At 48.9% G+C, this 72,089-nt stretch overlaps 1 protein-coding gene and 1 long non-coding RNA gene across 2 annotated transcripts in view; one reads left to right on the plus strand and one right to left on the minus strand.

Moving 5' to 3' along the window:
* Positions 1 to 1,296: 1,296 nt before the first annotated feature.
* LOC118217885 (echinoderm microtubule-associated protein-like 4) lies at positions 1,297 to 48,615 on the minus strand. Its single transcript, XM_035400051.1, has 25 exons — positions 48,114 to 48,615; positions 35,408 to 35,587; positions 30,003 to 30,138; positions 28,466 to 28,651; positions 26,131 to 26,271; positions 24,702 to 24,727; positions 24,141 to 24,173; positions 22,743 to 22,866; positions 21,713 to 21,862; positions 21,268 to 21,337; positions 19,812 to 19,922; positions 19,121 to 19,216; positions 18,245 to 18,379; positions 17,623 to 17,758; positions 13,869 to 14,020; positions 13,477 to 13,602; positions 12,464 to 12,595; positions 11,959 to 12,026; positions 11,424 to 11,512; positions 11,210 to 11,307; positions 9,104 to 9,191; positions 8,321 to 8,419; positions 6,522 to 6,652; positions 5,735 to 6,130; positions 1,297 to 5,629 (listed from the first exon to the last, which is right to left on the minus strand). The coding sequence occupies exons 1-25, from the start codon at positions 48,178 to 48,180 to the stop codon at positions 5,543 to 5,545; spliced, it is 3,057 nt and encodes a 1,018-aa protein (XP_035255942.1). The 5' UTR covers positions 48,181 to 48,615; the 3' UTR covers positions 1,297 to 5,542.
* Positions 48,616 to 71,820: 23,205 nt separating this feature from the next.
* LOC118217705 overlaps positions 71,821 to 72,089 on the plus strand; it is a 2,043-nt gene continuing 1,774 nt past the window's right edge. Inside the window, exon 1 of the long non-coding RNA XR_004763265.1 lies at positions 71,821 to 71,894. This is a non-coding gene — a long non-coding RNA (uncharacterized LOC118217705). The remainder of the gene's footprint in view (positions 71,895 to 72,089) is intronic.

Genomic DNA, 72,089 nt, shown 5'->3' on the forward strand with positions numbered 1-72,089 from the left:
CTTGCCTGCAATAAACACAAATGTGCTATGGCCTTTACACTCTTCCAGTCTCTGCCAGCCAGGTTATTTATGTCGCAATGCACTGGCAGCGACACACACACACACACACACACACACACACAGCGCTGCTGAGACAGCACAGACCCAGCCAATGTTTACTCACAGAGGTCATCTGCCTGCAAGCCTCGTATACAAACACATGTACAAAGACCACGACCACACACACACACACACACCCTTAGAGAGGGAGGGGGACATAGATAGAAGGGGACAGAGAGAAATAAATCAAAGGGATGATGCAATGATCGTAATGCAAACTGCCAGTAACCAGGGATCTTGATCTTTTGGGTATGCAGTTAATGACTAAAGCGTAAATACTTTAAATAAAATAATTAAACAAATGAACAAATACAAAGATTTCCACATCGTCCGGGAAACAGCCACAGCTCAATTTCTAATTAAAGTGAGGCTGCTGGGCAGCTTGCCCTGATAAGTTGCCGTGGCAGCGTGTGGACGGCGGATTACACCACAAGTTTCATGGGGGTTGGGGCCGTGTTTGTCTGCAGCTTACTAAAAGAAGTGCAGAGCAGGCCAGGGTGCATGCGTTTGGGAGCTACCAAACACCATTCCCCCCCCCTCCCCATCTGAGAGGCTCCTGCACTGATGCCAGAGCCCTGAAAGTGTAATCACGTTTCCGAAAAGCACGGAACAGAAAAAAAAGAAAAAGAAAAAAAAAAAAACATGACATTCAGTTTTTTTTTTTTTCTGAACGTCACAAAAATCACCTATAATCTCATTCCTCATAGAAGATTGATTATTGAACATGAAATGGTAAAATAACAAAGCAACAACATCCTTATTTTTATTTTCTTTTTTTTAATAATCTTCAGTACTTTTCTGCCGTTTGACAGGAATGCATGAGAGACAGATCGGCTCAAACATGTTCACGTGAAAGCTTTTTCCCCCCATTCATATTTTAATGACACAAGTTTAATCATCACTGCGTTTTATTCTGTAGAATCATTACTCTCTTTGTCAGTAAAGCTTCTGAACCACGTCACCCAGCCCAACAGGGCCACACGAGGACCGTCCATCCGCCTCCCTGCAGAGGCGTCAAAGCGCTGGCCAATCACAAAGGATCGTCCAGAACGCAGCCGAAAGAGAGAACCTCCCCCACCCCACCCCTCTGTACCCAGTTATGTGACATAATGTAAACCCCACCCACCCCACCCCAAACCAAACATTCACAGCTCTGCTAGGAATTGGCTGAAGACTGAACATTCAGATCCTTCTGTGATCCTTTTTTTTTTTTATTTCTCCATGGTACTTTTTCACTTACTTGATAAATTTTGAATACTAGCCAAACTCACAAACAGCCACAGTACAAGCTCTTCAGGGTCAAACCCTGGGAGGGAGGGGGGATAAATTAAATAAAACTGTGAGAGATGGGCACACGTTCCGAGCAGACACCAGGACACCCTGTGCCCGCTGAAGTAGTGCATGATGGGATATCAGGCTCGTACCATCCAGCACATCGCTCGTTTCCCCAGCAACGTCGTAGCCGGGCGTGGTGCAGTATCAGTATGCAATTAGACCGCAGGTAGAGAGTCTCACATCCTATTTTGGATTTCTGCCAGCGTCTAATAAGATGACAAGGTGAGGTGTACTGGTGTCCGTGGTTACGTGATGCCCATCTCTCTCAGAAAGAACATGGGGTACGAGGGGGTTCCGCCCAACCCCTTCCACCCTGACATCCCTACTTCCGACACAGACAATGCAGCAAGGCAATTCATCTCAGACACATTCAAGCATTTTGTCTACGGCTCGCCCCCCAGAGCTGACCACTGCCGTGGCCCATGGAGGCAGGCGAAAGGTCACTTAGAAACTACCATACTGACCGGAGCAACGACCCCAGGGAGGCCACGCCTCCTTCCCACTGCCACCCCTCTGTTTGGACACGCCCCTTCCATCCCATCACCACAGCACTGTTTTTGTTTATTTTCATTCCAAAGGTTCTTCCCGATCATCGCTCCCCACTGCCAAAATCAGAATTACACAATTTCGGCGCAGTTGAGGGTCACAGCGGGTCGGTATGATTAAAAACATTTGGAATGCTGCTGTGAATGATTAAAAACTGATTTCCTACATGCTTTGCTTTGAAACATTAAACTTTTTTTCTGGGAAGTGTTGGATTTTGACAACAAAGGTGATTTTAACATCACTGAATAAAACAGATATATACACACAGGCATACCATTATATACAGAAAATAGCCACACCTGAATGTACAAAGAGGAGAGCAAGGACAACTGTGGAGCTGGACCCAGGCTAGCAGGCCTAGATCAGACTCTGACTGGCTTTCATTTATTTTTTCATATTTTTGTAAGGACTAACTTGGGACAAGTCAACCCGCTACAAATTTACAGAGAGGACAAACATTGCTTTAGTCTGCCCAAGGAAAACTAAGGACATAAAAAAACTCTTGTAACTAGCAGAGCAGTCGGAGCCTATGCTACCTTGTGCTAGCCTGGTTCCAGGGCAATCAGTCACAGAGCTGTTTTTTCACACCGTATCTCGCTTACAGAGAGAAACAGCGCCCCCTGTAGCATGGAGACGGCGGTGGCATGATGGGAAGATGGAGGAAGGGGTCGAAACATGTCCTGACTTTGCTGAGGTCGGCTAAAATCAACAATCGGCTTTGTGCAGTCGAAGGCATGGCTCTCTGGGAATCAGCTCCTTTTCAAACTGAACATAATCAATAAAAAATACTGAAAAAAATGACTAAAAACATTCCCTGGACAGAACACAAGTATTTCACTGGGAAACATTCTGAAAATGATCACATACACAGAAAAAAAGAGGTTCTTTGAAGATCAGCTGGAAAGGTTGGTGTTTCAATCGTATGAGCAGCACAGCACACAGCATGAATCTGCCGCATGTTGGGAATCTCAGCACTGAGCCTATCGTACGCCCGTCACCATATTCAGCCCTCAACTGACATCCCGTCTGCCTGGCAACGGGGTCTCCTCTCCCAAAACACTGACCTCATGCATATCCTTCACCTGCTATGTCCCTCCCGTCACATCTCAGTGCAAGCAAACAAACATCCTCTATCACAACACCCCATGCCTTCTTACTAAGTTACTGTATCAAGCAGTCTTTAAAACAGAAAAGAAAAAAAAAACCTTTTACCCTGGCCATGTGTAGCCAATCACTACGCTGCCCTGAAACTTGTCAGCAATCTTCTCTATTAGCTCCGCAGGTTGGTAACGCACAATATTAACATCATTTCTTGGCAACTTGATCAATCACATGACTGCTCCTTGCAGCCCAGCCAATCACGTCATTGCTGCCATGCAGCATGTATCCCGTTAGTCCATAACTCCATACAGGAGTACGGCAGCAACACACCCACATCACACACACAGAGTACACACCACTTCCAGAATCCCAAAAGAACCCTTTTCTTTAAACATCATCATCATCTCTCAATAGACCTGCATCAGATACCAGCGCGTTCCCATATGGGGGAAGGGGTGGGAGGGGGGGAAACAAGGTTTCGGGAGAAAGGGGTCTCCTTCCTCCGTCCGGGCTGGCCGTGTTCCTGGCGGGGTAATCCTGAGATTCTGCGGAGGGGAATGACACCTGGGACGCCATCCGGAATGACACAGGTGTGTAAACACCGGCTCACACACTTAAGACTTCTTAAAAAACGTCTCAGTCCAAAAAAAAAAAAAAAAAAAAAACTATCAAAAAAGAACAGAAGGTTTCAAATCAGTTTAAAAATATTTCAGTCCAGAAAAGAGAGAAAAAAAATAGTCTCTAATCAACCCTAAAAAATGAGAAGAAAAATTGCATATTACAGACCCGCCCTCAGAAAAAAAAAGCAGACTTCTGAAGACCTGGAGAAGCCTGAGGCGTAGTTAAACGCAGACCGTTTCCGTGTACATCTGAAGGACTGGACGGAGCTCAAACTTGCTCCACCGGTGCTGACTGGGGGATCGCGTAAAAGTCATTTCTGACATCACTGTGTTTTAAACAAATAAAAAATAAAAGATCGAGAAACAAACAAGTACTAAAAAAAAAACAAATGAAAAGTACAGAGTGAAAACTCTGAACGCTAGACATCATGCAGACACGCGGTCAGGGACCGTGGCCCTTGACCGTGGCCCTTGACCGTGACCGTATGACGGGGCTGGTCGATCTTTCATGTCGCTGATCACACGGCTGTGCTGCTCTGTGGAATCCAGCACGACTGGCGCCCACTAAGCCCTCGTTACCACGCTACACTGAAAAGCCGGCAAGCGAGCTTCTTCCTCATGAGAAGGAACGTGGCGAGAGAGTCTCTGCGCACAGATTAAAATACGATCATTATCTAAGGAGGAGACTATTCGGGAAATTTCCTAAACGTTCCAAATGTAACTGCAGTTTTTTTTGTACTGCATATTTTAGAACTGTGCAGGACAGCCGAGCCAGTGAGCGTCGTTTAACGCTGATGGCTGCGTGCTGCCGCGCGGCTGTTTTAAGCAGGAGGGTGAGACACCGTGTGCTGAACGGGCCGGGGGACGTAACGGGAATCCACAGATACCCGCGGGTTGCAGGTTCACAGCAGGTGACATCGCACTGGGCCTTATCCTCCTGTCTGCCTATCACACCCACGCCAGCCAGAGCAGACAGGGGACTACCTCTGCCCACCGTCCTTCAGAATTATACACTTATACACAGATGCTCATATTCATCTGTAGCTATGCACTGATGACCCGTGTGCGTGTATGTGTGTGTGTGTGTGTGTGTGTGTGTGTGTGTGTGTGCGTGTGTGTACATATGTGCATGTGTGTGGATGTGTGTGAGACTTCTAGAGGTAGAGCAGCTCCCCTATTCCTTTGCTTTTCCATTCATCAATAGAATGAGTAGAACTTCCTCCAGATAAAATAAAGTTAAAAAAGGAAATCAGAACTGAAAGCCAGCTTTTTCAGTTCAAACAAACCCCAGGTTCAGCATTCCCTTCAAAGCACAGGAAGCATCCACTTTCTCTCTCTCTGGATGCCAGTTTCTTCCTCAAAAATATATCTGTGTGTCTGACGGTATCTGAGTGTGTACCTGTGTGTGCTGCGGTGTCTGTTAGAGTCTGTGTGTTAGTGTCTGATCGTGTGTTTTTGAGTGTATTAGTGTCTGTGTGTTTTATGTGTCTGCTTTTTATCCATGCTTTAATCTTCAGTTTAATTACCTGCATCATCTAAAACAACAGGGATGTTCTCTCCTCAAACCCTTCACTCATAGACTCAACCTATAAAACACTAAACTGAATATCCAGCCAATTTTTAGACCAAGCCCCCTTTTTTCCAACCAATCTGGAAATTAACAATTACTTCAAAACAAACAAACAGACAAAAAGAACATAAAAATAAAGATCAAAGAACCAGAAAAAAAAAAAAACATGAAACCCAGCTGCGCTCCCCTGGAAAGCACAGTTACATCAAACGGCCTCTAGGGGGAGCTCACAGCAGGACAGAGAGCGAACTCTGGGTTCTGGCTCAGGTTCTTACGAGGGTGGGGAGGGTGTGTGCCCGTCGCAGGGCGTGGCCGCGTCGTCATTCGGCTCCAGGCTGTCCTTGGCGCTCAGTGTGCTGTCGGACAGGGTGGGAGTGGTGTCAGAGGGGGGTGGAGAGATATCAGAGGGGGGCGGGGTGGTGGCAGAAGGGGGTGGGGTAATGGAAGTTGGGGGCGGGGTAATGGAAGACGGGGGCGGGGTAATGGAAGACGGGGGTGTGGAGATAGAAGGGGGCGGGGTGTCAGGGGAGCTCTCCTGCTGTCCATTGGGCGTAGGCTCAGGAGGGGTGGGTGGGGGCGTGGTGGTGCCCGTGGGTGGGGAGGCCAGCGGGAGTGAGTTGGGTTCAGTGGGTGTAAGTGACTCCACTGGGGGTGGGGCCCCACCCCGGGGGGTGGAGTTTTGAAGCCCCTCCCCCAGGGTCATGCTCTCGCTTTGCTGTAAGGAGGGGATTTTCTCCACCAATCGCCACTGCATGATGCTGGTGTCCTTGCCGCCGGTGGACACCAAGTGACTGTCATTGTGCTGGAAGCTGACGTTAGTCACGTGACTGCTGTGGGCGCTGTACTTGTGACTCGGAGCCTGGGGGGAGAGCGAGAAAGCGATTAGCGGTTACGCCAATAAAAGCACGGCACAGCAACGACACTGCAGGGAGACAGTCGCTTAAATTACAGCAGCTGGACACTCTGTACAGTTAGAGTAGGGCCGGGCTGGAAAACCCCATTCCTAGAGGGCCAGTGTGCATGCATGTTTTTGGTTTCCACCAATTACCCCCGCTCAATTACACAATTAGCTGTGTACACCAATCCTGATTCACCAGCAGATTAATGTTTCACACAAGACCACAAGAACAGTCTCCAGCTGTCATGCGTGAGCATAGTAAGTTTAACCAAAACCAGATTTGGCAGGACAGAGTGCCGGCTCTGGCTTCTGTTCGGCGGGAGCGCAGTCCGGTCATTCAGTGACAGCTCACCTTGGGTCTGGAACAGGGGTACTGGAAGAGGTGCACTTTGCAGAAGTCGTCGGCCAGCGCGATCACCTTCCGGTTGTGGGACCTGATCAGCGCGTTGATGTCCGTCCCGTCCGAGCCCTCGGGCCACACCCCTGTCCGAAAAGAGACGCGGAGCGGGGTTCACACCCACACGTGGACGCGCGCGTACGCTTTCACACTTTCTCTGCGGTCAGCTCTAATGCTCTCCAGAAGATGGCGCTATAGTCGTGCCCCATTCAGAACTGCATTTTCTTGAGTGCAAAAAATCCAATATGGAAATGTGGACGGTTCTGTGAAAAATAACCCTGATACATCTCAAGCATTTTTTTGACATTTTCCTGTGGAAACACTTATCACACAGACGCATGCTTTCCAATAACTGCGGTTAGCCTTCCCGAATCTCGTCTGGCCACTGCAGTCAGAGGACGACCGCCATTTTCCTCCCAGCGTCTGCTCACCGACACCTCACTTCCTCGCTATGCGGATCCCGTATCCCTCCTACACTGGCCAATGGCTGCTGTTCAGAAACCGTCCACCAGGGGGCAGGCTAGCACCCCAGACGCACAGAGCAGCTCCGCTCCCCTCGCCAATCAGAGATCGGTTACGTGTCTCTGGGGGACTATCGGCTTCACTTTCAGGTTCCCCCTCAGCCCTGGGGCTCAGTGCAATGGAATCTGAAAGTCAAGAGTTAACGGTTTTTCCAGCGCAATACAGAGCCGAGGCCTAATCCTTCCAGCAGGGTTCCCGAGTGTCAGGAAAACAATTCCAGGTGAGGGGGAATTAACATGTCAGCCAATGACAACAAATCATTTTGCTTTACTTTTATAAATCCGGTACAAAAATATGAAGAGGTGAAATGCTTATATATAAGTTCTGAGTATTATTATTATTATATTATTTTTTAAAATACTGTGAGCATTTTGAGCACTGACTTTGATATCTTACATGTCCCGAGCATTACGCGCGATTCCAGCTTAAAGGCTTTGGCAGTGCTAAAAGTCATCATAACAAAAAGGCTTGTATGAATTTGAGGAGTAAGAAAGAGAAAGGAAGGACCGAAATAAAGAAAAAGAAAAGGAAAGAGGGAAAGGGAGAGGGAGAATTCCTGATGGTGTTTAACAGTGCAGTGAGATTGAGGCCCCCACTACCATCCGACCACAGACTGTCTGGCGCAGGCAGTCCCACAGAAACACTAAAATACCAGCCCTCATATAAGAGAAAAGCGTACCCCCACAGGGGAAAACCCAATCCAGTATCCCCCCCAGTAACACACAGGCACGCACAGAGTGCACTCACACGCATACAGAAACACACAGACACACACACACACTCACACGTGCACGCGCGCACACACACACACACACAAAGTGCGCTCACGCGCACACACGCACGCACACACGCACGCACACAGAAACAAAACCAACAGCCCACCCAAAGCTCAAAACGCTTCCTTTGAAGGCTGGGACACAGCGCCTTCATAGCGCTTGGCAGGCTTACAATAAGCATTCAACAGTCATTTATAACTGCCTATAACCATTGGGAAAACATTCATATCTTCTTATAAACACTCAACTACAACTTCATTACTGCTTATAGGCAGTCAATAAACATTGGAAACTGCTCATGAATACAGCCAGTGGAAGATGACTCACAAGTGGGTTTGAACAGTTATTAAAGCTTGCATGTTAAAGATTTGATTAATTAAGCAGGCCTCGTGTGAGTGGCGTTTTTCGAATCACAGACTGTTAAAGGTGCACTTCCTGCGGGACGGCAGGACTGACCAAAGACGTGGAAGCCCAGCACGCAGGTGTACGTGGCCCAGTCGATGTCCTTGCACTCTGAACGATTCCGGATCAGCTTGCAACCGTTTGGAATGTCCCCTGTGAGGGAGGGAGAGACAGAGAGAGAGAGCGGGAGAGAGAGGATAATCACCACCATGGGATTCACCAGCATCAGATTATTAGAGCACAAACCATTTCTATTTTAGTTTGTGCATACGTGTGTGTGTCTGTCTGTCTGTCTGTCTGTGTGAGCGCATGCTCATGCGTTCGTGTCTGTGTGTGTTTGTGTGCATGCATGCACATGCACACATGTGCGTGCATGTGTGTGTGTCTGAGTGTGTGCATGCACATGTGTGTGTGTATGCGTGTGTCTGTGTGTGCATGCACATGTGTGTGCGTGTGTGTGTGTGTGCATACACACATGCGTGTATGCGTGTGTCTGTGTGTGTGCATGCACGTGTGTGTGCGTGTATGCGTGTGTCTGTGCGTGCACATGTGTGTGTGTGTGTGTCTGTGTGTGTGCATGCACATGTGTGTATGTGTGTGTGTGTGTGTGTCTGTGTTTTGCATGCACATGTGTGTGTGTATATGTGTGTGTGTGTGCACACATTTGTGCATTTCTATACGCTTGCATGAGAGTGCACTCACATATCAGCGTGCTTAATCGGTAGTGTATAATATTACGCGGGTGTCACACAGACATACATTTAAAGGGCTGAAATATAAGAAGCTGCCAGCTGGTAGAGCCATGCGGATATGCTGGGAAAGCGTTTAGCCACTCACAGTAAAGGATTTCATAGTCTCCTGAGTTGGACATGATGAACTTGTTGTCGGGGGACCAGTCAAGATGTGTGATGTAGCTGGAATGTCCCTGAGACAAAGGAAGAGCAGACAGATTGACGGTTACTCCGAGCGTGCTCTACCTCACGAGGCTCAGCATGCTGATAAAAGTGAAATGGAGGAGGCGGGAGAGGAAAAACAGACTGGGAGAAAGCGCTGGTTACAGAGCTACATAGCCCCCGTGTTGCTAAAACGTTGGTGGAATCTTTGTGAAAAATGATTATGTAAATAACCTATCAAGTACATTTGATACGAATACAGGTTTTGAGGGGCAGAACAGGAGGAAGAGATAGGGAGAGGCAGGGAGGGGGAGAAGGAGAGAGAGAGCGACTGAGAGGCTGATCTTTCCCACTCCTCCATTATCCCTCTGCTTTTCTGTCTGTCCTCTCCCACTCTGGGTCAGAGAGGAATCTGCTTGCCTGTCTTGGCACTTTGCATGGTTTGCTTGGGAGTCTGCAGGCTTGTGTCCAACACACACACACACATCACACACAGACACAGACACACACAACACACAACACACACACACCACACACACCACACACAGACAAACACACACACAAGAATGTCTGTGACATTGTGCCAAGCCTGACTCAGACACTTCCCAGCTGCTGTGCTTGCATGTGCACACAGACACACTGCACTGACACAGTGAACACATCTGTACATCAAACTACTGTATATCACCTCTATATGTACATGCATATACACACACGCACACATGCATACATACGAACACACATACACATGTGCACATGCACACACACAAATACGCACACATGCATACATATGAACACACATACACATGTGCACAGGCACACACATCACACACATGCACGCACGCACACACACACATGCTCACGCGCACATACACACAGTCTGTGTCTGTCTCAGTTCCTTCTCTTGTGCGTATAACCCTCAGACGAGCCCTCCTCCCTGCTCTGCTGATATTAATGCACAGCTGTGTGTTTAATCTACAGAGAGGGGCTCTGCGCACAGACATCCCACAATCCCCTGGGAGGCCCAGACAGCACACAGTCTGCCAGCCCCAATAAAAGCACAAAGTCACATTCCCACAACTTTAATTACGTCTTTGTTCCTACTCAAACGCTCAGCCTTTCAATATTAACACAGAGGGCGAAAGAAAAAGGAACACTTTCTATCCTTTCGTTTGCGGTCCTTTGAATCATTTTCCTGTTTTTCGTGCTGAGGTAAGACTTCTCGCCCGAGTGCTCGGCGCTCTCTGGCACCACCAGGCAGTCCTGTGCCACGATGGCTTGGCCAAACTGTCACATGACCCATGCGCTTTCGCCAAGACATCAGCCAGACAGAAACACACAAACTCCATGCAAGGACCTCCACTACGAAATTTATTACATTGATCTTACCATGACACAACACACAGTTAAACAGAACTTGAGTGTGTGTGTGTAAACAGCCAATCAGGACCTGCCCAAGTCTACATGTAAATAAAATGACTTGGCCCTGACTATGACTGCACTTGGATTCACCTGGACTGAACTAAACCAACATCACAACTCAACTCCAGTTAGCACTGTTTGCTCTGACTTGACCACAATCACATGACCTACTGTTAATGATCCTGTTTTAGTATTTGCTCTGACTGGATAACAATCACATGACCTACTGTTAGTGATCCTGTTTTAATCATCTTCAAACCAATATTAAACAAGATTCAGTTCTTCTCCCAATCTGGAACATCGAGTTGCATATGCAGGGCCATCTCTTCTCTGTAATGCCTTGCGCCAATTTGGAAGAATGCAGAAAAGCAGGGGCTCTCCTACAATTTATGTTCCGCTGCCAGACGCCCCTCTCCAAGCCATTGGCCACCAGCTCGACCACACGGTCATCACACGGTCGTCACATGAGAGAGGCACGTTTGACACGCAACTGGAGCAGGCTCCTGGTCCACCAGAGGAGGGCGCCACCGCGTGGTCGGACACGTGCGGCTCTGCAGACTGAAACCCCCCCTCCCTGAGCGAGGCACGGCAGAGGGGTGTGTGCGGTGCGGGGTGGGGTCGGACTCACAGTGCACTTCCCGTATCTGCTGTACTTCCTGCCCTTCTCCGACACGGTGTAGAGGTAAATGAAGTTGTCGTGTGATCCCACTGCCAGCAGGGTGCCATCTGAGGAGGAGAGCAGAGGATTGTGGGTGATCCTTTCATTCAGTCTCTTTACAGCAGGAATGACAGCGAGGACAGTGGCATGGCAAGGAGGGTAACGGGGTAAGGACTCCACCTACCCACAGAGTAGCGCATGACGGACAGCTGCTCATTCCCGTCTGTGTGGATGGCGACCAGGTCCCTCGTCTCAGCATCGAGAGCATACCACCTGACGGAGGGAGGGGGGGGAGAGCTCACACTGAATGCAATACACATGCTGAATTGCATCATACTGTAAACTATTCCTGTCACCCCGCTCCATGCTGACACAGAGACCACAGCTACTGTATGAGGCTTCAATCCTTTACATTGTCTACTGTTTGAATGTTCCACTGCACTACTGCTTGAGGGTTCTACTGTTTGAATGTACTACTGCACTACTGCATGAGGGTTCTACCATTTGAATGTTCTACTGCACTACTGCATGAGGGTTCTACCATTTGAATGTTCTACTGAACTACTGCATGAGGGTTCTAACTGCATGAGTGTTCTACTATGTGAGTGTTCCAATGTATGACTCTTCAACTGCTAGTGTTCTGTGGCTGCTTTACTCTGTGAGAATCCTGCTGAATAAGTAGAACTGCAGTGGAGCTGCACAGAAGCCTGCAGACTTACTTTCCTGAGTGAGTCCCGATGGCCACTACAGAACCACTGGGGTGGAAGTCTGCACAGTGCCCGTGCTCCTGAGGGATGGAGAACGCAGGAGGATGAGACGGAGGAGAAAAGAGGGAGAGAGATGGAGGACAGGAGTGAGAAGAGGAGAAAGGGACGAGGAGTCACAGGAAGCAAAAGAGAAAAGAGCAGAAAACATGTAGGGATAGGAGAAGGGAAGACAAAGAGAGAGGGGAGGAGGAAAGAATTTATGCATGTATGGATAGAGGGAAGGGCAAAAAAAATATGAGGTGGGAGAGAGGGGGAAATGAAGGACAGATGGGAGAAGGGGAAGCAGAGAGAAAAAATATTAAGGCATGGATCGATGGAGGGATAGACAGAGAGAGGACACAAAAATTTCAGTAACCTTTAGTCAATATTAGACAAAACAAAGCTGCAGACTATTAACCACCCTGGAACATGCACAAGTCATGTGACAGACTTAAGAGACTCAGTTGTAGGTGCTTACATCCAGAAGCCTGGTCCATTCCAGGGAGTGGTCCACAGAGTTCCAGAGGCACACCTGTCTGTCCTGAGCACAGGTGAGGAACAGGTCCTTGAAGGGGTGCGAGGCCAGCCCCCACAGCTCATCCGTGTGACCCTGAGGAGGCGGAGTTTAGGGTTAGTGACATCATCGCTCTGATGGCGGGGCCAGGAGAAACAAGAGGGAACAAGCCTCTTTCACAGAGAGAGGAAATCACTTAGGGACAGACACTCAGCACCGAGCGGAACGGCTTCAAAGGCCCCGCTGGCCACAGCTGAGAGGCTGAAGGGGAATTTGACAGGCATTTGCTTATTTAAACTGCAAAACGCCAGAAAATCACTCCCTTCCCCTCTCCCCCACGTACGACAGCTCGAACGCTCCGTCTCCTGATATAATGGCTCTCTTCTGCGCTCGATCAGGAAGGAAATGAGTCGGAACCAACGAGCTGGGATGGGCGCTGGACGCACTGCGCAGTCACAGGATCCCTTCATTTTTTCGGGATGCACCACCCTCCCACCCTCACCCTCCATCCCCGTCCTCTCTTACTGCAGGAAACCCCTTCAGCTCTTCCCTTGCTCTACACCACCAGTATTCTGCACAGGCTCCTCACCTGTGCTCCTGACTACCTGTGTACACACTACTGCTTCCTGTGAAGCAAACTACCTGAGTGCGAGTCCCATTGCTTATATACAAGACTGTGAGAACAGTAACTGAATACCAAACAAGCCTGACTATCTGGGTATAAACTATATACAGGCATGTTCGGCCACAAACTTCATAGTCGACCACCAGTCTGCAATATCCACCAAACTGCCCACGTGCACAGCCCAGCTACACACATACTTACATACTCAATGGACTTGTTTGAGCTGTAGCTATTCAGACAGCGGATATATTTCTGTGCTCGCTATACTGAAGAGGAAGCATCCTGGGACCTGGGGGGCACAGAGGGAAATACAGAGAGTGGAAGAGTGGAGAGAACAGGACGTTCCCCTCACCTGCACTTCCACTTGGAAACCATCGTTAAACGTCCCCCTCAGGATGAAGTTGCGCGACGTGCCCACCAAAAACTGCTCCCCCTTCCCCTCGGCCACCGCTCGAATGGTTCCATATTGGTCAGGGACCTGTAAGACCACAGGGAAGAAGAGAGGGAGGGAGGAGCTGAAGATGATTTTAATGGACGATGGAGTGCGTGCACTCTTCGGGGCATGCATATGTGTTTACACTTGAGTGTGTGTGCATGTGTAAGTATAAGTGCATGTGTGTGCACATGACTGCAGTATATGCAGGAGTGTATATGCGCAAGTACAAGTGCATGCGCCCATATGTGAAGGTGTACACGTGTACGCATGCCTGTGTGCACGCAGCAGCGCGAAGGGTCTCTCTCTACCTCGATGTCTCTCTCAGGGTTCAGGTCGTGGTCCCACAGGATGATCTTGTGGTCCTTCCCCCCTCCCGTCAGCAGGGTGCCGTTCCTCATCTGACACAGGGTGAACACGCTGCCGTCGTGCCCCTTGATCTGACGGCTGATCTGGTACGCGCCTGTGGGAGGAGCCACAGGAGGGAGCAGGGGCGGAGTCAGGGGTGAGACACAAAGCAGACACGCACAGACACTAACACGGGTTTTTTTCCCCTTAAAATCTAGCTCAGACAGAATTCTATATCACAAATGCACGGAGTATGGCATTTGATCAAGGGCAGCGTAAACACTAAAATGCACAGTAAAACAAGAAGCAGGATACAATAACAAGAGATCTGACCCTCACCGTACCCCACAAAGAAAGAAAAATAGAGAGGGAGAGGTGAGAGAGGAGAGCAGAGCGGAGTGACTGCACAGCGACTCACAGCCCAGACTTCTGGGAGTAAATACCAGAAATACTTCACAGTCATTAATGTGGTTTATGGTGGGAATTCAAGACAGGCACTCTCTTGTTTCCAGGACCGCAGCATGTGCTGAGGAGAATCATGAACGTGTGTTTGTGTGTGAGTGGCTGTGCGTGTGTGTGCATGTGTGTGTGTGCGTGCGTGCGTGTGTGTGCATGTGTGTGTGCGTGCGTGCGTGGTATGTGTGCGCGTGTACAATGTATGTGTGTGTGTGCATTGCACGTGTGTGTGTGTGTGCGCGTATGTGTGTGTGTGTGCATTGCATGTGTGTGTGTGTGCATGTGTGTGTCTGTTAACCACATCTCTCCTGTGTACTGCCCCTGCATTAGCACTGACGCTGTGCAGATAAAGCAGATCCTGCAGCAGGGGAAGCCTGCTGGTCAGGGTCAGAAGTACAGGGGGCTCCCCCTTCCTGCACCAGTCCCAGAGCCTCACAGCCAGTAAGCCCTAGAATTCCAGAGCCCCAGAGCCCGAGGGCTCCACAACTCCACAACTCCACAACTCCAGAGGTTCAGAGCCCCAGAGCCCGGGGCCTCCACAACTCCAGAGGTTCAGAGCCCCAGAGCCCGAGGGCTCCACAACACCACAACTCCAGAGGTTCAGAGCCCCAGAGCCCGAGAGCTCCACAACTCCAGAGGTTCAGAGCCCCAGAGCTCCACAACTCCAGAAGTTCAGAGCCCCAGAGCTCCACAACTCCAGAGGTTCAGAGCCCCAGAGCTCCACAACTCCAGAAGTTCAGAGCCCCAGAGCTCCACAACTCCAGAGGTTCAGAGCCCCAGAGCCGAGGGCTCCACAACTCCAGAGTTTCAGAGCCCCAGAGCCCGGGAGCTCCACAACTCCAGAGGTTCAGAGCCCCAGGCTGGTTTCACACACACACACACACACACACACACATATACAGACACCGCTCTATAGTGCTGCAAAGTTCAGCACAGCCCAACCATTTTGCTAAACTGGTCCTGGCCCAGCAGAGCCTCTGCCTCTAACTCAACCAAACTGGCACAGTTTCCAAAGGCATCACTGGGGACCTCTCCAAACAGCTCAAATTTCAACATCAAACACCATCAACCTTCCCTGCTGGGGTCGTCTGCCACTGTCGCCATAACAGTGAGGACAGTAAGTCAATGATGAGAGATGAATGTGGCTTTTGTCTTCTGTGTTGTATTAAAATACATGTACGTAAAATATCAAATATAAAATGAGCAACAAAAAATACCCTGTGTCCTTAAGGCTAAACAAGGAACATTTCTGTGTTTCTCATTACTGTGATAAAAGGCAAACCAGGGAAAGAAAGAAAACAGAATTCAAGAGGATCTAAAGAAACAGGGGTGCTCACGGTAACAGGCATGACGATGCAGAACTGAAACTACTGCTAGGACATGGAGGCGAATGATACAGAGCTAAACCCAAAAGGAAACCATGCCATCCACAAACAAGAGTGTTCCCCAGGTCAGTTTTTATGAATACACAAGAGATTTGGAGCAGTTAAGGGTAGGATATGGGCAAACCGGTCTCACTTTTGGTACAAGATGAAGGCAGACCCTTTGATCCATTAAACTACAATTAAACTACAATATGTGCAAAATTTTTCGAACAGTTGCAGTAATAGGGACAACTAATGCCAACTTGCACTACATCTAGCTAGCTAACTCATAAGCTGTTGGCCATGAGTGCATGCAGTTTTGCTTAGAAAGTGTAAAGTTTCATAAAAGTAGCATACTTGGTTTGACTGTATTTACATAGGCTGCCCCTGTTTCAAAGCAAAAGCACATACAACTGGCACATGTCTGCTTGTTTAATTTTCTACACTTTTCAGCCTGTCCATTTACAACAAGCAACAGAAGTCCTGTTCTGTACATTTTTCACAATCTAAATTCTGTCTTTTAAAATCCTTTTGTGTCAATTATGAAATGAAAACTAAATCAACACTTGTGTTTTGAATGATGATGTATAATGTATATATATATTTAAAGGCGAGCAGACAAGCTCACCATCCTTTCACATATTTTTAAACTGAATTCAGACAGGGAGAAAGCAGAGAGGGTAAGACACAGAGAAGGGGCGATAGCTCAGAAGGTGAATCAGGGAAATCTTTCGGCTGGCTCGAGAGTCAGCTGCCCTACAAACTGCACGTCTCATAACGGCCTGAGGAGCAGCACAGGCAGAGAGCAGCTGGCACAGCACCCGCAGAACGAGCAGGACAACAAGGCCAGCAGGAAGGCCGTACGGGCAATAGGGGGCAGAGTTTGACCTTGATAAAGAAGACTGTGCAGGAAGAGAAACAGGAACTGTTCTGCACAAATATTAACTTTGGAACCACAGGTCCAGATACAGAGCGCCCAGGAGGCTAGTGTGTCCCAATGCATTTGCACTGACAGCAGAAATATGCGCTGCTAACTGCTCATTTCCCCGTGTCTATCTGCCCATCCAAACAACAGCGCGTCCGCAGATCTTTAATGCCTGTCAATGCAAATGGCACAAGACCTTAGCTCACTGCTCTTGCATCACTGAACACCACACCCACCCTGTTGTTGTTGTTGTAGTTAATCTAATACAAATTCACGGGGGGATCTGAAACCGCAGAACTCCCCCTCTCCCCAGCAGCTAGCCCCCTGAATCTTACAAAAGGCAAAAACATGTTGGAATCGCCACGGGACAGCCGTTTGGGACGGAGAACCACGCGCCTGCTTTCTCAAAGCACCGCGGGAGCGCTGTTGCTTCAGAGCGGGGCGCCTCTCTCAGGCCCCGCCCCCCTCCCCCCTCCACCCAATTTCAGATCGCCCTTCAGACTGTCTCGGCAGCCGGGGGGCGCTGTGGTCTGATTAGCCGCAGCAAGGCGAGTAAATAAATAGTGACTAACAGTTAAAGCGCTGGCACTTCTCGCTAGCGCTTTCAGACCAGTTCTGCTGCATGCCAGCGAAAACAATTACCACTGGAACACGGATCTTCCTCCAGGCTCGTAAGGCTGATACCAAACTCTTGCCAGCGTACACACCCTATCTCTACCCCCACGCTCTCTCTTTCCCTCTCTCCGCCTCCCTCCCCTTTTCTCCATCTCACCCCCCTCCCCCCATCTTCGCTCTCTCCTCTCCCTTTTTAATTTCAGTTTATTTTTTACTTTTCATTCCAAGAAAGAGATCGCGCTGTCTATAAAAAAAGGGGAGGAGTCGTGTGTGAGGACGGGAGGCGAAGCTCGGCGGCCTGGTTCGGTGAGCGACACGGAGGTGGCAGAGGTGGAGCGACTCTCAGGGTGGGGGTACCTTTCGGCCCCTTTCCGGGGGCGGGCTCCACGGTGCTGCGACTCCACACAAGCATGATGCCCCCCGAATCGCCCGTCAGGACGTCCCCGTTACTGAGGAAGGCCAGGCACTGCACAAACTTGGGCTTCTCGTATTTCTGCCGAAGCAATGACAGAAACACAGAGAGATAGAGGTGGGAACTTGAGAGAGGTATTTTAGTAATTAATGCTAACGTCAGGGTTTGACTATGTGGCTTCTTTTCATGTTTGGCTCTCATTGGTTGTCACTTTGGCAGTGTGTCTGCAATTAAGTTCTTGCCAATAAAAGACTGGAGTCTACTGCATAAAAGCATGGATGTGAAAAATTGTGGTTGCATGCATGCATATGTACATACATGTGAGAGTATGTATGCAGGCATGCGTGTGTGTGTGTGTGTGTGTTTGTGTGCGCAGGTAGGTGTGTGTGTATGTGTGTGTGTGTGCATGTATGTGTGTGTGTGTGTGTGTGTGTGTGTGTGTGCAGTGCGTGCGTGCGTGCATGCGTGTGTGTGCATGCGTGCGTGCGTGCGTGCGTGCGTGCAGTGCGTGCGTGCGTGCGTGCGTGCGCACGCGTGCGTGCGCGTGTGTGCAGTGTGTGTCCTCACCCCGAAGATGCCCTGCTTGCGTGCCAGCGAGGCGCCGCTCCAGGTCCAGAAGAAGACGTGGGATTTGCCGCAGGTGACGATGGTGTTGGCGTCTGTGGGGTGGAACTCCACCGCTAACACCACCTCATTGGTGCTCTGGAGGGGCGGAGCGGAAACAGAGTTACAGACAGGCGGCATCACAGCGAGGGGGGGAGAGAGAGTGTGGGCCGGGAGGGAGGGGGCGGTCAGACAACCCTCCCCCCCCACTCCCCACACATCACCCCACCAACTCTCTGCAATCACTCTTCTTACAGATGTTGACCTTTCTCAACTCCAGCAATCCAGGTGTCCAACTACCTGTTCCCTGGATCTTGTTCCCACACTCCTTTTCCAATTCTCCCATTCATCTTCTCCCAGATTAAATCATCCCTGTCCCCTGAATGTGTCTCTGTAGCCTCCTGTCATTCCCCTTCTCAAGGACCCACCCCTCGGTCATCCAGAACTACAGCCCTCTCTCTTTTCTCCTCTTTCTCTCTAAAACCCATGGAATGTAGTAGTTTGAATGAGCTACGATCAGGATGGCAGAAACCCTTCCCATCTTCCAGCGCAGGCTGAAGAGCCACCGCATCAGACCTTATGTCTTCCCTGACCCTCTTCTATGTCCAATCTTACTGTCTGGATTTCTTTATGATATAATAAAGTTATAGGTATAGCAGCACAAAAATAGTTTCGCAGTGACAAGGTATTTACTTTTGTTTAAATTACTGTTTGCTGGATTGTTGAATACACTTTTGTAATGATTAGAAAGGAGCCTCGGTTTCTTCCTGGTGTTATGGCACGTTTGTGCATCTGCTATGTGATAGTAATGTAATGCAATGTCACCCTCGGGGCTCGAACCTTAATCTCAGCAATCTTGGATTTCTTCTGCCAGTCCCAGATGGTTAGCATGTGCTCATTAGAGTCATCGATCACCCCCAGGTGGGTGCCCATGTCCTGTCAAAAATGTGACACGCAATATTTCAATGACTTAAAAAAAACCATCGGAATGTGCCGAGAGGGAGGGGGAGAGAGAATGAGAAATATACTTGTGTGTGGTCATGTCTATATAGCACATTTGAATCTGAATTTTTATTTGAGAGAGGGAGAGAAAAAGAGTGAGAGAGAATGAGAGAAAGAGAGAGTGCGAGAGGGAGAGAAAGCGCTAGAGAGCGAAAGGGAGAGAGAGAAAGAGAGACTGTAAACACTGTAAAATACTGCTGATTAGAAACACTGTGAGGCATTTGGCAGCCAGGTGAGGCCTCTGTCCAAACAGCGCGTTCACAGCGTGGAGGTCCAGAGCCCCACTAACTGCACCACTGCTCCCGTGTATCAGGCCACGGGCCTTAAAAGAGCAAAAACAAACAACATGCCTTCCCCTCAGCCGTCAGGAAGGGGGTTCCGGTCGCCTGGTGTGGGGGAACGGAATGGTGGCGTTACCGCCCCGAGCCCAGACGGGCGCATTTAACGCCCGCTGTGCCGTCTGAGCAGCGAGGAGGAGGAGGAAGGTGCGGGAGGAAGGATGAGGAAGGATGGGGGGGGGGGGACTCACAGCTTTGGAGAAGCAGAGCGACCCGACGCCCCTCTCGAAGGTGCCCAGCCCGATGACCTGCAGGGTGGACAGGCTGACCGAGTCCCACACCCTGACGTGGGGCTGGAGAGGCTGGGGGAAGGGGAGGGGGAGTGGGGGTTAATATTCCCTGCTTCTGAACACACGCATCAAAGACAGCAGTAATGTGGCAAAGGTTTCAGAGAACTGGGAGACATCAGCTTATCACCTTTTCATCTCGTGTATAATTAACAATACTTCATTTTTCACTATAGGGTGTCCTGTTGTGAAATATAAGATTTTCTCAAAATGTCCAATGGGAGAAAACACTTAAGCCAGAGTAGAAGTTGATTTTAGGTGTTCATATGAATCTGGGTAATTATATAAGTTGTGTTTTCTGTTGTATACATTTGAGCCAGTCTGTAGTGTAACACTGTGATGTACCCTAAGGCTGAGCAAAGCCCTCAGTTTTTACTCATACACAATGCTCACATATTTTTCGCCCAGAATTTCCATCACCCATCTGCTCGAGCGTGCATTCATCTGGGGTGACCAACGCGGTTACAGGAACTGGGCTCATAACCGCTAGGTTCAGGTTTCAAACCCGTGGCACGAGATGCTGTAGCACCACTGAGTAAAACATTTTCAAAATCCATGAAATATCCCCACCGTGGGCAATGTGCAAGATTACATTAAAAATAATTAATTTTCAACTTAATCTTTGCGAATTAGACCAAACTAAAACATAGTTATAAGCTAATATTGTAAGTCACACTGTACAATGTAATGTGATTTAGCTGATCTCATTCACATTTTAGACATTTTCCAACATTCAGCAGAAGGGCTTATCCACAGCAACTCACACAGATTATATTCTTCACACAAAATCCATTCATTAGCTGGATATCCACTGAATACATTTGGGTTAAGTACTCAAGGGTACAAAAGCAGTGCCCCAAATGGGAAACAAAACCCCCCAACCTTGGCGGCGATAGCCCAGCTTCAGTATTAATGCTGAATATGCAGTTTGTGAAAACACATATGGTGCACGTAGTCTCCTTCCTGGCAGCTCTTGCTAAATGCATCATGGTGTCATGAGTCCTGAACAGTCCAGTTTGTTGCACAACACACGCGGTGACATGCATGTGCACGCACACGCACTCCCACACACATGGGTTGTGCAACACACACACGCACACACACCGTGCCTATTGTGTTCCCTCCATAAGTGCACACGCCACAGCCAGCATCCCTGTCATTTCAGCAGCGGGCTAGCGGCGCAGGGCCAAGCTAGCTGCATGGGGTGGGGTGTCGGGAGAGCGCAGCTCTCTCTAAAACCTGTTTAACGCCCCCGTGGGTGTGTCTCGCTCCCAGGCACGCATCGCTAGTAACGGGTTTGGCGGCGTGAAAGCTGGGATAACCCAGGATAATTTGGGGGGGGGGGGTGGTGGGGGCTCACCCGGCCGTCCTTGTCCACCCCGGCGAGCTGTCCCGTGGCGATGCGGATCTTATCTGGGTGGATGGCCAGACTGCAGCGGGCACGGGCAGAGACAGGACACACAGGAAGGAGGGGAGAAAAGGTTCTCAGTGAAAGAAAGACAAGGTGACATATACATTCACAGGTAAAAATAAATATGTTCAGTGTAAAATGGTTATTAGGTCATGAGGTCATTAGTATTTCCATTTTCACAGAGGGCACAGAGGCAGAGACTGTTGGCGTAGTTAGATAATGGAAGGCCAGAATGGACAAATCCATTTTAAATATCACTTTGCAACTGAGACAAGGCCCCTCCCACAGTAATTATAGATCCACTAATTGGGGTCACTGATGTGATATAGTAGCCCTGGCTATTTTTTCCTCTCCCGGCTATGAGTTCCAGGCTACGTGACTGAGAGCGACGCACCATTTGACGCAGTCTGTGTGTCCCAGGTAGTGGCGCTGCGTCCGCTCCTCGTAGTTGAAGAGGACGACCACGGAGGCGATGAAGTACACGATCTCTCCCGTGGGCAGCAGGTACACGTTCGCCCTGCAGTCACGGCCCTTGTAGCCGTACCTAAGCCACAGAGTCAAGGAGCACAACAAACACACACACACACGGACACTCGCGCGCACGCACTCATGCTCACACGCACTCACACACACGCACACCCACCCACACATGCACTTGCACACACACAAAGAGAAAGAGAGCGAGAGAGCCAGAGCCAGAGCCAGAGCCAGAGATGGCTTGGCGGTATTCACTGTGTTGCACTAACGTGTAAGTTGATTAAAAGAGGGGAGAAATAAAGAAGGAAGATTGAGCCCAGGCAAACAGAGCAGTGAACGCTGAACACACAGAAGCCAGTTAGGCAGGCACTGTTACTCCCCCACTGTTAGCTCAGCAACGGTACATCAATAGTCCCCAGCCTAGGCCAGCGGGGGGGGGGGGGGGGGGCAGTGGGGGGCAGGGGAGAGGTGCGCCTTGAACCACCAGAGGAAGGGAGGACCCACATCCACAGGATCTGCTCCTCACACAGCCAACCAGGAAGCAGCGCGGCGATGGGGAGAGGAAGTGCAGCATGACGGTCAGCCCAGGACGCAGACAGGACAAACACGCCGGCGGACAGAAGTGCAGACAGCCAAGACAAACACACAGAGAGACAGACAGGACAGATATGCTGCTGCACAGTCAGACAGACAGACAAAGACAGAGACAGACAAACAAACAGACAGACAGACAGACAGTCAGACAGACAGACAGACAGAGACAGACAGACAGACAGACAGAGACAGACAGGCAGGCATACAGACAGACAGACATATTTGCGGCAGAAAAATATCCAAAAGGCAAATTAAACAGATGGACCGACGGACAGACGTAAATGAAGAAGTGCAGGCAAGCAGGTCACAGAATGGAAACAGCACCCCCCACTGGACATGCCAGAGAAGGATACACCCACTCCAGCTTCAGCCTCTCGGACGGCAGCTCGGTCCGCACATCCTCGTAGTTCTCCACGTTGGACGGGATGAACATGGTGATGGGCCGCCCCCGCATGAACATCTTAATGTAGTCACCCTCTGAGGAGAGAGAGGAGCCGTTACATCTCCCCAAAACCTCTATCACACCCCCCACCTCATCTTAATGTAGTCACCCTCTGAGGAGAGAGAGGAGCCATTACATCTCCCCAAAAGGCCTATCACACCCCTAACCTCCTCCTAATGTTGCCCCCCCCCCCAAGGAGAGCAGGAAAGGGAGGGAGAGAGAGGAAGATTGAGGCCCCTCAGTGAGTAGGCCAGCTCAGCCCGCATCATACAGACCAGCGCAGACGGACAGACAGACACACAGCGAGCACCGTGCGAAGGGGCTGGAATGGAAACAAGCAGGAGGCGTGTGGAGGAAGAAGAGGACATGGAAAAGGAGAAGGAGAAGGAGGAAGCTTGGGTTTCAGTGACAGGGACTGCTGCAATGTGTTTTCCTCAATTCCTGTCCATTCCCCAAAACAGGACCAGGACGTATGCTGAGGGTAATGGGAGCAGCAGGGATCCTGTGCACCTCTACAACAGTGATATTCACTTGTCCTAGGAGAGCCGCAGGGCTTTTCACCTTAACAACCATCAAGCAAAACAGGTTCAGGAACTGATTGATTAAAAACTAAGAAGGGAAAACTTCTCACCCTTCCGCTCAACTGAAGGACAAAGTGAACATCACTGCTCTGCACCCACACAGCAGGGTGAACGAGCACCACGCCCTGAAGGGGGGGCGGAGCTAACAGAGTCTGAGGGACAGGACCCGTGTCTCTTTGCCATGAGAAAACAGTACTTACAAATTCCTCTCAAAAGAGGCTCTCTGAACAAGTTTATTAAGTTTACGATTCTACGCACAGTTACATTTCTAGCCTCTGTGCCACAGATTTAAAAAAAATACACAGCCCGAATGCATGACCATATAAATCTATATCAATGGGGAAACTCAAAGCTGGTGACTTTTTTGTGGGCTGTCATGTGATATAATTGTGTGAAAAGCTAGGCTCCATAAGGTTGAAGATTCCATTTTATTTGGGACATTCCTATTGCAACACTGGGCAATTACTTGTGAATTTCTTACTTGCTAACCTTTAAATCAGCAAGCCGCGTTTCCAGTAATGTGACAGTGACGTGCACTGGCCAGACAAAAAATGTCTTTGGCATGCCAATAAAGACATTCGAATTGAATTGAGACATTGAAAGAATGAGGGAGAGGAGGGAGAGAGGGGGAAAGAGAGAGGAAGAGAGTGAGAGTGGTAGCAGCTCAAAGCAGACAGCAGGCAAGCGCTCCCTTTGTAGCTCTCGCCACCCTCCCGCTGGAATCTTACCTTGGCTGTTTTTCTCTCGGGTCGACATTTTGGCTGGTTATGAGACAGAAATAAAATCATTCAACACAAATGAGTGAAACGCTGAATGGAAATGAACGTGGAAATGACGACACGAAAACAGAAACGATCAGAAGTAAGTGTGGGACATCAGGGATCTAACGAGCATTCAACAAAGCAAACGTTTGCTAGTTAGTGAATGTAGTCACTCTTTTCTGTTAGTCACAAATGCTTATTGATACCTTCTGCTTAACAACCTGAAGGCCAAAACTGCACAAGCCCTAAGTGCTGTGAGGGCTCTCTGTTCTGGCTCTGAACCCACTGAACTAGAATCCTTCTAGATCCAGAAAAGCCCAGGCCATCACTGGAGCCTATGGTACTGTACCACGGATAACAACCATTTGGCTCAACTCGGTAAACATACAGACCCACTCTGATATAATGTGAGACAATGTTTTAGCATGCATCCATAAGAAACGTCAATATTTTAGCCCATAACCCTGAAATATGCCAATGTTTTAGCATCTAACTCTTTGGTTTACTATTATTCATATTATAACTCACCTTGGGTGGGAACTGAGTCTTTGTGCCTGGAAAAGAGTCAGAAACCAGGGGAAAGTGAGTGTGAGCCACATACTACATGACTAATTGAGTCAAATTTGATTCATCATGTAACATTTTTGTATGTGGATACCCTGGTAGGCCCACACCGCCGCACAGAAGACGAACGAGCCTTAAAAACATAGTAGACTGCAGCACGGTGCACTGTGTTCCCTCTATAGTGAATCATAGCAGACGTTCAAAAAGTTTGTGGTCGTTGCATATACGGCAGTATGATGAAAGTTAATGCTAGTCAGATGTATTGAGGTTTGGCTCCGTGTAAATGTTATGGTAGTGATTTAAGGTCATTCTGCTTTCATAATTGAAGTCAATGGCACATGTTCCCTTCAGCATGAAACAAGCTAGCTGTATTTATGCATTTATTTAATGTACTAAGTATTTACTGTTAATACACTTTTATTTCAGAAACCTTCCTGACCATAGTTTATATTGCCCAAGATTCTGTGTGTTCTGTAACTGTGTATTCAAAGCTTTATACTGTATCAGAGTTGAATGTTGCAAGAAATGTTGAAATTCAGTTAAAAAATAATTAAATTAATCTGTTTAGGAAAATGCTCCTCAACAAATCAGCCAATGTTGGTTTACAATGTATTCCATTTTTGAGCAGGTGAGAGGCTGCTAATCTCCTCCTCCATTTATCCGGACAAAAAGGGAAAAGAACAAAATAAAAACAAAAGGAATCAGAAAAATGTGGTGGGGACCCCAAGAGGGATTAGGAGAGTGGGGTTCAGCTCGGTTCAGCACGGGGCAGCTGTGCGTCCAACAAGATAAAACAAAGTTTTGGAACACGGACACACTTCTGGCGGGACGCCCGTTTATTGAGAAACTCGGCATGACGAACCGCGGTGATTATGCGTGATGGGAATCTCTGGAGGGAGGCCAACGTCTGTCACCGAGACACTGATTCACCCCCCCACCCCCTACCCCCCACCCCCCGCGGTGAAGATTCGGCGACTGCGTCAGAGCAGGCCGCAGAGGAAGTCATGCTCACTGGAGCGTGCTGCCAGGAAGGAGGCAGGGCTCTCTCTCCCCTAAAAATCAGCACCCCCGTGGCCAGTGCGGACCCCAGGACAACCATCTCTTCTGAGCCACGTCATCACCCGCGCGCCCTGTATCAGGAGAGGGCAATTCCACTCCTACAGGGCCAGTGCGTGTGCAGGCTTTGTGTTCACCAATCGCCCCGGCTCAATTAGCTAATTAGCCGTGCCAATTAGCACGTCAAGAAAAGCAGCATGAAAACGGCCAGGCTAATTAAATAATCAAGAGAGCAAACGGGCATGAAACCCAGAAACAGGCCCCCGAATACTCTACTCAGAAGGACGGACGGACGGACAGGTGGACGGACGGAGGAGAAGAGAAGAAGGGCACTCACTTCTCAGCGTTCTTCGCCACCTTGGCCAGCAGCTTGGACGTGGAGGCCGCCTTCACCAGCTTGTTCCTGCTCTCCTCCCCGCCGTCCCACGTGCTGCTCTGGGACCGCTCCATCCCGGAGCCCCGCTTGGTGCTCTGGGCCCTGCTTCGGCCACAACAGAGAGGGGAGGGAGCGTCACACACAGCCGCTCAAAGGGAGCGCATGCTCACCACACAGAGCCATAGGGGAGACAGAGTCACACAGAATAAAAGAGGACAAAAGGAGGAAGAGTGGTAATGCTGTGAGAGGTTCACTGAAGCCATTTTTAAATTAACACTGAAAGTCCACCAAAAATCTGAACTGAAAGCCTGCTCAAAAGCTCATTATCAAATGTGTAATTCATCTTATTTATGCTTTTGTAGCTGTCCTTCAACTAGGGACAACTATTTCAACGGTTTATATTCATATTTCATCCACATATAGAGCCGAATCATATCTAAAAATGCCCTGTTATCCAACAACTGCGGCAAATGGCCCCAGCAGTTTGTCAATGTCTCCACAAACACATTCCACACCTCCTGCAGGTCATGTTGACCAGAAATGCATCAGAGAAAGGGAGAGAGAGTGAGAGATGGATAGAGAGAGAGAGAGAGAGAGAGAGAGAGAGAGAGAGCGAGAGAGAGAGATAGCATCCCTCTACAAGGCACACGAGCGAGTGAGTACACAATCCGGCAAAAAGACCCAAGCACACGGCGGGCAGGGAAAGGCATTCCCCTGCCGTGGGTTAGTAGATCTGGGCCGAGGAGAACACGGGGCCCCAGGCTTCAGGAGAAAAAAACAGGCCGCACAGTTTAGCATCACACAACATTAATGAGAGAGGTGGAGAAGCAGAAAGGGAAGATGGGGTAGGGGGGAGAGGAGGGAAGGAGAGAAACGCGAGCAGAGTAAGGAGCCAAACGAGCGAGACGATAGTCCTCACGCGAGGCTGTGAGGAGGAGAAAGCGTTAATAGCGGTCACACGCGCTCAGTGCTCAGGATCACTTCTGAACTGGGACTGCCCGCTGACCGGGGGCGCAAACTGAGGGGCAGAGGGGGCAGGAAACCCAGTCTGGAACACAGTTCCACCTACTACTCTCTCTCTATCTCTATCTCTCTCTCTCTCTCTCTCTCTCTGTCTCTCTGTCTCTCTCTCTCTTTCCCTCCTCTTCCCTCTCTCCCTTTCCCTGAGTGGGCCGGCCGTGGCGGTGGAGCGGACTCAGAGGGGAGGAAGAGACCCAGACGTCCTATATCTGGGGAGGTCAGCGGTCACAGCTGAGTGGGACGAACGGGAATTCAGCAGGAAGCCAGACTTCGCAGAAGTGATCCAGACCACAGAGGGGCGGGCTGGGGGGCCCAGAGCACACAGCACACAGCCCGCAGGGAGCCACAACCGGGGGGAGGGCGAGCTGAGCCCCCGCCTGCAGACCCAGCAGCCCTACTGTTCTGGAGTCAGGGCTGAAATGCTTCACACTGTGGGGTGTGTGTGTGTGTGTGTGTGTGTGTGTGTGAGTGTATGTGAGATGAGGCCATAAGGAGGCAGAGGAACAGGAGGATTTATGGAAAAATGAGAATAAGAGGGGATGTGGGTAAAAGAAGGTGAGAGAGAAGTCTGGGGTATGGGGGTGGGGCACAGTTGGAGTTTAAGAGGTGGAGAAGGCGAAAGGATGGTCTTATCGGATGTAAGGGTTTTACAGGACTGTATTTGCGTATGTGTATGCAGGCTAACGTGCGGGGCCTAGTTTCCTTCTTAGGCTAGTGTACACTGAGTAACAGTTCAGATTCACCCAGTGAGGTCCCAGGTCTGGCCTTGGAAACCACACCCAGCCTCACACAGAAGCTGGTTGGCTGGTTGGTTGGTAGGTTGGTTTCAGACAGGGCTCCTTTAGAACCACAGTGATTGAGAGGCATTCAGGCTGCAGTGGATAAATGAGGACATGCAGAGCAGAACAAGGGGCATCTGCATTGCATTATGGACCCCCGCTGTGAGACAGCTCCAGTTTCCCTTGCTATATAGCAAAGACACACGGACTGACAGGTTGTCTGAAGAAGGACTAGTCATAACCCACAGATTTACCGTGCTTGGTTAGCGCTTGCTCCTGTACTGCACCTGAGTGTGTGTGCCTATGTGTGTGTGTGTGTCTGTGAGATCTGGACCTCAGAGAGAAGTAGGTTAAGATGGGGGGGGGGGTGTTGGCGGGAGGGTTAAGCAGGTGGGTTAGATTTGGGGGCGTGTGGGTGTGTGTTGGAAAGCATTCCAGCCCTTCGTCCATAGCGGGGCAGCCCAGCCCCCTGGCATGCGGGTGGGCGCTGAAGGAACCTTTTGGCTGGAGAGGAGCTCTTGTTCTCCTGGGGCTGTCTTTGCGACTGAGGGGGGTGGGGGGAGGGGGGGTGGTGGGAGGGGGACGGCGCTTGGGGGCTGGCAGGGCATTTATCGTTAGCCTGCGGCTCCTCCTTCTCCTTGATCCCCTCCATCTGCGGCTTCTCCTTCTTTTTCTCTGGACCGCTGCAATACAACCAGGGGGTTAGCAAGGGGCACAGTCATGAAAACCTAACACGCTGGAACAGGGGGACCCCAAAACACACAGACACAGAGGGACCGCAAACACACAAACACAGAGGGAACCCCCAAAACACAAAGGGTTGACCCTGAAAGACACAGGGAGAGAAGGAGCTCCTAACACAGAGAGAGGAGGAATCTAAAACACACGGAGAAGGCATACATAAAAACACACAAGGGAATGGGAGGGGAAAAGAAGGAGGATTCAAAGCAACAGGGAGAAACAGGAACCAAAAACTGGGGAGATAGTTTATCTCAAAACTCTGAGAGAGGAGGGGGAGAGAGAGAACTCCAAAACACAAGGGAGGGGTCATCCCTCTGAAACAACACACGGGTTCACAGAACGCCTGGCTCACAGAAGTTATTCTGGGCAGAAATCACTTTATCAGTGCAGGTTTCCAACCCGCGTGCACTCATCAGACACAGACCTATGGACACTGGTGCACATGTATATGCGGATAAGACCCCCCAGCACTTCATATGAAAAACACAACTGTAGCACAGCGTGGCTGTGAGCTTATCATTAATAAAAACCAAGCAAGTCCTCTGCATGATGCAGCCGTAGTTGGCACTTCCTGAAAACAAGTACAAGTCATGTTTCGTAATACATGAAGAAAAAGGCTTAACTATATGATTGAATCTGAATGTCTAAATCCCTGAATGATTCACATTCCTGTGGTTTTTCCACATTGAATCGCCAGGCTGCAATGAAGAAAGGGAACATTTGTGATCCGCACATATGCAAACACTGGGTTTCTGCCAGAGATTAGATTAACACTTCAAAACCAAACCCTGTGACAGTTCTGCCATTCACAAAGAAACTCATTGGACAGGAGTCAATGGGTCCACTGGGGAGTCAAATTGCTTCATGAAACAATATACAGTATTATGGTGTGTGTGCATGTGTGTGTGTGTATATGTGTGGGTGTGCGTGTGTGGGTGTGCGTCTACGTGCGTGCGTGTGTGTCTGTGTGTTTATTTTATATAGGCGAGCGTATTTGTTTCCGTGTGGATGTGAGTGTCAATGCGTACATGAGCCACTGTGTTTCTGCGGACGCGTGCAGGTGTTTGCATGTACCAGTGTGTGTGTGTGTGTGTGTGTGTATGTGTGCGCATCTGTATAATGCTTGTGTTTAAGTACATCTGCATCAATGTGTGCGTGTGTCTGTGTCATAAGTATGCATTTGTCTGTCATCTGTACACACGAATGCATATGTGCAAACGTGTCTGTGTGCAAGCTTGTCCGTGTGCTAGCTTGTCTTTGTGCTAGAATGTCCGTGTGCTTGTCCGCCGGTACCTCTTGGCTGCAGAGGAGAGGGTCTCCTTCCTGGTGACGGACGCAGAGGGGCCGTCTCTGTGACTGGGCTTGCGGCTGCTGGAGCTGCCGTTAGAAATGCAGGACATGGAGTAGGCCTCGCGCAGCGGGTTCTGTCCTGCAGGGGGCGAGAGAGAGCGAGAGAGAGAGTCAGGAGAGACGCGCGTTCCGTTTCACCGACTGTCCCACTCACAAACTATCACACAATACACTCATACAAATCTGAGACTTTGGCGGTAATACGCTGATAAATACAGACCGTCCCCGGTGAGGCCTGCTCACCCGTGGGGGCCTGGCACGCTCTTGTGGAGAGATAATGCTGCAGTACCCCCCAGAAAGGGAACCCTACATCTGGCATGGGGGGTGGATTTAAGCCAGTACCTGTGCCAGGGCAGCAATATGCCACATTTCGGGTACAGGGCACAGCCGGCATTTTTAGCTGGCACCTTAACTGACCGAGCCGGCCAGGACTTTAAAGGAGGTTCTGGATGAAGGCTTTTTAAGGGTGTGCATATTCCTTCACCGCGCATTCGAAAAACGGGCATCTGACATTGGCAACGTCCAAGCAAGTCCTGCTTTTTTTAAATTTTTCTATTAACTGCTAATGGAGTGCTAACTGACTGCTAGCACATAGTGTTTTCCATGTAATAGGAAGTCAAGTTCCTGAGAAGTTTCCCAGCAGCGCCGGTCTTCCTTTGTATGGTCACGGTGTGAATGAGCAGCACTGATGCCAAACAGACAGCCCTGCTCCTGCCAAAGCTCAGCCAGTCGCTCCACACAGACAGGCTCTCCATGCTACAGGCCTCAGCTACCTCCCTCTCCACTGCGATTGGTTAGTCCAGCTGCCTTGTCCCCGTTTTATATTGGGAGCACTTGTGCTGATGCTCACCCAGCAGCACCAGTTAGGCTATACCTAGAGGGTGTGCAGACAAACGTTTCTGAAATGTCCCAAACTTGTGTGGTGGGGCCCCAAGTTGGTCAGGTGCTCAAAAATGCACAAAGGCAATTATAGATTCCCTTTTCAATCATCTCACACTGACTGGCCCATGTTGTCCAGATCCTCGCACCATTCAAATATCAAAAACTGGATGAGACATCGGACAATAAGGTTAAATCATGGTACAATAACAGCCTCAGCTCAGTTCATGGAGTTCCCCAGAGCACTGGATCAGGTTTAATCCTTTTATACTGTCGTAGACCAATACACAATATCAATACCTCAGGACACAAGGCATATGGACCGCTCCAAGTGCCTAGCTCCCCCTATGTAACCACGTGGGACTGCAGGCTGTATTCACGTGGATACGCCCAAAGTAAAATGATAAGCTACACACTGGTGCACTGAGGTCTGGAGAGGGTCATGTGAATGAGGTGGGGTGGGGTGGGGGGGGGGCAGGAGCAGTTCACAGGGAGCCGCACAAGAACAAAAGGAAGGATTAATGAGCTCAGACTCCCTGCTAGCCTCGACCCAGCAGACCAGGTAATTGGATAAGGAGGCGCGGAGATTAACGGCAGCAGGGCTCGTCGCAGAGATAACCGATTTAAGTTTCGGGTCAGCAGCGGACACCACGGAAGAACACACGCTAATCGAGACAAATCCCAAGAGCACACGCACTGATAAAATCGCATTTAAGATGACGCACGCACACGAGCACACACGCGCACACACACACAGAAAACCTAACTGCTGAGAGTAACCACTAATAAAACCACATCACAAACAAGACCCAGTTATAAACATTTGTCATACAGTAAATGACACACAGTCATCAGTCAAAAAAAAAAAAAAAGTCCAATTACAGCACTGAGGCTGAAAATGTTGGTGGCTAAAGGCTGCTGGCTGAACCGCTGAACTGCAGCCGCACAGCCACAGAAAGAGCCGGAACAAACCGGGTTTAAAGAGCGCTGACCGCCGACACGCTCACTGCGTGCGATGAGCAGGTGCTGGGAACAGGGGAGGGCTATCCGATGTCAGGGACACACGGGTCCGTTTCATGGCTCCTTACTTCCTAGCAGCAACAAGCCAACCCAACGGCGGGCTCCGCCCAATCAGACAGCTCGAGATGTGCCCGTCACCCGCCCGTGCCCCGCGTGCCCCCGCCCCCCAGGAATGAGGGGGCGTGGCCTCTGTTTTGAGGATCTGCATTCTTCCGATCTTCCTCATTACACACATCCTGCCACAGCCAGAGGCTGCGAGATGACGCCACCAGAACCTACTGACCCAGTTCTGCTTGTTCACCCACACAATCGGGACCAATTTCAACTGCTACAACAAAAATCAAACTCAATTCCATAAATCGGAATCAAAATGATTAAATGCAACAGACGGCAGTTAAAAAATTTAAAAAAACCCGCCCCGCCAAGCTGTTCTTTAGGCCCCCACTCCCTCCTGAGAGATCCCTGGGAGACAGAGAAGGGGGGTTCAGAGAGTTCGTATTAAATGCAGCTGTTTTAAGGCTCAGACTGCAGCACCCCTTCCTATCCGCAAAAACCATCCTCATCCTCATGGTGGTGGTGGGGCAGGGTGGGGTGGGGGGGGTTCCTGTGCTGTTTCTGAGGGGCGGGACTGGAGAGCTAGACTGTGGCCATGGCAACCAGAGCAGTGGGAGGGGCCTATCAGGGGTGTCACTCAGAGCGGCTACAGCAACCTCGCAGGCAGCCAGTCCTCCCCTGAGCTCCGCAAAGCCACAGGAAACAGAGTTCATCCGCCTTCCCAGAGATGACGCACAGCCAAGCAACCCCTTCACCACCACCCTCAAACCCCACCCCCACCCACACACCAGGGTTTATGCTCAGACTCCATACAACACCGATCGAATTCCTACCCAGGCGAGAGAGAGAGATGGATGGGGGAAAAAGAGGCAGAGGGAGGAAAAGAGTGCAAGGAGGAATAAGAATCTAAAATAAGGGTCAAGAGAAGGACAAAGAGGAGGGAGAGAGGGGAAGAGAGAGAAAAGGAGAAGTTGAGCAGTAGAGAAAGCAAGATGAGGGAGAAAGACAGAGAGGAGAAACATAGATGGAGGAAGTGAAGGGGAGAGACACAGAGAGGTGGAGAAGCCTGGGAAAGAGAGATAGAGACGGAGAGGTAGAGGAAGAGGGGACTGAGAGAGGTGGAGGAGTTCTCTCAGAGCAGATAGGGGAGAGTAAATCAATGCCTGAGGAACAGGAAGAGGCCCGATTTGGGGCAGGTGGGAGGGAGGGTGGGGGTGGTGGGGGTGTCAGAGTCTCTCTCTGCAGAGGCTGCGCCTGCAGGCCTGCCATGCGATCGCAGGGCTTCCTGTTCACTTCCTGAGGAGCACGTGCTGCTTCTGCAGCGCAGCCTCAGACGCCAGACAGGCAAGGCAGTCCTTCAGAAAGGACAGAGCCGTGCTCCGCAGGCACGCGGCTCAAAATAACCCTCAGACCCGAAGGGGGTCAGTCACCTGGCAACCACAACTGCTGAGTAACGTGTGTACCGGGGAGGGAGTGGGGGGGGGGGGGCAGGCCAGTGCCCTGGAGATGGAATTAACTGATGGGTGATGTCATAATGAGCTAAATGAGGTGGCTAAAGCGACCTGGTCCAGGAGAGAGTTGAGGACGGACTCAGGGCGAGAGATGAGGAAACGCTCTTCCTCACGCAGGGGAGGAGGGTGGCGTGCCTGGGCTGAGCCCGTTGGGACAGAGATGCAGGGCCGCAGCGGGCAGTGTGGTCTCCAGACGGGCGGCGTGACGCAGCGTTAGCGTGCAGGACCAGGGGAGGGGCGCCAGGGGACGCAGTACTGCAGCAGCGGCAGCGGAAAAAAGAGCGCTCACACGCGCTCCCTGTGCCCGTGGGCGTGAAGCGAGCTTTTATCGCCCGGGGAAGGGAGGCCGGGGGGGGGGGGGGGGGCGGAGAGCGTAACGGCAGCCTGCGGATTCCCGGCAGCACCGCCACAGGAATGCTCCGCTCCTGTCTGCCCGACCGCGTGGCCCCAAGGCCCCAAGGGCCCACAGCCCCACAGCCCTACGGCCCCACAGCCCCACGGCCCCAAGGCCCCGAGACCCCGCTCCGCTTTTATCAGGAGAGGGAAAAATGTGCCCACCGCAAATGGACCGCAGTGCTTTCCACAGCTGCACCTGGACCGTGAGACCGCACACTCACAAAGATGGGGGGAGAGAGAGAGAGAGAGAGAGAGGGAGAGAGGGAGAGAGGGAGAGAGAAGAAAAGAAAAGAAAAATAATCTGCCCTCTTCAAGAGGCGCCCTATACACTGGATGTGCAAACGCATCTGCACACACACACACAAGTACACTAACACACACACACACTCAAACAAGCACACTCACGCACGCACACACACGCACACATACACGCATGCGCACACGCACACACATGCACTCATACTCAAACACACACATATATACATACACACGCAGAGCAGTTCTGAATGGAAATGTTTAGCGCTAAGACTCCAGGTTGGACTGAAACTATTAACAGATCCTGTGATTGGCCCAGTTCCTGCACTTCCTGCATGTAAACAGAAGTCGGATCACTTGGGGGTGGGGGGGGGGGGGGGGGGGGGGTTGGGAGCAGAACCTGAATGACCTGAAACAGCCAGCCTGCGGCCAGAACACGGCTGACACATACTGCACGCAGACACACACACACACGTATACTGCACGCAGACACACACACACACGTATACTGCACGCAGACACACACACACACGTACACTACACACAGACAAACACACACACACACATACTGCACGCAGACACACACACACACGTATACTGTACACAGACAAACACACACATACTGCACACAAACACACTTTTTTGTCTGTTGCCTTGCGTAAAGTGTCAGAGGTAAAGTGTCTTTGTGACATTTCTCTGTAAAAAGCACTATACAAATAAAATTGAATTGAATTGATCACGCCGCACACACTGCATACAGATACACACATATACACACTCACTACACCCACACGCTACACACACACACACAAACAGACACATACACTGCACACAGACAGACTGCACACACAAAAGTTGTGCTGGGCCCAGTGCTACAGGGGGTGTAGTGGTCAATAATACCAGCTGTGTAGCAGGCAGTGGTGTTGGGTCCGTGGTCTCTGTGGTTCAGGGCTCAATGGTATAACAGCCAGTAGTACTACCAGCAGTGTAGGAGTCAGTGGCATACAAGCCAGCAGTACAGGAGTCAGTACAGGTCAGTGATGTAGAGGTCAGTAGTGTACGGGTCAGTGCTGTAGGGGTCAGTGGTGTACAGGTGAGTGATGTAGGGGTCAGTTGTGTAGCAATGGTTCCAGCACTGGAGGGGTCAGTAGTGCTCAGCAGTCACTAGTTTCTGCAGTGTACAGGTCAGCAGTGCTGAGCGGTCAGTAGTTTCTGCGGTGTACTCAGCGCTACCTTTGCCGGGGGTCTGTTTCTTGGGGGCGGTGGAGTCCTCAGAGAGGGCCAGGCGGCGCAGCACGTCGGCCAGCGCTGCTTTCATCACAGTGATCTCATCCTCCTGCTGCTGCACCCGCAGCTCCAGCGACGACAAGCGGTCCTGCACATCCGACGCACTCGCCGCCGAGATGCTGTCATCTGCAGAGAGGGACGGAGAGAGGGAGAGGGAGAGAGAGAGAGAGAGAGAGAAAGGGAGGGAGAGAGGGACGGAGAGCGGGAGAGAGGGAGAGAGATTTGCTTTACTGTCCGCACCACTGTAAACACATATGTATCAGTCATTTAAGACTGTTCAGCGCTGTCACATACACTGAGGGGAACAACACAGTTCTACGTTTCACTGAATATTTTTCCAGTGAATTGTACATGTAAATGCTAAATGTTCAGCTACTTTCCGAAGAATGCTAGATGCTTAAAATGTTGAGCAATGCGTACACCGGCATTTAAAACCCTCAGAGCTTGTAACGACTCGTTCAGAAAGAGTACAGGTTGCAGCAATAAATCCATTTGTAATTTGACTAAATACTACCTACCCTCCAGGACACCATTTCACAATGCCTGTTTGTCCACGCATATTCCACAGATAACCATCTGATCGTTCACCTGTACAATATACAGACTGTACATCTTGCACAATATCCGACAGACAGTCATTCTGTGGGCCTTATTTTTATTTCAGCTCTACAGCCACCACTCTTGCCCTGAGAGATTGGAAGGCTTAGACTAAATGTAAATGTAAGCTTCACATTTGCATTAAATGTAAATGATCTCTTTTTAATGGTGTGTCCATTTGTACAGTGACGTGCCCGCAACATTCCGGACTGTATCCCTAACCGCTACTTGCTAGAATGCAGCTGACTCCTGATTATTGGTCCCACTTCCCTCCCTGGAGGGATATTCTGGGCTGTTTCTGTATCGCAGTGCATTTCCAAGTGCAGCTGTGGTTTGGCTTCTGATTGGCTGGATGGGATCCGGGTAATTTGATGTTGTCGGGGGGCCCAGTGCTCAGGGTGAGGTTTAATCATTAAGGCTGCCAAACTTCCAGGATCAGGGCTAAACCAAGAGGCCTTTTCAAAACATGAAGCAAATGAGTAAAACAAATACACATACACACACACACACTCACTCACACACACGGTCAAAGAACAGGAATGAAACACACACACACACACATGGTCAGAGGACGCAGAGTTGGAGGACAAGATTGAAAGATCCCTTCTCCTAAAACACACATGACATGGTGGCCCCATAGAAGTTTTAAGTGACACTACAGTAATGCACATAACAGTGATGTTAAGGCCAAGATTTACTTTACTGTCCTGGGGTCAGTTTTTCATTACTGTCCTGGGGTCCAATTTACATTGCTGTATTGGGGTCAGTTTCTGACAAGTGGTCAGGCAATCTGAGATCAGCTGTCATTAGGAGCAACGCGCCCCAAAGCAATTTACAACACAATTCTTTTTTTTCCATTTTAGAAGTGCTTGACGTCTATTTTTCTCATTACAGCAGGGTTACGCCTGTGCGGTTACTTCTGTGTTTATTCACTAGCATGACATGTCAGCCATTTATGTCATTCTGGACAATAGTGCCTGCAAAACAAATAACCAGAATTACTGTAATGTCTGAATGGGAGATGGAGGGGGGGCAAAGGTCATTTGCAAACCCGCCCCCCTTCACCGTCAGACAACTGAAAGACAATAAACAGAGTCAGAACGAGACTTGGAAGGAGACCTCGGTCTCGCCCCTCCGGAAAGCATAATAAACACCGATGAGGAAGTAACCGGAGAAAAAGGATCACAGGCCTGTTCTCCATCTGATCTCGCATTAATAAAGCCGTGCAACGAGAAATACAGTGAACAGGAGGGGGGGGGGGAATGGTCGCAATTATGCTTTTCAACAGACTTGCCAGGGACACCACTTAAAGCTGCACTGCCCAAGGACTCCACAACCTTGACGAAGAAGAACTTCTGCACAAGTTCAAATCTCTGCTTTCCTCTTTTAAACGGCGGCCATGACACACACACTTGTGCTTATCGGGCGGCTTCCCCTGTCTTTTCCGCCACTGTTTCAGACTCTCGTTTCACAAGCTGTCCACTCGAGAGATTCATTCCGCAATGACTCCAGCCTCCATGCACACACACAGTACACCCAGAGCACACACCAAGAGCAGGAGCAGTCTACTCGGGGATTCATTCCGCAACGACTCTGGCCTCCACACACACAGTACACTCAGAGCACACACCAAGAGCAGGAGCAGTCTACTCGGGGATTCATTCTGCAACGACTCCAGGCTCCACACATACTGTACACTCAGAGCACACACCAAGAGCAGGAGCAGTCTACTCGGGGATTCATTCTGCAACGACTCCAGGCTCCACACATACTGTACACTCAGAGCACACACCAAGAGCACGAGCAGTCTAATCGGGGATTCATTCTGCAACGACTGCAGGCTCCGCACACACAGAAAACTCAGAGCACAGGCCAGCAGTGTCCTCGGGCCCAAACTGTCCTGACAGCGGAGTACTGCTTTTACAAATCACTCACGCAGGGGGCTCTGGGGGCATGAACAGCAGAAACGGAGCGAAGCCTCGTGAGCCAGCATACGGAATCTGTTACGGTGGTGACTGACTTTCACTGCGCGCTCCGTTTCATGCCAGCGGGGTTCATTAAAAAGGGGAACGAGAATCTGGGGCGGCTGCCAGCGCGAGGAGGCCACGCTAAAAAGCCGGGACGCGTTTCCCAGCGCGGGCAGCGTCGGCGAGCGTGCCAGCGGGGCGGGAGGCGTGCCCCGGGGCTCCGAGCGGTAGCCGACCGCAGGGGCACCGAGTGCCCGGGGACTTCACCAACACTCTCTCTGAGTAAACACATCAAACAAAGAGTCAAACACGAGAACAAAGGGCCCTTCTGTATGCCCCACTGTGCCATAAAACCCCCCCTCTCCCCTCTCAAACAGTCATCAGGAAACCAGGGAAACTAGGCGAGCGCAGAGCCATCAACCCGCTCTCAAATAGACAACCAGGGAAACTAGGCGAGCACAGAGCCATCACTCCCAAACAGTCAGCCAGGGAACGAGAGAAACTGTGAGCACAGAGCAATCAACTGGCTCTCAAACAGTCAGCAAGGAAACCAGGGAAACTAGGCAAACTCAGAGGCATAAAATCCCTCCCACACGGTCAGAGATAAAGTGGAGGAAAGAAAAAGCAGAGGTCTGAAATGCTGAATGTGCTCGACTCCTCTGATAAAGCAGAACAGCAAGAGCTTTGATAAGCGTTCGGTGGGAAAGTCCCCGACAGGGAAGCCCTTTGTCTTGACTGTCCACAAGATATAATGTCTGACCCATACATATGCAAGTGTACACGCACACACACACACACACACACACACACACACACACACACACACACACACACACACGCACACACACACACACACACACACACACACACAAACATCTCTTCAAGACACAGAGAAACGTGTGCATGCACATGTAAGGGCACATACAATCACACGCACACACACGCACACGTGTATACACATGTCAGTGCATGTACGCTCACACCTGCTGGAAATACTCGCACACCGGAAAATGACTGATAGCAGTGATTAATCCAAAGCCAGTTATCGGCATGAAAGGCAGTTTCTGTCTCACTGTATCATGACTCCCTGAGCCTAGCCTGACTTTGACTTAAAGCAGGAGGGCTCACACTGAAGTAGTGCGTCACAAATGGCAAACACATGCAACAGAGAGAAATCATCTGAGTGTGTCAGCTCTGCATGTTTCACCATCAATCAACTTCACACCGACAATGCCGTGAAAAAGCATTCTCTCCTTACTGATTTCCCCTGTTACTGCATATCTGTCACACTGAATGGTTTCAGAAATACAGACAAAATGTAATACAAATTTTTCAAATAATGTATTACATGAATCCCTTTGTTGCCCTGTCTCTTTCTTATTGTGTGGTCATGAACACTCTTATCTGAGACCAGAGATGTCTGCAGTTCTTTGGAAGTTCTGCTGGGATCTTTTATGACTTCCTGGATGAGTTGTCGCCATGCCCTTGGAGAAACATTGACAAGTTGGCCACTCCTGAGAAGATCTGCTACTGTTCCAAGTGTTCTTCATTTGGAGATTATGGCTCTTACTGTGGTTCGGTGGAGTTCCAGAGCCTTGAAATGGTTTTGTAACCCTTTCCAGACTGATATATTTCAACAACTTTATTTCTCATCTCTTCTGGAATTTCCTTTGGTCGTGGCATTGTGGTAAATGATGTCTGATGGTAAAGTTCAAGGTGAGTGAGGTCTAGATTCAGCAGGGCTGGCTGCAGTCAAGCCTGGCTGTGTTCAATCAGCAGAATGTCATTATCAATTACATTTGGTTTTACATTGGTTTTTCATTAAATAATTGAAATAATAATTTTTTAAATTTGTTTTGTGTTTATTCAGTTTCTCTTTGTCTAATATTAATTTTTGTCGAAAGATCTGAAATCATTCAGTAGGACAAATATGCAAAAATTGAGGAAATCAGGAAGGGGGCAAATACTTTTTCAAAGCATGGTACGTACTCATACAGTACACATACACACGCTCACTTGCAATCACACTCACACAGACACTACGAAGCACACACAATCACAAACACTTACAAGCTCAGTCTCATACAAACACACACACACTACAAAGTCACAAACAGAAAAGGCACACCAACGAGACGCACACACAGACACGCAAACTCAGCCACACACAGTCCCTTACAGCGGTAGCAAATCAAACGCTCGCTATGTCACACAAAGGCAGCCGAGCACGAACAAACAGACACAATCAGGCGATCGCACAAACAGCGCCGCCGCACAACTGCGTCGGTCACACACGCGTCCGCGTCGACGGCGCGAGCATGAGCGAACGTGCCCCTTCGGTCCGCCTTCTGTGGATCGCCTGGGGGCCGGGGAGAGCCACGCCACCGTCCTCACCGAAATAACAACAAACACTCAGATCTGATCAGAACATCCCTCTTTCATCTCAAGAGCCAAGGACACGCCGTGAAGAAAGGCTTCAATGAACAGCAAGCTGTCAAACAGACGCGTGTGCGTATAAGAAAAAAGAAATCTCCATCAAAATGGATCACCACACCTTCACTCAACATCGCCCTCTCCCATCAAAGTTTCATTTTACGGTTTTCTCCTGCGGCTCACAGTTACACTACAGGTATCTGGGTAAGAATAAACGAATCTGAAGAGCCCCCTTTAACTGGAACAGATTGGCACATAGCTGGTAGAAGAGAAGCAAGAACAAACATCAGGAGATTGGCAGATCAAACATGGTGCAGGAAAGAGAGTTATTTCCCCCTGAAAGCAGGCCACAGGGTGAGAGGTGTGGTGGGGTGCCATTTTGAGGGGGTGGGTCGGTGTGCGGGCCAGAGTGGGGCTGGTTCGGGGGGGGGGGGGGGGGGGAACATCGCCCTCCTGGCTCACTCCCACGTACGGGCCCTATCAGAGGGGAAGGAAGGGCCCCCGCACATGTCACATTTCACAATGGCCCGGCACATTCCTGGGGGGGGGGGGGGGGGTTCTTCTGCCTACGCCCCCCCTGTTCACTCGGCAAGACACCACAAAGGCCCAAAAGGCTTTGAAGCACACTGCTTTTGGGACAGCTCAGGAAACTGTGTGTATGTGTGCATGCTTTGGTGTGCAAGGGCAAGAGTTTTTTGTGTGTGTATGTGTGAAAGCGAGAGAGAGAGAGAGAGAGAGAGAGAGACAGACAGAGAGAGAGACAGAGAAAGAGAAAATCAAACAGGCGAAGGAGCGGAGGAGAGTGCGTAGGGTTGTTCAGTTGCCAACCAAGTGCTTCCCACTTTGTCAACTTCAAGGACCCCTTACTCCTCAGGTCTATTTAGGGAGTTACAGTCCTGTTCTGGAAAGATCTCTCAGGCAGAGCAGATGGTGAGACCCTTTTACCCCACAAGCCACAGCGAGGCTGAAGCAGGAGACGCATTGCGGGCGGAAAGAAGCGCATTTCCCTCGGGTGCCAACGGAAACATGATCTACACAGATTAGAACACAATGGCACTTCTCATTAATAAGTTACACAATCTTCCAACGCTTGGCCGTGTCTCTTTCCTCCAGGAGCAGATCAGTGTGATGTTGGGAAAGGGTGCCTCGTTCCAATAAAACACACGTTTTCACACACTCAAAAAAAAAAAAAAAAAAAAAGCAGACCTCTCCCATGCACAAAGAAATGTGAGCGAGTCCAAACTGGCTTTATGAGCGAGAGTACGTTGCCACAGTGGAGTGGGGAGGGGGAAACGCAGAAAGGCTTTCCATCCGATTTGGGAGGATTAGCGCCTTGGCGACGCACAAGCACACACCCACAGCACATCACCAGCCTGCGCCGGCCACTGCTGCAGGGCAGGCTGCCTGTCTGCCGGCCCGTCTGCCGGGAATCTGACGGCATGACTGAAGGCAAACGCTGGGTAAGTGTTAGGAGAATGTTGGGAATGTGCAGATTTAAGTGATGTTGGTGTGGCGTTGGGAGGCAGAGGTGGCGTCCACACATTAAAAAAGCATGTACCCTACTCAGGGCCGTACAACCCAGCTGACGTTGCAGACCACATTCACCCGATAACGTAAAAACTGTTCTTTTAAATGTCTGCACATGATAACGCAAACACCGAGAGCACAATGCCTGCTACACCCTGCTATACCCTGCTACACCCTGCTATACCCTGCTACACCCTGCTACACCCTGCTATACCCTGCTACACCCTGCTATACCCTGCTACACCCTGCTACACCCTGCTATACCCTGCTACACCCTGCTATACCCTGCTATACCCTGCTACACCCTGCTATACCCTGCTATACCCTGCTACACCCTGCTACACCCTGCTATACCCTGTTTAATGAGACAGCGATCCTAAAACATCACTGGAAAATCACACCTGCTGACGTAGCTCGGGAGAACTCCTGTTCCCGTCTCATACGAAAAGGATATGCACATCAGCATTCATGCTCTTGGCAACTTGTTGTTGCAGTTCCAAATCAATCATATGTACATCTGTGGGTACTTGTCTTCTATCAATCAAGCTATTCAGCTTGTCAAAGTGACGTTCCCATCTTCCATGTTTAATTTTTGAAATGCCATGTGCACAGTCACTTCCATGTTTTCCATGCCTTAAGGTCCCAAAGATCATTGCAAAGTCTTTGTACATGATACCTGTAAGTCACTGGCAAAATGCTTGATGTGAATTGTATTACGATTGTATGCAGCACTGAACTACCATACATTTCAGTCAGTATGGAAGAATCATCGCTTCAGTATTGTTAAGCTGTCAACCAACAGCCAAGCTGTCACACAGAAAACCAAAACACTGAGTTTAACTTGAAACCCAGGAGAAAAGCAAAGGAAATTGAGATGTTGGATATGATTTCTGAGGAAATTTCATTTGAGGGCAGCTCCTACTCCTCCGTAGGGGCTGACCCTTTGAGAATGTGTCTACGCACAGTGAGCCACCTGTCTGACTTTGCCCCGCCCTGCACAACACTTACACCCAATCCAGACATTACGCCGGCATTTCCACCTTCCCATCATGCTCAGCGAGTGCCGATATTAGTTTCACCTGCTGAGTGGGCTGACTGCTGGAGGTCGGAGGTCATGACCTCTCTGGCTTCTCAGCTGCGTTGCCAAACTCAGCTTTACCAATGCGTGGCTATTTTGGGGACCTGCATGCCCAACAGGCCAACACCAAGAGTGTGACCAGCGCCTGGGCATTCAGCTGCACAGATCCATACACTTTCACACTTTAACTCTGCACCACTGAGCCGAGGGGAAGGGGGTGTTCTTTTTCTCCCATCTTTGTCTCTCACAACACACTAGTTTGTGAGACCACAGACCATATAACTCAATGCCACGTATGTCTTTGATTTTGTATCTACGAAAGGTCAATGCCACTGTAGGTAACAACTCTCATTCAGGTTGCAAACGGAAAATCGCTGGCTTCTCCGGATGGAAAGGCCCCCCGGCCTCCGGTGGCCCAAACTGAGCAGTACTTCCGATTGTTTCGCTCTGCTTAAAGAGAGGCTTGTGATTTGCAAGCCTGTGACAACTAGCCAGTATACACACCCCAGATTCTCCACAACAGAAAGCGTTTTTGAGCGCACGCGCCATTCCCTCAATTCAAAGCTGAAATGAAGCGGCTGGCCCTAGTCCTGTGACACGGGCACGCGTCCCCCCCGCGCATTTTCGGATAAACAGCTGCGCTTTAGCCGGGTAACGTGCGAGCGGCCGGCGGGCCGCTGAAAGAGGCGCGTGGCGGCGGCGGAACGTTCTCTCAGGGCCCAGGGCGAGGGGCGGCGTGCGGACGCCCAGCCTCGGCCCGCATTGGCCCTCATCACACACAGCCGCCGCTGCAGCCTCAGCGGCCCAGGCTCCGTGAGGAACACAGGACCGGGCCGCTGCTTTGACTAGAGCCTTCAGCACCACTTCCTCCTCCACACACAACTTTCTGCCTGTCTCTCTCTCTCTCTCTTTCCCTCTCTCTCTCTATCGCTCTCTCTCTCTGTCTCTCTCTATCTCTCTCTCTGTCTGTCTCTCTCTGTCTCTCTCTATCTCTCTCTCTCTCCGTCTATCTCTCTCTATATCTGTCTGTCTCTCTCTCTCTGCCTGTCTCTCTCTCTCTCTCTTTCCCTCTCTCTCTCTATCGCTCTCTCTGCCTGTCTCTCTCTCTCTCTCTCTCTCTCTCTCTCTCTCTGGCTGTCTCTCTCTCTCTCTCTCTCCCTCTCTCTCTCTTTCCCTCTCTCTCTCTATCGCTCTCTCTCTCTGTCTCTCTCTATCTCTCTCTCTGTCTGTCTCTCTCACTCTGCCTGTCTGTCTGTCTGCCTGAGGGCGGACATCTTCAAGTACAATGAGCTTTGATGATGGATGTGCGTCAGCAAATCAGGATAAAATGAGAAGAAACCCTGAGTGTGTGTCACTGTGATTTCCACACAGAAACACATACGTGCACGCACACACACACACACATACACAATAGGAATGTGCGCTGCAGATCTGTGCACGTGTGTGTTGGCCACGTGTGTCTGACTCAGACTCTGACTCAGAGTGTCAACGATAAAAATGACAATTTCCACTTGAGATAATTATTATCATTATTGTAATGTTGTTGTTAGTATTACAATTACAGTTTACACATTTGGCAGTCACCCCTAACCCAGAGAGTATTCCAGCATTAGGTTTACATGTTATTATTATCCTTTATGCTGCTGGATATTACAGACTGCTCCTGTGCACTCCCCCCCACCCCCAGCCCCCCCATACTAACAGAACAGCATTTACCCTGCTCTCTTGCACACATATTCACAGAGACAATAATCCATCACAGATTACACACACCTCCACAAGCATGTACACACAAGCAAGCACATACACACACACACACAACATGTCATGGGAGAACAGGAAGAGTGTGTGTCCTGCCCACAGGAGCCCTAAATAGTTTTCGGCATGTTGTTGCATGTTTGTTTAAAGACATTAGTCTGTGCAGGCGAGCCAAGTATTTGTAAAGCAAGCAGAGGAGAGGCTGACAGATCCAGGGATCTGATGATGAATGAACAGGGATTAGCAAGCAAAGGGGCAGAGGACGGATTGCACTGTACTATACATCTTTCTCTCTCTCGCTCTCTCCATTTCAATTTTTAATGTGCTTTATTGGCAGGACTACAGTACACATTGCCAAAGCAACAGGTATAATACACAGAAACATGGAAACCACAGATTACAACATCTCTCTCTCTCTCTTTTTCTCTCTCTCTCTCTCCTCCTGTCATCTTTAGCATCTCAGAGGCAGGATTTCCCAAATAAATCGTTTGAATAAAGAAAAAGAAATTGTCATCTAAAAACATAAGCAGCAAATAAATAACAAGCAAATAAAGAAATCTGACAAATGCCAAGGAGCATTAAGCAGAACCGCTGATAGTCCAGAGCTGAAAATGACTACAAAGGAACAGTGTAAAAGAAGTAGAGCAAACCTTCTGCAAAAAAAAGAGATCTGAAAAGCAGTTTATTTTGAGTATCACATGCAGAATACAGAATGCCTGCGGAGCGACTGTGCAGCAGAGAGTGGGTTCTGCGCTGAAGAGAATCTGCTGACTTGTGTGTGAAACGCATTGGTGGGAGGCTTAAGGGGGACTGCAAGGCCCTCCCTGGCACAAGTCAGCCACATCTGGAGTAATCACTCTGAAATATAACCGATGTCATATTTTTGTCTTTAGAAGAGTAATAACTGTGTTCACACAGAAATGCGACCAATAAAAGTTGCAAAAAACTTGCTATCGATCCTCCAGTCTCTGAGCTCCTCTGTGATCCTTTATTGTCTTATTTCCTCATACAGTCTAATTCCTTTATACACACAATAACACACACATACACACAACAACAACTCATACACAGAGTGTACACACACACAACAACCCACATGCATGATACAATACACAAACACACACACAAACACACACACACACACCTACACACAACAACTCAAACACATACACACATACACACACAAACACATTTAAGCAGCGCATATAAAAAGAGGTCAGTGAGGACAGCCAGCCTATATGCTGCGAGCCTGCAGTATGGCCCTGGCCTTGTACAATCAGCACATTATTACAGTCCATTCAGAGCACACAATCTGCCTGTCAGCTCTAACACAGGGCAGCTTGTCTGCAGTTAAACCCTTACAGCACCAAGACCATCTCATTGTACTACCACCGCCTGGGTGTGTGTGTGTGTGCCTGCATATGTGTGTGTCTGTGTGTGTGTGTGGGTGTGTGTGTGTCTGCGTGTTTGTGTGTGTGTGTGTGTGTGAGAAAGTGTATGTCTGCATGTGCGTGTGTGTTGGTTTGCCTGCATATGTGTGTGTAAGAGAGAGTGTATGTCTGCATGTGCGTGTGTGTTTGCGTGTACGTGCCTGCATATGTGTGTGTTGATCACTGAGAGAAGTGAGTGAGAGAGGGAAGGACTGAGTAATTAGTCTGTTCTTTCTCTGCCACATGACATGCTGGTGCTGGGTTGTTTTTCTTTCATTTGTTGTGTTTGTTTTTAATTAAAGTGTGGAGGTGAGGTTGTGATCCGGTGTCTGTGCTTTGAACTTTTCATTGGAACAGCCACACCTCTGGAAGGAGGAGGGGGCGGGGGCGTGGGAAAGTGGCAGCATTTGGCAAAGTACAACTCCGACAGCAGGGTCTGACCCCCAGCCCCGCACACATCACCCACCCACACCCTAATAAAGAGAAGAGTTTACACTATAACACACACACTCTACCACACACACACACACTGCACACACACACACACACACACACTGCACACACATGCACAGCATACATACAAGCATACACAGGCACACACAAAAAACAACCCATACACATAATACAACCTCATACATGCGTACTACAACACACATACCCATGCTACAAGACAGCCAACCCTCCTCCCTTAACCCACCACACATACACACACACACTCGCAAACCAAAGCCCACACCCACCCACGCTGCAGGCAATCATAGGTAGAGTGTGTGGTGTGTGCTGTGGGTAGCGCTGAGGGTAAGGGGAGGAAGCTGGCACACTCAGCGCTGGTTACCCATTCACCTGCAGTGCCAGGAGCAGGCAGCATGTCACAGGCTGGGCCGTTTCACCACAGGAGAAGGAAGCAACTGACTAAACACGGACATCAAAGGCACCGCCAAAGAGCGCCTTTCGGGTCACGGTCAAGAACCCAGAAAACACCCCGTCGGCTTGGCCAGCTTCAGCCCTGCATGGGCAACAGTGCATCACGGGCCCACAGTACAGTCTCATCAGCCAGAATCCACAGGCAACCCCAGTGAGACCCAGCCATTCACCGTCACCGAAACACTGCTCAACAGGAGATTAAAACTTACGCCATCACCGTTCCTAGCACCACCGACAAGCACGCACATTACAGGCAGACCCACGCACTCAAATCAAGTCAGCACAAAACCGTGCTACGGAAACAGCTCAGCAAGCCAGTGGACAGAATCCAAGGGACTTCTTACTTAATTTCGTAATTTCTTACTAATGCACTAAGTTCAAACTAAGTATATTACCATGCCTGTTCAAGTCCCTACCCCTCTCCCTCTACACCACATACACACACACACGTGCACACACACTCACACACACACACAGACATGCACATACACACTCACACACACACACAGAGACATGCACATACACACTCACACACACACACACACGCACACACGCACGCACACATGCACACACACACACACACACACACACACACACACACACACACACACACACACACACACACACACACACACAGACATGCACATACACACAGACATGCACACACACACACACACACACACACACACACACACACATTTGAATCTAAGCGGCGCTTCCTCTCTCGAGCTGTGTGGAGGGGAAGCCCAGATGAGAGAGACGTCAGGCAGCCAGCCGCCAGAGACGAATCCCGCTCTGAACCCGGAGTGTCCTTGTACCGCGCGCTGCTTCCTCCCTCGCTCTCTCCTCCTCTCCTCCCCCCCCCCTTCGCTCTCTCCTCCCCCCCCCCCTCACCCCAGCCGGCCCGACCCGGTGCCCAGGGGACGCGTGGCGCTTACCGGCGCAGTGGTTGCTGAGCAGCGCGGTGGATCTGCACGCCTGGGCGACCAGCGGAGAGATCTCCATTCTCTTCTCTGTGCCGAGGGGAAGGCTCTCCAGGCTGCACGGAGCGTCCTCGCGTGAAAAAGCGCGTGCGACTGCGTGTGCGACTGCGTGTGCGACTGCGTGTGCGACTGCGTGTGCGACTGCGTGTGCGACTGCGTGTGCAAGCGGTTTTCCTAGCCACGGCGAGAGAGCGTGAGTGAGTGTGTGTGCGCGGTTCCTCCAGCCGCAACGTGAGAGCGTGTGTGTGTGTGTGTGAGTGTGTGAGTGTGTGTGCCACGCGTACGCGCTTCCCCTAGCTGCAGCGTGTGTGTGCGTGAGTTCCTCCTGCTGCCAGCGATCAGGACTGCCCTCCAGGACCCAGAGCTCTGAGCACAGCTCCGTCACCGTCCTGCCTCTCTCACACTCACACACACGCGTGCGCGCTGACACAGAGCCTGGAGTGAGTGCGTGTGTGTGTGTGTGAGAGAGAAAGAGCGAGAGAGAGGCTGAAGGAAGAGATAAAGATTAAGAAAATCTTGCCTGGCCGGAGCAGGGAGAGAGAGAGAGGGGAGGGGCTAAGCCTTCACTTGCAGATCTTTAACCTCTGGCGTGCCGACAGCACTGAGGTTCCTGTACACATCCCGCTCCTCGCTTCCTGCCCTTTGGGGGGGGGAGGGGGGGTTCACACGGAGGTGTCTATATCCCTATGGGGGGCCATGCTGGAGAAGGGGGTCATAGTGTGCTCTGTGCTATTATTGAAGACACACTTTTGGTTTCTCACAACCAAGCACATTCACCTTATGTCCGACTCTATTTGCTCTAGTGCTTTCAGTTCTATGGATTAATCATGAAGAACCAGCTTCATACAAGATCTCAGGGGCGATAAAACCACAGTTCACCACATGATTGCAACATAAGAGTGTGTGCATGTGTGCGTGGCTGGTACTTTCGTGATTTAAAAAAAATACGTTTAATTTAATTTAACAACGTCCATTAAAAACATTAAAATACTTCTAAGGATGACACAAATAAACTCATAATTGCATCCATTGTGATCCTCTACAAACTTCAATGCTGCATTTATTTGTGTTTATTAGCAAAACTCACTCAGTAGATATTTATTTCGGCACCAGCCACGCAGACCCGCAGGCCTACGCTCTCGGCCAATCATCTAGCGCCATGTCGTCCAGATGCTCCAACACGTTCTATTTTTAGCGGAAGCGACGCACCGATCTACTCGGCCCTTAAGCCCCTCCCACCTTTAATCAGCTAACGCGGCGCGCGGGTTCGGCAGGTCAGCTGGGGGACCGGCACAGGAACGCAGGTTCGCACACGCGCACTTCGGACGGTCGACTGGGCGCCACGGTCAAAATGACCACACAGCTGTAGCCAAACAGCACAGCCACTGACTGCTTTTCTCAATAGGCGGGGGGGGGCCTGTGTGACCCATCCCAAACCTTTTGGGTTTTTTATTGCGGTTTTTTATTTCTATTTTTCATTGTTTTTTTCCCGATTCGGGAGAGCTCAGACGAGCGTGCGCTCTCCTGCGAAGCCTGCGACGTGTTAGCCGCCGGCGCTACTCGCGCCGCGGTTCTCCAGCTGTGCTCGCGCAGACATCAGTCAGGCGTAGGTGATTAACGTGCCACTCAGCAGGCACGCTCACGGGCACCTGATCAGCCAGCGGGAGTCAGCGGGGAGTGATGAGTCACCCTGTGGAGCGCTGGCACGGCCGGGGTTCAATATCAGACCGCGGAGCTCGCCCATGCACTAGAACGGTGCCTTAACAGGATGAGCCACACAGCACCCCCAGTTTTAGCATTCTATCCATTTAAACGTTCATTGTTAATTTAAGTTTTTTATCATTTTAGAAACCTGCAAACTGCAGCTCCACAGCAGTCCTAAGGTGATATACTGGCCTGCTCTAAATGGGAGCCGGTGTGCCAACTGAACCTCAGCTTTCAGTTTTGACATTCTAGATAAGTTTAGAATCCAAGTGCAGATTGAGGTCATACGTATACAGCTTCCGAGAGCGAAAACACTCTTAAGTCAGTAAAAATTCAAAGAATAGTGGAATTTTACTCCTTCTTCAAAACATAACAATGAAAGCTGTGTTCCAATGTTCCTAACTCTTAAAAGGATTCCTAACTTGCCACATGAACTTGTGTGTGTGTATATGTGCATGTGTGTGTGCATATGTGTGCGCGTGTGCACGTACGCACATAAGCACACTTGTATGTGTGTGTGTGTGTGCGCGCATGCACGCATGTGTGTGTGTGTGCGTGTGTGTGTGTGCGGGCACACGTTCCTGAGAAGTTTCAGTTTAAACATTCTTGTTCTCAGCAGTTCACTCTGCTCCTACTGGGACGCAGTTCAAAATAAACACACAAGAGCTGAATTAATCTGAGGTTTGAAAAATACAAGTCTGAACACTGGCAGAGCCTGAAACAGACTGAAAAATACAATTATACCATATTCCTGGGACCTCAATAATGCAGGGACGGAGCGGGAGAAAAAGCAGAGTAAGACAGAAAGAGAAAGAAAGAGAGAAATTAAGACAGCGCACATTCCTTATGCCCCACACTCGGCCAAGTTGGAAGGCAAAATGAAAACAAAAACGGACTGGTGAGTAGCCTGAAGGAGGGAGGGAAAACCGAGGAAGAGACGCATTCCCACAAAGCCATCCTGGTTCAGCTACTACAATGAGGCGCTGCAAAGGGCGGGAGAAGGGGCGGGCGGGGTGGGGTGGGGGAAGGGGCGGGCGGGCGGGGCGGGGCGCAGAGGGGGAAGGAAAAGGGTCTGAGGTGACACTGCCAGCCAGTGCCAATAAAGAGGCAACTGCCATTTTAAAGCACACACCGTCACTTGACACAGATCCAATTACCGAACAACAACCTGTGGCTTCCAGTGCTCCTGTGCAAAGTCTAAGCGGCACATAGCAATTAAAGCAAAGCCTGCGCGATCCTTCGTACCATTCCATTTGAAGGATACCAGTCACATGACAGGGAGTTTAAGACCTGTGATACTTTAACTGAATTAATGTAGCATTAAAGTTGTAAGGCTAATGCGAAGGCTAATATTAATATTGCAAGACAAACACAGTTTAGGACTGTACATATAGCCCGGTAAGTCAAACACTAACACAGTAATCCTCAGCCCCCAAATTTGCAATACCAACACTGCGGCCAAGACACTCTGATACAACCAAGATGGCACAGTGCCCACACTTCCTGTGAAGAAGGCGGCACCTACGCAGACTGCCTCCTACAGCACCACTAGCACTCAGAACCAATTACCCCCGGAACTGTAATACATAGAGGTTATCGCACACCAGCCAATCAGCTTGCAGTTTTTGAAATCCACCAACCAATCAGCCCAAAGATTTTTTGCATTCTCACTGTAACTGTAAAAAGTGTATGAAATAGGACTGATGAGTAAAAAAGGGAATACGAGCAGACTGCATTACATGTTTCTGAAATAAATTTGAATGGTACCAACAATATTTAGAGTTGTCTTTGCCTTTTTTCCCCCCTGGTTTTGGCACCATTAAAGTTTAATTTGGTAACATGGATATAATGTCTGTGCATTTCCTCATCGAAAAAAAGCCAACTGTACATTCCAGCCATACCGTCCAATCAGCACAGACACACCCTTGCTCCTGGTGGCTCCAGGCCATTTCAACACCGGTTACTAAATGCCTTATTGATTCATTGTGCAGGATGTACAACATGGGGTTTTTTTTGGGTCCAATACAAAATTATGTTAGAGAAAGTCAGCCAAAAAAAACCGGAGGCTACTGGATGACTTAAGATAACCACTGGTTTTGGTCATTTTTGGCATTGAATCCTGACTGTGGCACAATTTTTGATCCAAAGCACACCTCTCTGACCCAGCAGTGTGTCGCTGTTACATGGAGAGTGGAGGCGTTTGCCCTGATGACACGCACAGCGTGACACGGGCAGACGCGTCCAGGTCGGGAGACGGATGGCCAGCGGACGGCCACGTTGCAGTCGGCACATGTTTTCCACTGCAGGCACATTCCCTGTGAATGCCGCGGCTGCCTGGTTTGGTCTACTGATACCCCTTAGGAAAGGCACGTCACAGCACAAGAGAAAGCACAAGTCACGCCTGTTGTTTCTTAACCAATAAGAATTTTCTCTTGCATTTCAAACATATTTTTGTTTGCACTGATGCACCGCTTCCAACATAAAACTAGATACAGCACAAATAGTAGCAGAGATTTTGCTCTGAATACCTCTCCATTTATAGAACAGATTATTGGGCAACATATAAAAAAGCAAATCAAAAATAGTCATTTTGAAACATGAAGAGGACACTTTAGAAAAAAAGTCTTGCTGTGCAAGAATAACAGATTTGTTATTACAACATCCAGTAAAGATTATAACAATAATGAGATGTTGTTTGTTGAATAAAAGGTAAAAACACGACAGAGTCTTAAAACAGGCAATTATTGAGCCAAAAATTCCCCAAAGTGAGTGCTGTGATTGCATGTTTCTCAAAAAAGTATGCGTGACCCAAATATGTGACTCAAATGCGTCCAACACCCTTCCTCAATAGCAAGTTTCTTTGTGTAACAAAAATTTTCAGGAAAATCTGAGATGCCAATGGAATTCTGAGTCCAAATTTACGCAGAATGTCGATATATTATCGTCCATACAGACAATAATTTGCCATGACGTATTGTTTATTGCTTGAGGGTTTTCCAGAACAACAAGCAGCAGGAAGTGGAGCATGTTGCTCTACCCTTCGCTCTCTCTCTCTCTCTCTTGCTGTACTTTTAAGCAGTGGAGTCTGGCCCTGTGGGGATGGGGTTGAATTAAGCTGGCAGATGATGCTTTACACTCCCAACCGGAAATAACAGAGGAAAGTAACCTGCAAAACTGACATGAATCAAGCTGTCTATCTGCCCGGGGGCTTCTGGGAAAAGGCCAAACTCAGACGAACAGCATATTCTTATCTTAGACGGTGACAGGAACCTGCAGAATTACTCGTTCCTGTATCTTTTCTAAATCAAGGACGATTTTCATGATGCAAGACACACTCGTCTCGAAAGTCAAGAGCCTGTTGCCAGTGCTATGGGGTCAGGCCTGCGCTGTCACACACAGTACTACTCAAATAACTGCACATTTCGTTTGGCTCCTGTAGAGGTTAAATGACACCATAGTAATTTTACATCACCACTGTAGAAAATGCAATTTTCAAATAATTACAAAAGCTAAAACCAGCCTGCAGTTCTTCACTGTTCTCAGCCTCATTAAAGGCACATGCCTAGTTTTTAAATGGATGTTTACTATGTGCTCTACTGATAAGGGTGGGGGACAGAGGCCTTCTGGGTGAGAACTGACAAACACAGGACAGGTACCGACAGGGAGGGACCAGGGTACTAAGGGTGGGGGGTTCTGTCTGTGTTGACTTAATTCTGAGCAGAGAGGGGAGAAGAATCTCTCTCTGGCAGGATGGCAGGCCATACCACAGGCCAGAAGCTCGAACCCTTTGCCGTGTTCTGCAGAGAGCCACGCCCAGGCTCTCAGCCTGCTTGGCAATCTTCCGATCAGGTAACAGGGGAGTAATGGGGGGTGGGGGGGGGGGGGTGCAAGGCTCACTTCAGAGAAACTGAGCGCTCCTACGAGCAGACTTGCCATTGGTGCCAAAATAGAGATTTCTCTGAAAAACCGCAGGTGCCAGGGGTGTGCGATGGCAGATACTACAGAAGCGACGCTCTGGGCACCCCCTACTTCTCTGGCATCATTCAGGGGAAAACCACAGCTACAATAATTGGAAAACAACCTACACACGTGCGCATGCACTTCTAACACGCCGCTGCTTTCGCAAATGGAGGACAGAGAGCGTTTCTGTGCCGCAGTACTTTCAAAAGAGAACAGCAAAAGGAGGAGGAATCCTTGGTTTTGTGTGCAGCCCACAGAGGAGAGGAAGCACACTGATGTGACCTCGGGGTATTCAGGTAAAAGCCTCTCGAACGCACTGCTGGTAAACCATCTGAACCATTGCAGTCTCCGTCTCTGCACATCCTGTATGCTTCCACAGCAGGACATAGGGGGAGGAGCCAGAACACTGTTCGTGGAAATGCTACATCCTCACTGCTTTGACCTTCACAAAGAAGGAAGTAAGTCTTAAAAAAAAAAAAAAAAAAAAAACCTTTTCAGAGCTCCTTAGTTTTCACAGCTTTCTTCAGTTCTTTTTTTTTGGCGGGGGAGGGGGGGGGGGGGGCGAGGGCAGAGGTGTTTTCTCTGGGTGGGGAGTCGGTAACAATGGGGACATTAAATATATGGAAGCGGTGGTACCGCTCACATACTTAAGAAAGGCCCAGCTGCAGAGGCCGATAACCTCGGTGACCCACACCATTTTCACTCTCTCCCTGCCAACAGGGTTTCTGAAAGACCTGCCAGAATTTTTTTTTTTTTTTTAAACCCTCTATTAAGGCAAATGCCATTAAGTGTTCTCTACATGGCACTGGAACCAGGATTGGAAACAGGTGTTTTGGTCAGAGCCAAAACTCAAGCTTTTTGGCCATGATTGGTTTGGCGTCAAAAGAATGGCACATATATTGAAAGAATGTAATATCTACAAGCAAAATATGGTTGCTTCATACATACAGGTTCTGGGGCTCTTTTGAGGTCAATAGGACCATAAACTCCAGCAACCACCAAGACATTTTTGTCAGAAACCTGTATCTCTGCCAGGATGTTCAAACTTAGCCACAAACAGAGTTTCCTGCAAAACAACAAAGGACCTGAAGGAACATATAAGATTCTGGATGGAGGAATGGTGAAAGATCCCCCAATATGTTTAATCTCCTAAAACAATCTATAGAATATAAAACAGTACCGTTATTCTTGTGAAGGGAGAGTGGAGACAGTACTGAAAACAGAGGTACAAAAGAAGAAGAAGTGTAGAAAATGTATTCTGGATTATTCTGAATCCTTATCAAAGAACAATATCTTCTATTTTTGAGAATAAAAATATGCAGTAGGTCAGTAATCACACCATTTAGCTATTTTATAAAGTCTTTTTAATCTTTTAAAAGAGTGTGAATGATTTTTGAGGGCACTCCATACACATCACAGCTGCTTAGAAAGCATCTCTATATATCATTATTGCCTGGCACCTGTCTCCTTCTTCCTCCCCCTCCATCTCACGCTCCCGTCCGCAAGCACACTCCCTCTCCTGGCTGAGCTGCTAAGTGTTAATCTGGCTAATGATTTTTAGATTGGACATGCTGGGGCATATCCACGGAATGAAATGCAATCTGTTCATCTGCCCAAGGAGCACGCTGTTTAAGAGAGAGAAGCTTCCGGTGCCAGCTCAGTGAGTTATCCACCCCGGCAGAGCCATGCTGGACTGCGGGGGAGCTCTGCCAGTCATTCACAGAAACAATATGCCAAAGTTACACATCTTAAATGTTCTAACTGTCGTTATATTCTCACAAAACAGTGCTCCAGATCCTGCCTATAGCACACAGGTGAACTTAACTGAAAATTAAAGAGAGAGAGCAAAAGAGAGACAGAGACAGATAACGACAGCAATAAAGACAGAGACAAACAGCGAGAAAGAAAGAGAGAGAGAGAGAGCGAGAGAGCGAGAGAGAGCGAGAGAGAGAGAGAGAGAGACAGATAGCGACAGCGATAAAGACAGAGACGGACATTGAGAAAGAGAGAGAGAGAGAGAGAGAGAGAGAGAGATCCTTACTAAAGTGATCATGGTGCTAGAAGAGAGTTAATGTGATCACTGCTGCACAGAATAAGTAGGCAGAGATGCACTTCCACCCACCCAGCTGGAAATAACCACAATTTGCCAAGCTTTCTTTGAACAAAAGAAAAGGCACTAACTATTCGTGTGAATACTCATCTTTGTGATTATTACATAGATGTTATACAGTGGCCACCCGGATTAGTCACGCTATTGGTACCCTTGATAAAGATGAGCAAAAAAGCTTTACAGAATAACCAACACACGTAATGAGCTATATTGTATGCCCAAAAAATAAGAAAAATTAAATTTTAAGCAACTAACAATTTTATTTCCCAAAAAGAGAGACATCCAGGAGAGCATCCTGTGCTCAGCAACATTACTGAGGGCTCTTCTGTACTGTTTTTTTGAGATGAGTGATCAAAAATCTAAACTCCCTCTCTGAGCAATTGAATTAGCATAAAAGAATACAATTTGCCCATGAGTTTGAGTGTACAATATAGCGCATCACTTTCATTGCTTATTTTACAGTTTTGTTTTTGTTGTTGTTGCTCTTTATCAAGGGTACTAATTACTTTTGGGGGCACTTCAATTAGGAAGAGTAGTAATGAAGCTCCTCCAGCCCCCCTCCCCCCGGTTCTGCCCGTAAACGCCCCGCTCCCCCGTCGCTGAAGGGGGGAGCGCAGGAATGCGCCGGGGTCCAGGAAGGCGGCGGACGACAGAGCTGGACATGTCCCGCGCGCCCCGTCACACGCGAGGAGCCGCCGGGGGGGCCACAGACGCCCCCGCCGCTCCCAGCCAGGGCGCAGAGGAGAGGGAGTCCCACGCACCCACGGGGGAAACCCTGAGAACGTGTCCGGCTGGACATTCTCAGACCTGAACGTTTTACTGATTTTGAATTTGTGAGGGACTAGGTTTGTGCTAGGAGTGTACAAACTAGAATCTGCCAATGGGATTCATTTTCAAACAGAAAAATATTGGAAATATGCTCATATAGCATCTAAACATTCAGTGCTTGCATGCACCGGTATGAGGGAACTGATCCGGATGGCTTTAGGAGGGTAAGTGGGTGAAACTGGAGGGTTGGGAAGAATAATTTTGTGCATCAGAATCATATGGCATTGTGTATTACATATTTTTTTATTTTGGAAAACTAAAAAAAGGAGATGTCAAATTATTCCCGCAATAATCAACATGATTTCTCTCCTCAAACCTCAGAGGAGTAGGAGTGAAAGTCGGGGGGTCTGTTTTGTCTGCCGCCTGGTAATTAGCAGAGAGCAGCTTTCATCTCCTGCTCTCTCTGAAAAAGAATCTGATTCCTATTGTGCTGCTCGAAGGAAAGACAGCAGCGCTGACATCTTCAGATCACCGTTTCACTCTCAAGTCTTTAGTCTACAATAGCCGAGATTTCAGTTCAACGTGGGAGATCTGGAAGTCCAGGAAGAATGCTCACTGTGGCACGTGTGTATGCATGTCTGGGTGTGTGTGTGTGTATGCATTGTGCATGTATGAATATGTGCATGCATGCATTGCACATGTGTGCATGTGCATGAATATGTATGTGTTTATGTGTGTGTGTGCGTGTGTTTGTGTGTGCATAAATGCATGTGTAAGTCTGTGTGATTGTGTGCAGGCACACGTGTGTATAGTACAGTACTACGCAGGCTACACTCCCCGTGATGCTGGTCTCTGGGGCCTCTCATACCAGGCAGATGTGGCTCAGGGAGGCCTTCCCTTGGCAGGAGCCCACATTCCTGCCGTTCCTGTTTCCAATTAGCCTGGCAGAGGGCCGCAGGGCCAGAGGGGCCAGCAACCTGCAACTACAACTACAGCCACACAACAGCCCCCCGCGCTCGAATAAAACAAACACAATGCGTAGCACACACACGCACACACACACACTCGGTCCCCACAAAGTACATACTATCAACACACACACACACAGTCCACACAAAGTATATACTGCAAACAACACACTCACGCACACATACTGCCAGAGAAAGTGTTCACAATAGAAATTGTGAACGTGAGCTGTACAGAGTGAAGCACAGATACTGGAAAAGAAAGAGACACAGCTTGTGTGCACCATAGACACAGAATGTGTGGAAGACCATCAAAGAGTCGTAAACACTCATAAACAACAACCAAGCAGATCACTGCAGATACGGTGAAATGCAAGCAACAGATCTTCAGAGAGATTGTCCTGCAGCGTTTTTACATGGTTCACTTTGGCAGTGTAAAAAATCATAGCTAATCATTCACTTTAAAGGCCTCTCATAAAACTCTGCATTATCTAAAAATAACGAACGGATGGCACGATAAACAGTTTCACCATCCACCCAAAAGACAGGGCAGTTTCGGCAATAAATCGGTCACAGTAACACAGTTCCAGACAGAGTAAAGGTACAGCTGGCCTGTTCCTGTTACATCCAATACAAGCTTAAAAAAGGGTGGGTAATTTCATGTTCCAAAAAAGGGTCTTTGCACAAAGTCTTTGCAGTAGGATGAATTCTCAATTGCCAGCCCCCAAACTGTATGCCACACTACAGCTCATTTGTCCAACTGGGAGCAGTAAACGCAGTCTAATCTCTCTTACAGTAAGGAACCTATGTGGTTCTGCGGGAACCTCTTTGGGTTATGCAGTATACCAGCGCACCAAATCTATTCCAGCAACGCTTAGAGTTTAATCCCACAGCAGACATTGTGGAGAGCGCTCTGAGCCCCGAGTGGCTCACAGACTCTAAAAACCCAGCAGGTCCCAAACTGCAGGCAACTCAGAGAATTTGAACATCAAAATTGGCACTTTGACAAGCTCACGCTTGTCCGAACTAAAGCACTGCTGTCAGTCTTTTCTCTCTACCTCTCTTTAATAGCCCCTTTTTTTTTAGTTTGCAGCCATACCTTTCTACTGGAGAGCGCATTCTTCAGGGGGGACAAGTGAGCTGTGCGCTTGTTTTCTTCAAGTACCCTTCTTAGTAGGCTCCAAGGACAGACTTGGAGACAGAAGAGAAAAAAAAGAAGACAGATGATATAGGGGGAAATGGGGTCTGGAGTCCTCATGTGTCCGCAGGCCCCAGATTCCGGGAAAGGGTCCATCTGGAGCAGGATAGGGGAGAGGTGCGCAGTGGCAGGGGGGGCTGTGCTGACAAGGGGTGGGGGTCCAGGTCACGCGAACGAACTAACGTCAGAACAACATTCGCCAAAAGGCCCGCTTGCTCATAGCCAACACAAAGAAAGAAAACTACACAAGGAGCGCTCGACCGGCTGGAAGCAGAATCCATTTCGCCGAGAGCGAAAATGGCATTCGCGTGCTTCGCTGCGCATATGCAAATGCACGATAAGCACGTAAACACGCGCCTGTTGCGTGACACGAGGCGGCACCAACCGCACCCTGAACCAAACAGGCCCCGTCACATTGCGGCGTGGGTGAAGGCCCCATATATCTTCCTGCACCTTGGTTCCTTGTCGGTGTCTCCAGGCACTCTCCTAAATGCTGTAACACCGCCAGTACCACTCCCGTGTAAATCTGCATAAAAACATATGTTCAGAAGAAACCAAACTCCAGTCTGTGTGCATTGTGGGAGAAGTCACGTAGTTTCCTGTAAGGTAACTGATCTTTTTCTCGCTGCCCACTTTGTTTCCCTTTAGAATGCCCAGGTGCCAGTGCTCAGGTTTCCCCTCATTTTGTCATCTCATGGCCAAACACAATGGTCACCCTGTGGCTGAGGATCCCCACTTCAAAAAAGTGGTGAACACCTTTATCCATCACTAACTAAAGGCTGCAGTGTTGTGCTTTATCTACAACACTAGTAGAAAGAAGCAAGTCTAAATCGTGATGTCCTAATGTCGTGGATAATAGATGTGAAACAAAAATGGCTGCCTTATACCATTTCTACTTGCGTTTTTTCAGTGATTGGGTCACCTGATGTCTAACATAGATGAAGGAGAACTAGACTGTGGGCCAACGTTACAGGTAGCTAGCTAATTTCTAGTTGTTAGCCAATACGTCTATACCACAAACTAGCACATTCTTCATGTGTCAGCTTGCTTTCGACCCAACGTCTGCATACATGCATGTCTTTGTTATTTCTGGAATATTTGCTTTCAGCATGAGCATCTACTAAAGATGGCCAGGAATTAGTTGAACTGATGTGCTGAACTGAACTGAATTATTAAATATTAATGACTAACACACAGCAACTCAGTTACAGTCACCCGTGCTTCCCTCATTCAAACCACCATTATGATGCAGTGTAGCACAGGGAATTGGTCGTTCAATTATACATTAGCTTTAAACTGTCATACTGTCTTGGTTCATTTGTACTTATATAAAATTTGCTGACGAGTATTGATATTCGTTTTACTACTTAATGCCGCATCACAGCTGCCATGGCGATGACAGTACAGGGCCGGAGAGGCAGCTCAGCAAGAGATACTTCCTGTCGAAATGCAATCCGACACTGGAGTAATTCCCTGCGCTACATTTGGAAACCTGCTGAACCGTTGCTATCCACGTGGCAGATGTTGACACACACCCAATTTTGTAAAACAAACATTTTGACAGAGATTTGGAAGTACAAGATGGGTAGAATGCATATGACAGCTCCCCCTAGCAGGTGGAGGGTCAGAATATGGAGGCCTGCAGTCTTCAGACGGAAACTTCATGACAATATCCCAATAAGCTTTGTGTCCTCCGCTTTCTCTCCAACCAAAGTTCTCGCAACTGTTAATGTATGACAGCTGTGATCGATACTTTGCAGTAGCACATGCCTCAGTCGCACATGAAGTTTTAAGGGTGGATCAGTGGGCTGGTTAGCATCTCTACCAATGGATTCCAACCCAGGCAGGATAAAAATCTAAATGGTGGAAATCATGCCAAGTTGGGAAATTCACTGACAGATGATCAGCTTAGTGCAAAAACCAGCGCAGACTACCATGTATTTATTTACACTGCAGTGATTAAAGTTAAATACAGTAAAAAGATCTATTCCTGAAGGGTGCATGGCAGATGTAATTAATTATATGAATAGATAAACATCTGTATTTCCATATAATATTTTAAATTATGCTAGTTTTTCTCTCTGTGAAAAACTGGGAGATGAAAGGGCACTGGCAGAAACTGCTCATGGTTCACAGAAAAACTATTTTAAATTTAGTGTTAAATGAACATTTTCCACAGAATCACCTCACACAACAAAAAAAAACAGTGACATTTAGGCTCACATCTTAACAGCAGGTTACAAATCCTAACTTCCTTGGACTGAACATTTGATGGATTCCAGCGATGCGTGACTAATCCGTTTTTGTATGCAGTGTTCTTCTCACAATGCATTCGTGGAAATGAAAGGATATAAATCAACTCTGCTTAAGACTTAAATTGGCAGCAAACCTGAAACCAAACAAGACATTACTTTAGGAGTGGCAGCAACCAGATGACGGTATTCAGTTTGCAAAAATGTTAATGGGCACACAGCAAGAACTACCCAACCAAAACTACAATTAATGAGTAATGCAGAGTGCCTGAATGAGACAGACAAAACCTCCCACAAAATGTCAGAAAAACCTAAAATTACCCAGGGATGTAAAGAAAAGTTTCAGTTTTGAATCCAATTTGTAATAAAATCCCTTTAATCAGCAGCCACATAATTTGTCATTTGGGAAATCCGTTATAAGTAGACAAGGCGTAACAGGGAGGCTGCTCTTCTAATGCACCATACACACAAGACGATCAGACTCTGGGATTGTCTGCTGGGTCTCGGCTCTAACGCTGAACCGGCTATGCGCTGCACATCAGGGCTGGCCAGTGCAGGACCGCAGAAGGGCTGCAAGGCTCTGCACAAGACAACATCTGGGTTTCCCAGGCCCACGGAGCTGTTGCCTTCTGCCAGAGAAACAGCGCCCCCTATCAGAAAGACAGGAACTGTCTCCCTGACCCCAAAAACGGTGTGGCAAATATCACTCCCCTGTGCAAGTGCACCTGGTCACTACGGAAATCACTCCTCTTCCTCTGTGTGCCAGGGAAAAGTACAATTCTGCTGTGTCCTCACCACAGAGGACAAGGTCATCACTCTGCGCCACTCGACTGCGAGCCAGAGTGAGGTCATCACTCCGAGCCACCGCACTGCGGGACTACAGAGTCACAGCCCTGCGGCACTGCATTGCAGGAAGAGACGAGGTCATCAGCCTGCACAGCCGCAGCATGGAACAGGGCCAGTTCAAGACTCTGCAGCACTCTGCACTGTACAAACACAGCACGATTACCACCAGATCAAACTACACATCGATCTACACACATCTTACACTGCGGGGGGGGGGGAGACATCTGGCAGATTCGCTAAATTCTGCAGGGAGTCAGCGTTTAAGGGCCAGAGGGCGGAGGTGGTGTGGGGGTGGGAGAGGGACAGCTGTGGAGGGCAGGAGTGCGATTGTGGGGCAGACAGCAGTAAAGGTTAGCGCAGCGCCCCGTGACTGCAGGAAATGCAGGACACAGCACATTCATGATTTGTAGGTGACAAACAGCTAAAAATAAGCAGCTACTGCAGGAGACGAGAGGAGACAGAGGTCTCAGGGAAAGAGTGACACCCCAGCATTAATGCACTGCGCATATGCATGAATATACACACAGCATTAATGTACTGTCATTATGCATGAATATACACACAGGATTACTGTACTGTGCATACACATGAATATACACACAGCATTAATGTACTGTCATTATGCATGAATATACACATAGCATTAATGTACTGTGCATATACATGAATACATACACACAGCTTCTCAGAGACACATATGCGCGTATGCACACAAATACACATGTACGCACCCACACACACAAACACACACTCACACATATACACACACAGAAAAGTAATGAATGAAAACACACCATTAAGCCCATTTCTGTTTGTCATTTTGCTTATAGTCTAAAAGGCAGCCTGCACTGTGTCAGGCCAAGGTTTAGGCCCTCCAAGTGTTTCTGTATCCATAAACAACTTGTTGTTCAACTTTAATAGGGTACGTCATGCTATGGCAAAAGGTAATAATCTGAGCCATCAAGGTCTAAAGGTAACTACTGATGCCACTGAATCAAGAAGCTCAGCCATTTTCACGAGCCGGCTAGCTGACACGGAGTTGGATTTCATACGTTTGAAACAGCATTTTCAGAACAATCACCTTTGTGCAAATCACCACAAATGCACTGCTATGTTACACAGAGTTTAACTATTTATTACCTAGTTGCCACTCACTTTAACATTTAAAAATTTCCAGTTAAAAAATGTAGACCAGGTATTTATGTACATTTTTATACATCCCGAGTCTTAATTAATCCTCGAGTCAACTCGTACACAACTCGTTTCTCATATTGCGCCAACTCTAATTCTGTACCTCCCATAAAATACCCCAGCCTTAAATCTGCCCACATGTATAAGTTTACATTTGGCAATGTTAACATTCGTTTTCTGGGTGTCTGTCCAATCTGGATCCTGTTTAAAACTTCTTGAATTCATTTGGGACCCTTCCAACAATTGCCCCCCCCCCCCCCCCCCTGAATTTTGTACTACAGGCAAATGTATAAAATTATCCTCCTAATGTTTTTATTAAGGAAACTCATGCACGCAAGGATGGGCAGAGGCTCCAGCATCCCCGTGGGACTCCACTTCCAAAACAACCTGTTCAGACATTATTTGCATTTAATCAGAAATAACCCTTTCTGAAAAACTACCCAAAGATTCATAAGCCTAATTTAATTTATAATGCTTGTTAATGGTTTATAAACAGTACCCCAGTACACAGGTATATAAACCATCAGGGCCTGTTGATTTTTACAGTTCTGTCACGCTGAGCAATTTGCACCAAGCCTTTCATAGACATGAGGCAGAAAAGACTGGAGCCCCAGAAAATACAAAAATGCCAGCATGCACGGTTTTTCATGACAAATTTAAAAAGATAGAGAAAAGTCACTGTACTGACACACAAACTTCCTGGATGAACAGAGAACAAGTACCCACACACAGGTATAATTTCATTTTTGGTGATTTTTGTCCTTTACTTCCTCGGTATCAGATGTAACTGCAGCCATACGGGTGATTATTTCCCAAATGAACCCGTCGAGTGTGCTTGCAGAATCGTTATTATCTCAAAACCACTTCCTTGTTGACAGAAAATCCACTTCCCTATTTTCAGTGCACCTGAAGTCTCCTATTTCTCCTGCTATTGTCTGAGTGCTGAGAACAGCGTGCTCAGGACTGCTTTTTCAACGGGAGAACCTCCATTTTCAAAGACCCTTCAAGCCCAGCTTTCCTTCTTTTCTCAACTTCAGTGGGCATTTTGAAGTTTTCGTCCATATTTCGCTCCACATTGGGACCCTCTTATTAGTACATTTTGTAAATATGCATCATCATCGGCCTTGAATTCTTTAATAAAGATTCATTCATCCACCGTGGAGAGAGTTTACTCAGCCTTTTCCCCTGTTTTTCCATTTAATGTGAATTTACACCGCATGATGAGTGTAATTTTCTCCTAACCTGTGCCAGCCCTCACTCACAGTACAAGAGCTGTGCCCAGCCAATGGAAGCTGTTTTGGAGTGGCTTAACTACATCAGTTCTGCCAATTCCGTTAGGAGATTACAATAAATACATATATATAAAATACACACACTATGCGGAACACCAACCCTCATGTACACATACTTGCACTAAAAATACACACTAATATACTCAGACGTACACAGAAACTGTTACACATGATAAAATGTGTTCACAAATCAACATGTTCACTCACATACGACATGCTCACCCATTATCTTAAAGCCTTCTTCCTCCATCTCCCTGGCTCATGAACGCACAGACAAACCACACCCCTCCTATATTTCCAACCATATCTCTTCCATACTGTTTATCTTTGCTGTTGTAAAAGATGCGAGTGAGTTGTTCATTTGCTTTTGCTGACAGGTGGTGCAAATGTGCGCAGCAAATAGAGCTGCTTGGCTACCAACGAAGGGGAAAACCCCGCCAAAATAAAAGCAAACTTCCAAAAGAGCAGCGAGCGGGAGGCAACAGGACAATGACAAACTGCAGGTCAGTCACGCGTAAAATAAAAGGCTCCTCTGAGAGGAAGCTGTGCCTCTGCGACACAGGTCAAAGGTCAACCTCTGCCCTCACCCCTGTAACCCACAGTGAGGGGGATTACTGCTCCCTAATGCTCCCCCCCCCCCCCCCAAGGCCCTCTGCACCAGTAACACAGAGCCGTGATAAATCCCCACTCAAATCCCCCCCCGCAGGGAGGCACGTGCCCCTCCACCTCACCTCTCTGGCCTGCCCCCACCCCCCAAACCGGCCCTCCACTGTGCCACGCGCTCCCCCTTCCCTCCCCCTCCATCCCTCCCCCTCCTCCCGTTCTGTTGCTCAGACGAAGCTGGCTGCCACATTAAGGGGCTAGCGGGGCAGGGGGGAAAGGGGGTTCTTATTTAATTTCGGGGCCCTTAATGGCATAAGCAGCTGCCCGGGCGATTGCGGCCGGGGCTTTAATGAAGGGAATCGGCGCAGACCGGAGCCTTCAGAGGGGCCGTCTCCGCCCGCCATCTGGTCTGTGTAACATCCAGCGCGCGCTACGGGCAGGAAGCGGCCGCCAGCCCGCCGCGCGCCCGCAGCCCTCTCTCAGGGAACGGGCTTAACCCCCGCGGCGCCGGGATGGGATGGGACGGGCCGGGCTGCCTCCGCCGCAGTCTCCGACGGCAACCGCGGCGCTCGGGCGGCCCTCCAGGCGCGCTCGGTTTCGGCTGCTCAGACTCCGCGCGCCGCCACGCTGATCCTCCCGTTTGTCTCCCTCGGGGGGCGCGCCGAGCCTGATTGCAGGTTCCGTTCGCGCTGCGGTGACGGTGGGTGGACAGCGCTGCCCAAAGCCAGAATGAGAGGCTTTTACTTTCAATGACAAAGCGACAGCAGGCCTCCTCTCAGCCGTGGAATCATTCCAAACACGTGACGATCCGCTCCAGAGATAAGATCTATCCGAGGATGCATGCAGAGACCTGGTGCAGTGGGGTACTGCTGAAGGGGGGGGGGGGGGTGCACTCCCCTATGAGCTATCGACAGGAAATCAACACCAGTCACCACCAGGCCCGGCCGACACATTTCCTGTTTCCCCAGCGAGAGCAGGAGGAAGCACAACAATTTACTGTACAAACAAATTAGCAGCAAGATTACTGGAGCAGCATATCCTCAGAAACACACACACACACACACACAAAAACACACATGCACAAAAACACACACACAGATTTGCACACTCAGACTCACATTCCAACAAGTACGCACAGTAACACATGCAAGCAACACACATGCACAGCATTGCACACAAACACGTATGCTAACAGACATGCACGCTAACACACACGCTAACATACACACACACTTACACCCCCGCACAGGCACACACGCACGCTAACATACGTGCACGCTAACACACAGGCACACTCGCTGGAAAAGCCCTCTGTGAAACAAAGACGCTGCGCACAGCAGTGGGTCTCTGGGAAAGGCTCCAAACACTGTATCCACCCCGCCCACATCTCCATCATCCTGGCACAGCCAGCGTGGAAACGTGCTGAAAGATGGAGGACTCAAAGCCAGCACTGCGCCTCTGTGAGACTGCTGCTGTTTACAAACAAACTACTCCATGCGCATGCGCACACACACTCACACACACACTCACTTACACCCACACACACTCACACACACACACTCTCACACACATGCAGTCACTCACACTCACTCACACACACACACACGCTTACTCACACACACACTCACACACACACTCACTTACACACACACACTCACACGCTTACTCACACACACTCTCACTCACACACACACTCACTCACACACATGCAGTCACTCACACAGACTCACACACTCACTCACACACACACACACACTCTCTCACATACACACACTCACTCACACACACACGCTTACTCACACACACACTTACACACACACACACTCTCACATACACACACTCACTCACACTGACTCACACGCTCTCTCTCACACACACACTCACACTCACATACACTCACTCACACACAGACACACACACTCACAAACACACACACACACACTCACACAGACTCACATACTCACTCACACACACACACGCTTACTCACACACACACTTACACACACACACACACACTCTCACATACACACACTCACTCACACACACACACACGTTTACTCACACACACACTTACACACACACACACACTCTCACATACACACACTCACTCACACTGACTCACACGCTCTCTCTCACACTCACACAAAAAACCGTGCAAAAGCACATAGACTCACATACACACACACACTCGCACTCATACTCACACACATGGACACTCACACAGATACATACACAGATACCCACTCACACTCACAAAAAAAGAAGCACGCAAAAGCACATACACTCACATACAAATGCACGTGTGCACACACAGCCACAACCGTTTTGGAGAGGGGGTGGTCATATTTTTTCCATTTCAGTTGCCGCTGTTTAACATTAAACATTTTATTGGCACATTGTGATGCGTTCATACCAGTCAAGATTCAACACAGCAAGGCAAGTTAATTATTTAATTAAGCCGCATGGATGGTTGTACGGGAGTGCAGGGCGCACAAGGAGTGTGTGAGTGCGCATGTTTGTGGAGCTGTCTGGGGGTGCTTGGCTGCTTGTGTGAAGACATGGATGCCCCCCCCCCCAAAGTCCCCAGCCCTGCCCGCAACCTCAGCCTGGTAAAAGCTCCTCTAAGCCCGCACGTAGGATTGAAAGAGAAACTTATTTATTTTCATTCCAGCTGAAATGTAATACATTGTTCAGGGGGGAAAAAGGAGTAAAAAATGCAGGAGTTTTTGGAGGCAGCATTCCTGCATCTGGAAACGTTCGGGAGCTCCTCCGTCCAACTCCGCATTTCTGCTTTTCTTCTCCTCCTTTTTCACTGCGAAGGAATTCTGTAACTTAATCTCCTCGCTCGTCTTTCCCGTCGTGACACAGTTCTGGTCAGGCGGCAGAACTGACAGCACACGCATCAGTATGGAGCACTGACACCACACACACTACAGCAGCACTCACAGCACGTCAGTACTGATGACACAAACAATACTACGCCACAATGACAGTATCCATAACACTGCAGCACTGACACGACACTCAGTAGTGAGGTACTGACAGTAGACACAATACAGCAGTACTCACAATATACACAGTACGGCAGTACTGACAACACAAACAACACTACACCACAATGACAGTATCCACAATGCTGAAGTACTGACACTACACTCAGTAGAGAGGTACTGACACCACACACACTACAGCAGTACTCACAATATAAACAGTACGGCAATACTGACAACACATATAATACTACACCACAATTTGTGAGCACTACTGACATTATATGCAACGCTGCAGTACTGACATCATGCTCATTACAGAAATACTGACAATACCAGAGGACAGACACCGCAAGCAGTAAGCAGTGGTAACATCACATGCATCCGTGCAGCGTGCGCGAGACCGAATAACCTGCCTTTCTGGAGAGACCTTCCCCGAGGCAGAACAAAAGGAAACTTGCATACGGGAACTGAAAAGCTCAGATTTTTAAAAAAGGAAACGTGTGATTCAGAGAGACGGCAGGCTAGCGTACAGACAGGCGTGCAGCGCTCGCTCCCGGCGGGACACACCTGGGCTAACTCAGACGAGGAAGAAGGCCGCATGGAAGCGCTGAAACAGTGACGGTGCGCACACTCTGCCCGCCCAGCCTCACTCCAGACTCCGCAGCCGCGTGGCCACGCAGCCGGACTCTGGACTGCGCAGGCCAACGAGCGACAGGCAGCCGGGCCGCTTCGCCGCACCCTCCCCCCATCCCCCCATCCCCCCATCCCCCCTCAGGCTGCAGGCACAGGTGAGGCTGGCGCAGATGCTGCACACGCCACAGAGACCGGCAGGGAGCCGGTGACATTAAGGCACAGGACAGGAAATGACACGGGACAGGAAATGACACAGGCTTTCACATCCCGCCACCGGCTTCTACATACAGCACGCTTACACTCCGGGGTACCACTGCATTCACCCCCATAACGTCCTGGCCCAATGATTCAAATGCACCTCGAATCATTCTTCGAAAAGTGCATCGGTATTCGACATTTTAAGATTTAGTAAGCACTGTGAAATTAAACCCTGTTTCAACTGTCCTGACCGTGCATACACTCTCACTGGTTTATACCCTTTCAGTGAACCAGCCTAGGTGACCTTGGAAATCCCCCAAAGTGCTCTGTCCTCGTTGAGCCATGCTGGTAAGACCTGATCTGAGGTGAGCAGGCAGCGGCACCTGTGGGGTCTGCATCACCAGCCATGCCTGCAAGGCATCGCTATGGTAACACAATGTGAGATCCTTATGAGTACTCAAGCCCCTACACTGACACTTAACTAATATTCTGTACAGGGAGAATTAATATGTTAATGAGCACGGCAGAAGTGGTTTGGGAGAAAACAAACCTAAAATAAACCTGCAATGATCAACTCCCATACTCTGATTGGGGAGATCGCAGTTACTAAATGTCTCCAAAAAGTAAGTAAGAGGTCATTCTTGTTTATTTATTTCTTTATTTATTTATTTATTTATGGTACGATTATGGTGTGAACTGAAAGTCTCTCATATTGTGTCATTTAATACATTCTACATGCAGCTACAGCAGTCGGGCTATCTGTTGTTTGGATAAATTACATGTTTCTCCATGGCGAACTTACCATTTATGTATTTAGAAGGTCGCTAAATTAATTTCAAAGTAATTAATCTTATTTAATTGATTACTATTTTCGGGAATCAAATTATCGAATGCAATGCAATCACACTACACATTCAACAGGAAATTAAAAAGCGTAGCCAACACCAGTATCAAAATTACAACAATCTAAATTATTTACTGGTCCACACCGCTGCAAGAAACTTGCCCCCAACAGCACAACACATCCAAAACCCTGGCATCATCAAATCTCCACTACGCACGCAACACGCAAAGCCTCACCTGCATCACCAAGCTCATACGCATACGGGACACTGCGCGCTCTACTTCTAGCTACATAAATAAATCATTTCCTGCCAACAGAAAGATCGTCTCCATAAGTGTCAGCGCTTTGTTTCAGGCGGTTAATAAAATAATCTGTTTTGACGTCAGACATTTGACATACAGAAAGGCCAAAAACATCGTATGCGACGGTTTTAATAATAACAGAGCATACATTTGCGTCCTGTTTACCAACTTTCAGTTACTGTCAAGCAAACATATGGAATCCTAGCGTAGCAAACAAAATAAGTAAAATAAAAAAAAAACGTGAGAACTTTCAAAGTCTATGTGCAAGACACAAGTTACAATCCAAGTGTCAAAGTAGGCTACTCGAAACCAATATGCGTGCTCTGCCTGCTCGTGATATATATCAGATTTAATCGTTTTTAAAGAACAGTGTTGACACGTGTATGGGTACCGTACGTTTCAAGCACACATTAGGCTACAATAATAGCGAAATTAAATTCACCTTCTCTTGGTTTAGTGGGACAGTATTCTATTAATAGTGTACCGTGTTCCAGCCACGGACTCACTCACCCAAACTGCCGGCGAAACCGTCCATTTCGGGAGGAAATATCCGAGCAGACACGAGGAGCTATTCCTGCAGTTGTTGGTCGCTTGGAGTTCCGTCCTATTTAGTCGACGAGAACTGGAGAAACACTCGTCTGTATCCAGACAGGCGAGTAAGAGGCTTCACGAGGACTCCTCTCGCTCGCGGTCGGCCGCTTTCGTGGTACCGGGCGACTGCCGAGTTGCAGTAAGTCTCTGTCCGGGCTATGCAACGCTTCTCTGGGACGCTCGCTCGCTTTCTCTCGCAGTACTCCGCTATCGCGCGCCTCTGCCAAGAGAGGGAGGGTATGTACTGCTCAGCTTTCGCGTTTCCGACTCCGCCTGCTTTGGCACATAGAGTTTCCCCCGGCGCAGTGAGCTGACTGGTTGAAACTGTAAGCATCTCACAGATACATCTGTTTATTTCAACTGGTAGACGCGGGTTTATTTGCGAGGGGGGTTTCCCTGTCTAACGCCCCAAAGCATCAGGAGCATGTTTCGTCTTTAGAAACACGATGGAAATAACTTTTATCTGTTGCTGTTGCTGTGCGGATCGGCACCATAGTGGAATACAAACATTTTGCAGCTATGCGCCAGGTCCTCATAGAACGGGCATGGAAACAATGGCGATGTGTGGGACACGTGCCAGCATAACTCTGGGTCCTTTTTCCATTTGTCAAATTTAATAAATGTTTAGGGTAATATGAACATAAGGAGACCCACTTATGACGCACCTTTATTGACCTAAAAGGTGAAACACCATTATAACACAGAACAAACATCGCTGTTGCCAATCATATTTAAATTTCACATTTGTAGTTAGGCTATTACTGATAACTCAGGGTCCTCACGTCCGGCAGCTGTGCTTCTACTGGCGGCTTCGGGTGCGCATGAAACTTTACGCGGACAGCGTCGTGCCACCATGGTTGCGCGAACCCCAACTGTCAGTCTCGGCCTTCAGTGCTGCCCCTTGTGGTGCTGATTATCGTTGCAAGAGACGATCCTATGAATAGAGAAAAGTGATAACCTCAGCGAGTTTCGTAGTAGAGGGGACTGTGTTGCCCTCCACAATGAAGCAAGTACTGTGGAACATTAGACGTCACTGCTTAATAGTTTATAATTCACAGCAATTATAAAAAGGAACTCACAACAAAGCCACTTTGACATTTTTTCACTGTTTGACATTTAGCAGACCCTCTCATCCAGTGCGACTTACTCAGATTACATTTTTACTTGCAGTCCATTTATACAGCTGGATATGTTGCTGAAGCAGTCCCCCCCCCCTTTTTCCCTCTCACTCTGTAGGACAGGAACTTACTGAAAACCAGAATGTCTGAGTTGGGCCCAAGACCACGGTATGTGTTTTAACATAGTTCCCCCCCCTCCCCATATAAATCAAAATAAAATAAACATTTTACACTTTCATCATATCCCTTTGGCTAGAGGGAGGTAGGGGTGTTGTCATGGGATGGCTGGATTGGAGGGGGGAAACCGGTTGTTACACGCAATAAAATAGGGCATTGTATATGTTTCACGATCTCCCTTCTTCA

The sequence above is a fragment of the Anguilla anguilla genome, chromosome 18 (assembly GCF_013347855.1).
Source record: "Anguilla anguilla isolate fAngAng1 chromosome 18, fAngAng1.pri, whole genome shotgun sequence".
Taxonomy (NCBI): Eukaryota; Metazoa; Chordata; class Actinopteri; order Anguilliformes; family Anguillidae; genus Anguilla; species Anguilla anguilla.

Bases quoted from the DNA above. Each gene is read 5' to 3' on its own strand.
- LOC118217885 (XM_035400051.1), bottom strand. From the start codon at position 48,180: ATGGAGATCTCTCCGCTGGTCGCCCAGGCGTGCAGATCCACCGCGCTG. The intron at 14,021-17,622 runs GTACCCCCACCC...CTCCTCCCACAG, and splicing joins CCCCGGAAAGGGGCCGAAAG to GCGCGTACCAGATCAGCCGT. The intron at 5,630-5,734 runs ATTACCCCGCCC...ACCCTGTCCGAC, and splicing joins TTACCCCGCCCCCGTCTTCC to AGCACACTGAGCGCCAAGGA.